This window comes from Glycine max, chromosome 12, assembly GCF_000004515.6.
Source record: "Glycine max cultivar Williams 82 chromosome 12, Glycine_max_v4.0, whole genome shotgun sequence".
Taxonomy (NCBI): domain Eukaryota; kingdom Viridiplantae; phylum Streptophyta; class Magnoliopsida; order Fabales; family Fabaceae; genus Glycine; species Glycine max.
In genome coordinates, this window is record NC_038248.2 from 25,745,119 (window position 1) to 25,799,991 (window position 54,873).

The window sequence follows — 54,873 nt, forward strand, 5'->3', positions numbered from 1 at the left end:
AACTGTTTGGGTAATGAAAACTCTCTTTAAAACATTTGAATGGCCGTTCATAAAACATTTGAATAGATATGTCTGTTGGAAATTATTTTCTGAAAATCCCCTCTGGTAATCAATTACAAGACTTACGTAATCGATTACAGGTTTTAAAAAATTTGAATAAAAACATTTTTAACTACTGGTAATCGATTACCAGAGAGCAAATCTCAAATTGAAATGATAGAATTCTTTGGTCAAACCTTTGTTTGTTTCAATTTGGAAACTTCTTCCTAAAGATTCTAAAGAGATCAAACTTGATCATATATCTTGATTTTCTTGGATTCTAGTCTTGAATAAAACTTAGAAGCACTTGATCCTTTAGCATCATCAAGACATCAAAACATCTTGCTTCTACATAGGAGTCATTTGACTTAATCCATCAACTGAAAGATCCTTCAACTATTTCTCGTCCTTGGAAAATTCTTTTTGCAAGAATCAACTGCTTCTTTCATTCTTCCTCACTACGAGGTCGTGAAAACAAGACAACACTTGGTACCTCTAAGCCCTACACTGGGGCAACGAAAGGCACCATGCAAAAACCTCAAGCGAACCTAGGGGCAGATTAGAAGTTCTCACCCAATAGGTTCCCTCCTACAAGGTCATGACGAAAGGCAACGATTGGTACCTCAAAGCCTTACACTGGGGCAATGAGGGGCACCGTGCATGAGCCTCAAGTTAACATAGGGGCCGATCAAAAGTTCTCACCCATCGATGTTTTCAACAAAAAAGGGGGGGACAAACCCTAGGATTTCGATGGATTGATTAAACATCAAATGGCTCCATTGCCGTCACTCCAAAATGGTCAAGTGACTAAATCAAAAAGAACATACACTTTGAGGGAGTTCCCGGAGAGATTTGCAAAAGATAGGATAAGGTCGCATGAATTATCACCTCTTTCAAAAGGACAGTCAATCTATGTTTTCCAAAAAAAATCAAATCAAAATCAAAATCACAAAATAGGGAAAGAATGTCATGAACATTGTACAACTTTCCATTACATTGCATTGTTTCATATAAAGTCCACATTTACCAAATTTCACGACAAAGGTTGCATGCATCTGCATCCCTAAAAATCATGTTAACTGCATAGATTTCCTACATCTAATGTCCAAATCTTGTGGATTTGGGATGACCGGCCCTCTCGATGAGTCGATCTCTTGCTTTCTCATAAGGGTGGACCCTTGGGTACTTGTACCTATCACTTTTAGAGGACTACACGTCCTCGCCAACAGAGGGCTGCACGCCCTCACCTTCAGAGGACTACATGTCCTCGCCTTGACAGGGCTACACGCCCTCATCTTGGGTACTAGTTACCCTCACCGTTGAGAGGACTACATGTCCTCGCCTTGAGAGGACTACACGTCCTCACCATCAGAGGGCTGCACGCCCTCACCTCTAGAGGACTACATGTCCTCGCCTTGAGAGGGCTACACGCCCTCACCTTGGGTACTAGTTACCCTCACCGTTGAGAGGACTACACGTCCTCGCCTTGAGAGGACTACACGTCCTCACCATCAGAGGGTTGCACGCCCTCACCTCCAGAGGACTACATGTCCTCGCCTTGAGAGGGCTACACGTCCTCACCTTGGGTACTAGTTACCCTCACCGTCAGAGGGCTACACGCCCTCACCTTGAAAGGACTACACGTCCTCGCCAGCAGAGGGCTGCACGCCCTCACCTCCAGAGGACTACACCTCCTCGCCTTGAGAGGGCTGCACGCCCTCACCTTTAGAGGGCTACGTGTCCTCATTTTCAGTGTGCTCGACATCCACACCTTAAAAGAATTTAAGGTCCTCTGTCCTTAAATGTTTAACCGAGACTTGCACTCCCGGTTAAGGGATGGTAGTTTCCTTTTAACGGTTCCTGGGCCACCCCCTGATATTGGAGGACGGCCAACTGTGCGAGCACAACCAGAGAGGGAGGCTATCACACAGCTACTATGCATACCGGGGCAAGATTTCACCCGTGCCGCTGCAAAGAGACGAGTGCGGATCATGCGCACCAACATGACCACTCTTACACAGATATAGATGACATTGCTACTTAGCAACATTCTGCCCAGCGACCGCAATGCCAATCTCCCCCTGCAAAAGTATCAGTTGGTCTGTGTCGTCCCGACATGGGTAAGTATGCATATGGTTCAACTGATTTCTGATAACATCTATTGTTTGCAGGGATCGCACCCACAAAGACACCCAGTGGACCTGAAGAAGTCCAACAGGGCCTTGGGGTTTCCAGCTCTGGTTACGGGCCTCTGTCGGCCCTACAGGGCGCCCGTTCCCCCCAGCAAGTTCATTTCGTCGTGGCATAGTTCTAGGGAGTGCCTGTCGCCCCCAGCAAGGTCATCAGGTCCCCCCTACCAATCGAGCTTTCATCAAGAAGTTCTGCGTCTCCAGGCAGGCGCAGGGCGAAACACCACAGCAGCCTGGCGATGGCCGGCAGCGGGCAACAGACGCACCGCCATCACCTCTAGAGTTCACCTCTGCTCATCCACAAAAAGGTTTGAGTATTGCCTACACCACATGGCCGACCAATAGGCGACCAAGTCCAAAGCCAAAGGTAAGCAAAGTACTAGGTCAGTGACCGACAAGTCATAAGGCGTCCAGCTCAAGACGTTAAAGAAGCGCTACTAGGAGGCAACCTAGTACCTTTTAAATTTCTGCCTGCTATTTGATCATTTTTTATAGTAGGACGCACCTAGTTGCTCATGATCCTGGGAATTTAAATAAAACAAGCGCAAGCTCGGAAGGTAGTCATACCTTACAAAACATATATATGTATGTTTAGGTAGTGAAAATACCTTAGATATGCATGTATGTAAACAAAAAAACACTTCACAAAATATATATATGTATGTTTAGGTAGAAAAATACCTTAGATATGCATGTATGTAAATAAAAAACACTTCACAAAATATATATATGTATGTTTAGGTAGAAAGATACCTTAGATATGCATGTATGTAAACAAAAAATACTTCACAAAATATATATGTATGTTTAGGTAGAAAGATACCTTGGATATGCATGTATATAGCAAAAATACCTTACAAAACATATATATGTATGTTTAGGTAGCAAGATACCTTGGATATGCATGTATATAGCAAAATACCTCATGAAAAAAAAAAAGAGAAAAAAAAAAACAAACAAGAAAAAGAAATAAACAAATGAAAATGATAAAAAAAAGGAGAAAAAAGAAAAAATAAGTTGTCAAGCTGAAAAACCAACATGCTTTTGAAAAGAGATGACTTCCAACTTTTCTTTGGAAAAATTCACTGATCATAACTAGTTTTTGAAAAAATGTGTGTACACCTGAAGGGTGAATGCTGTGAAATTTTCCCGGACGCCCGAAATGGACTTGGATGAATGCACAAATGGATAAAAGAACATATTTTGGAAACATTGGGTTGACTAAAATAGAGGAAATGAATCCTGAGCCCTAGCACATGACCATAAAAATTTGACACTTGAGTGTCCGCATAGGTGCATGCATGACCAGTTTTGCATAAAGTTTCCAAATCATCATTTTTGCATTTGTGTCATGGGAATAATGTGGGGCACCCCTTTTATCCTTGAGCCAAACCAAACCCCGACATGTATCATGTCTAGCCATTCTACAAACCTTGAGCCAAAATCATGACTCACTATAATCCTTACCCTCGGAAGCAAAAAAGGAAAGAAGGAAAATTTCCAATCAAAGAGAAAGCAAAAAGAAAAGAAAGGAAATTCCCAATCAAAGAGTGGGAAAGGAAATTCCCAATCAAAGAGTGGGAGAAAGCAAAAAGAAAAGAAAGAAAATTCCCAACCAAAGAATGGGAGAAAGTAAAAAAAGGAAGGAAAGAAAGTTCTTGATCAAAGAAACTAGAAGAAATGTGCAGAAAGGTCTTTTGACCAGACAATATCTGAACAATACAGAATTGTCACCAAATGAACAAAAGAAAGAAAAGGAAACCATGACCTAAAGTGGTCTTCTCCCTTTGATTCCCAACCAAAATCCTGTGCGTCGGTGACTTGTTCGCCTCGCGCAAAACCAAAACAGAAAAGGAAAAGGGGCAAAAACACACAAAAGCCAAAAACACACAAAAGCCGAAAAAAAAAACTCCCCAAAAGAACCCATTCCCAAGGGAAGTCCTATTTGATCCATGATCACGCATGTAATTTTTGATTTGATAGGAAATAATTTGCAAAGTCAAGTCATGACATATCTATGGTTCGGAATTAGGATGAAACACTTACCTGTGCGAGATTGATACACTTTGAGTGATTTTCTTCTATTTTTGTCGAACCCAGTGTTTCCTCTAAATGGTCATTTAGAAACGAAATGCTAACATCCAAAATCTCATTTATGTTTATGAGAAAATTTCATCAGCATACTCTCCTTCCCCGGTAGACGCATTGTTTTTCACTCAAAAAGGCATATGCTGCTCTAATCAGTTGGAATATTTGTCTCTTTGCTAAAGCATGTTTGCGTTTTAGTGGAGAAAACAACGAGACTTTTTCAAGTCTCACAAGTTATCCAGAACTACGTAGGTCTGAGTTCCTCATTGGAGGATACGTAGGAGCAAGAGCCTCGCTTTTGTCGACCACACCGCCTTTTGTTGTTATGATTCAAGAGCTGGTAGCCCGCGGAGACACCTTACGGTTATCCGCACCTCGTCATTCAGTGACCCCAAGTGTGATTGACGAGCAGAGGCCAATGTGGTCATCTGCGCCTTTTCGGGAGATGTCAGCATTTTCCGATGGAGACTTTTGTTTGGCGAAATGCACCTAGTACTACGTAGGTCTGAGTTCCTCATTGGAGGATACGTAGGAGCAAGAGCCTTGCTTTTGTCGGCCGCCCCATAATCTTTGTCATACTGACCCTGAGGTTATGTGACGTGCACCCTTGTTTGGTCATTCTGCACCCTTGTATCATCCAGAGGCGGCGGGCCCGATGATACGCGGAGATACCTTACGGTTATCCGCACCCTTTTGTCATCCAGAGGCGGCGGGCCCGATGACAAGCAGAGACCAAGTTTGGTCATTCTGCACCCTTGTATCATCCAGAGGCGGCGGGCCCGATGATACGCGGAGATACCTTACGGTTATCCGCACCCTTTTGTCATCCAGAGGCGGCGGGCCCGATGACAAGCAGAGACCAAGTTTGGTCATTCTGCACCCTTGTATCATCCAGAGGCGGCGGGCCCGATGATACGCGGAGATACCTTACGGTTATCCGCACCCTTTTGTCATCCAGAGGCGGCGGGCCCGATGACAAGCAGAGACCAAGTTTGGTCATTCTGCACCCTTGTATCATCCAGAGGCGGCGGGCCCGATGATACGCGGAGATACCTTACGGTTATCCGCACCCTTTTGTCATCCAGAGGCGGCGGGCCCGATGACAAGCAGAGACCAAATTTGGTCATTCTGCACCCTGTATCATCCAGAGGCGGCGGGCCCGATGATACGCGGAGATACCTTACGGTTATCCGCACCCTTTTGTCATCCAGAGGCGGCGGGCCCGATGACAAGCAGAGACCAAGTTTGGTCATTCTGCACCCTTGTATCATCCAGAGGCGGCGGGCCCGATGATACGCGGAGATACCTTACGGTTATCCGCACCCTTTTGTCATCCAGAGGCGGCAGGCCCGATGACAAGCAGAGACCAAGTTTGGTCATTCTGCACCCTTGTATCATCCAGAGGCGGCGGGCCCGATGATACGCGGAGATACCTTACGGTTATCCGCACCCTTTTGTCATCCAGAGGCGGCGGGCCCGATGATACGCGGAGATACCTTACGGTTATCCGCACCCTTTTGTCATCCAGAGGCGGCGGGCCCGATGACAAGCAGAGACCAAGTTTGGTCATTCTGCACCCTTGTATCATCCAGAGGCGACGGGCCCGATGATATGCGGAGATACCTTACGGTTATCCGCACCCTTTTGTCATACCCTAATTTCGTCCGGGGACCTTTGCTTGATGACATGCGACCTTTCTTTGGTCCTTGTGAGGTGCTTGGCACCCATCATTAGGCTATTTGTGAAATTCCAGGACATGCCGGAAAACCAAAAAATATTGATGCACAATCCGTAAGTTTCCGTGACACACCGGAAATCAAATGGAAGCATCGTTGCATAATTAAGTGAGATTCCGTAACATTCCGTAAGTCAAAAAGGGGATGATTATGTAATCCGCAAGGTTCCGTAACATTACGGAAAGAAAACAAGTATCGTTACGAGATTCGTAAGTTTCCGTAACTTTACGAAAAAAGAATCACCAAAAAAGGTAAGGGGGTGAACTTATCAAGATAGGGGTGTAAATAGCAATTCAAATCTAGGCCCTTCTAGAACATTTTGGAAGTTGGGTTGCTTAAGGAGGAAGCAACTGGGCGGCAAGCTCCTCCACGTTTTTGAAAAATAGTTTTCGGGGCTTCCGCGGCTTCCGTAATACTTCCGTAAAATTTCCGAAAACCTTGGGTAAGCATATTCCACTTAACATTGGTGAAAGGGAAGAGAAAAAAGATGAAAATCAAATTCGAAAACAGTTCCGTAAGGCTTCCGTAACTTTTCCGTAAAATACGAAAAGGGGGGTGAACTTAGTAATTCGGGTGCGCTTAGAAATCTTCTTCATTAAGTCTTTGGGCGGCAAGCACCTCCTTTTTTTTCTATAAATAGGGGAGGGGGGAGCTGTTTCAAAAGGTTCAGCCCCTTTGGCACTTCTCTCTCTTTCGATTTTGGGCAAAAACACGTTTTTGTGAAGAAAAGTCAAGTCGAAGTACTTCCGTAACGCTTCCGTAAGCGATTCTGTGGAAATTCTTCATCGTTCTTCGTCGTTCTTCACCGTTCTTCATCCGTTCTTCGTTCGTTCTTCGTTCTTCAACGGGTAAGTTTTCGAATTCGAGACTTTCAATTCATTTCTTGTTTTGTGTACTTTCACTTTAATTTCGTTTACTTTCAGTTTTCTTTTCTTCCGTTTTTAACGTGCTTTAACCGTTTATTTAAGCCGTTTTCTCGTCTAATAAATGATAAAATGAATTTCAACCGATCATTTGTGTTGTAATCTCGTTTAATCACTATTAAAACGAAATCTAACCGATCGTTCACGCTATAACCTCGGTTAAACCAAAAAAAGTTAAATAATAATAAAATAATCAAAATATCTTGAAAAATAATAATAAAATAATAAAAATATCTTTGAATAAAATAATAAAAAAAATCAATCGGACGTTTTTCTTTGGAAGTTTCCTTGAATGAATTGATTAATAACCAAAGTGAAACTAAGACTAAAATCAACTCACAAATCGAGTTTTTTTCCGAAAAATCACTAAAAACCGTTTTAAGGTCCAATGCCTTAAACGGTCCTCTTTGCTTTTATCGGTTAACATGGACCGTTCAAAAGCATAAAATCAACATGTAACTTTACCGATTTTGCAAGAACTACGTAGGTCTGATTTCCTCATCGCAATTGAGGATACGTAGGAGCAAAAGCCCCGCTTTTGTCGACCACCCCAAGAGATCGTTAATGGTCCAATGCCTTAACATTTCTCTCCTTTCAAAAACAAGAGATCGTTAATGGTCCAATGCCTTAACGTTTCTCTCCTTTCAAAATCAAAAGACCGTTTAATGGTCCAACACCTTAAATGACCTTTTGTTCAAATAAAAAACATATTTTGCAAAAAAGACAAAAAACAAACTTAAACCAAACACTTTGTTCCGAAAGAACTACGTAGGTCTGATTTTCTCATCCCAAATTGAGGAATACGTAGGAGCAAAGGGAAACACCCTTGTCGACCACAAAAAAGAAAAAATATAAAAAGCGTATAAAGGATATAAGGACATAAAAGGGAACGTAAAAATCAAAGTCATGTTTGCACATTCGATTAAAGGCTGTCGTCCCTTGGGGTGGACGTGTGGGGTGCCAATACCTTCCCCGTGCGTAAATACAACTCCCGAACCTTTCACTTAAAAGTTCGTAGATCGCGTCTTTTCTGGTTTTTCCGACGTTTTCCTCAAATAAACGTTGGTGGCGACTCCGCGCGTATTCCTTTCGTGGGACACGCATCCCGCGAGTCACGCGTCGCCCTCCCGCCGAAGGGTAGGTTGCGACAGAGCCTATATTACATTTACGAGAAGCCCGTTGAGTTGATGTGGGATGGCAGTAAATTTGGGATTCCAAATGATGATGCATCCTTCTTCTTGACATTCTCTTATGTAAATGAAATAATAGCAGGTGACAAATGTTTGAACATAGCTATACTACAGTTATGGATGATGTAAGTAAATTTAATATGATTCATTAATAATTAATATTTGGTATCATATGCATCACTATCAATTTTGATGTATTTTTTATCAAAATAGGTTTATGTATGAGTGGAGCTCAACTTTGGGTCATGCTTCGGTGTATGGATTCCTTGAGCCTCAGTATACACCATGCAAAGGACCGACGTGCTGAATGTGAACATTACATACAAGCATGGCTCAAGGAATCTCAATGAGAGGTGTACCTAGGAGCTTACTTAAATCAGTAAGTTCTATTAATGCAAATGCTTATAAATAATGTTTTATTTATATGTACCTAATTTTTGTTTAATGTAGGGCCCATTGGCAATTGGTTGTAGTGTGTCCTGCGACCAATGTTGTTGCCTGGTTTTGTTCATTACGTAAGAAGCTTGATATTCATATCAAAATTGCAATTAACAAGTTAAGTTTTGTATTGAACCTTATTTAATGCAATGTAAACTTTTAATCAACAATTTTTTATCATCGTATACACGTTCATCGTGCTATTTTTGTAAGCAATGCAATGAAGACAGTAAAGATAACTGTGGATGGTACAAATGATCAAGGAACTCCTAAGTGGATTGAAGTAAAGGTTAGTCATCCAATTAATGCTTATTTATCACTAGTGATCTTCACATGGTAACTTCAATACATTTATTTGATTGAATTATTATTTATATCGAATGTAGAGCCATGTTCAAAGCGGAGGCTATGAGTGTGGCTATTATGTGACGCATTGGATGTGGAACATCGTAAGCAGGGTTTAAAGAATGATTAGAGCATGGTATGTTTGGTTCAACAACTTTAAATTAGTACTTCAGTATAATTTTCATTCATTTTACATGTACGTGACTTATTATTTGTATTTTTCATATTTTGTAGTGGTTTACTGATGGAATGTCGTTAGACATGGAAACAATAACAATGATTCGCTAGAAATGGGCAACATATTTTCTAAAAGTTCAAAGCATTCAATGTAGAAAGCCGTAGATGATATAGGACATTGAATTTTTATGAATTTGTTGGTTATTGTGAACATTACAAACACAAATGTATAAATATTGGCTTTTGTTTGACAATAAGAAAAGAAAAACATACCTCCTATAGTAGTCATAACTCTTGCAAGAGCCTAAATGAAGAACTTCATGACTATTATGAAGGAAGGCATAGGTCACATCTTAGACCTCACTCCCATAGGAGAGAAAAGGAAAGAAAGCCTCAAGAGGCTAACATTAACCTCCCATACTTCCATTGGAAGGACAATGTAGAGGCTAACTTAGATTGGAAAATAAGGGTAGAGCAACAACTTAAAAGGAAGTCTACTTCAAAATCTTATGGCTCTCACTCTTATCCAAAGAAAGACCAAGGTCAAGGCATCTTAAGGGTGACACCTTCTAAGCCCAAAGATGATAAGGGGAAGACAATAGAAAAGCAACCCCTTAAGGCTAGTATGCAAGAGAAGACTAGCTCCATGAAGTGCTTTAAATATCTTGGAAAAGGACACATTACTTCTCAATGCCCCACCAAGAAAACCATGATTATGAGGGGCCAAGACATTTATAGTAGCCAAGATGAGGCTACTATTTCACCTTCCTCTAGTGAAAGTGAAGAAGCAAAATAGGAAGAATCTAGTGAAGTGATCTACCCCCAAGAAGAAGGACAACCTTTAATATTTAAGGAGGAGTGTAAGGAGGTGTTAGTCGCCTTATACGACTAAATTTTGTATAGAAATCATTTTCCAAAACTTGTATAGTTCCCCAATTTATGGTTATCTTTAGTTATTTTTGTAAATAAATTTTGTTTTATGGATAAAGTTGTCTCTAGAATATGTCCATTGGAATTAATGATGAAATATGTGCAATTTCAGGTAAATAAATTTTGTTTTATGGATAAAGTTGTCTCTAGAATATGTCCATTGGAATTAATGATGAAATATGTGCAATTTCAGGTAAATAAATTTTGTTTTATGGATAAAGTTGTCTCTAGAATATGTCCATTGGAATTAATGATGAAATATGTGCAATTTCAGGTAAATAAATTTTGTTTTATGGATAAAGCTGTCTCTAGTCATGAAGTGCCAAAAGTGACAGTTGAGCTTAGCTCATTAGTGGGCTAAGCGCGCATCCACCGCTAAGCGCAGCTTCAGCATCAAGGCCGTGCGCTAAGCGTGATATCATTGCGCTAAGCGCAGCATGTGTCTTCAGCCAGGCTCAGCGCATGACTGGCGCTACGCCCGAATCCCCTTACCCGCGCTAAGCGCGAGGGTGGTGCTAAGCGCAACGTCATGAATTCAAAGACTATTTAAAGCTTGTTTTGTGCAGAATTAGGGTAACAAGGCCCAGGGCACAGAATTCCATAGACACCATAGTGCCTATTTCAGGAAAAGAGCTCTGGAGGCAGCAAGAGGATGACCTTTTGCAGAGATACCTAGGTTTTGTATGCTTATTATTGTTAGGGTTTCTTCTGTAATGGCTAGCTAAACACCCTAGTTGGGGAATTCTAATGAACAGCTGATGTAAATACCTAATATCTAATTGATTATGTTTTTTGTGTTCAATGCTTCCTTGAATGCTTAATGTTTGTATGCTTTTGGTCTGATCATCAATTTGTGTGCATAGTTAGGTGACTTTAGCATTGGGAAATGTACTGTTGCCTTAGAACTTGATGGAAGCAAGATCAAAACTTAGTCTTACAAGAAGGATCTGCGGATTAAGTTTTGGTTTTAATTATGTTGTTACAATAATGTTGTTTATTCTAGGCCTAGTCTTACAAGAGGGATCTGTGGAAGAAGCTTAGGCTAAACTTTCGTAAGCTGCTTGAGCTGAGTCTAGTCTTACAAGAGGGATCTGTGGACGAAACTCAGTTTAAGTTAGTCTAAACCTAAGAGGGTTGTCTCAATTGGGCCTAGTCAAACAAGAGGGATCTGAGGATGAAGCTTGGATTGATTCGGTCTGACGAAAGATTAATGTTTAGTAATTTAGACTACAACATAGAACATAAGAGCATGATTGATTAGAGAAATATATTTATATGCTTCAGCTTGTTTGTTAGAAAGACCTAACATTTCTACCTACTTCTATCATTTTTACTTACTTTTCATTTTATAGTTTTTAGCATAAAAGTTAGTTTAAATTTTGTTTGAAATTATCAATCATATATGTTCTCTCAACAATGCTTCATTTTTGAACTTAATTCAGGCTAACATTAGTTTCTTGTGTTCGATACTCAGATTCATCTGTTTTAATTTTTAAATACTTGACGATCCGGTGCGCTTTTCGGCAAACTGGATTTCCCTTGAATATATTTGAACGAAGAAAAAATGGATCAAAAAGTAACCGCAGGGGAAATCCAACAAAGTATTTATGGCGCCGTTGCCGGGGAACTAAGTTGTTAGTAGAATTTAGTTTAGTTGTGCAGCATTGCTTTATTTTTGCTTTATTGATTTATTGATTCTTTTGACTAACATAGTAGTTATAACACATTCATTGTTCTTTTGAATTGGATAGTTGTTGTTTTGTTTTCTTGTATGCAAAGAAGATCTACTGCAAGTGATTTGATCCCCATTGATTTGGAGATTAACGCCACTTGTAGAAGGCGTAATCAAGAGAGAATTAGAAAATTTTTGCAGGATTTAGAAGCAGCAGCAATTCCAGAGGAAGAACCTCAATCTTTCGAGGCATCTTCTAGTTTTCCTATTGCAGGACATTCTCATTTAGATTATATTGAAGACCACATCATGGTTGAAGAGCCAAGAAGAGTCACCCTGGAAGATTATTCGAGTTCTAATGTGCCATAGTTTTTCACTAGCATTGCTCAACCAGAAGTTCAAGCACAAACCATTACATATCCACCATCATTGATTCAGCTAATTCAGAATAATTTGTTTCATGGTTTACCAAATGAAGACCCATATACACACTTAGCCACCTACATAGAAATATGCAACACTATTAGTTTGGTTGGAGTGCCTGAAGATGCAATCCGATTGAGCTTGTTTTCATTTTCTATATCAGGAGAAGCTAAGAGGTGGCTTCATTCATTTAAAGGCAATAGTCTTAAGACATGGGATGAGGTTGTCGAGAAATTTCTCAAGAAATATTTTCTTGAGTCTAAGACTGCAGAAGGCAAAGCCGCCATCTCTTTTTTTCACCAATTTCTCGATCAATCTTTGAGTGAGGCCTTGGAAAGATTCTGTGGTTTATTGAGAAAGACTCCCACTCATGGATTCCCAAAATTGATACATCTCAACATTTTTATAGATGGGTTAAGACCGCAGTCCAAGTAGCTATTGGACGCTTCTGCAGGTGGGAAAATCAAATTGAAGACCCCTGAAGAAGCCATGGATCTCATTGAAAATATGGCTGCAAGTGACATTGCTATTTTGAGAGATAGAGCTCACATTCCTACTAAAAATAGTTTATTGGAGCTAACCTCCCATGATGCATTGTTGGCACAAAATAAGTTGTTGTCTAAGCAACTTGAGGCATTGATTGAAACATTAAGTAAGTTGCCAACCCAAATTCATTCTGCACATACTTCACATGCTTCTGTTTTGCAGGTTGCAGGATGTACCATTTGTGGGGGAGCTCATGAATCTAAATGTTGTATCCCTATTGAAGAACAACCCACTCATGAAGTCAATTACATGGAAAATCAACCCAGAAACAATTTTAATGAAGGAGGATTTTCTGGATTCCAACATGGCTAGCAATACAATCAACAACAAGGACAATGGAGGAACCACCCTGGAAATCAATTCAATAGAGATCAAGGTGGACCATCCGCAAGGCCACAACAACAAGGACCTAGTCTTTATGATTGCATAACGAAGCTGGAAGAGACTCTAGCTCAGTTTATGTAGGTTTCTATGTCCAACCAGAAGAACACAAAGTCTGGCATAAAGAATCTGGAGGTCCAAGTGGGATAGCTTGCAAAGCAATTGACGGATAGATCATCAAGCAGTTTTACAACTACTACAGAGAAAAATCCCAATGAGGAGTGTAAAGCTATGATGACTAGAAGCAGAAGGGCAATCCATGTGGATGAGAGTGAAATTGAGAAGAAGATGGAGGAACATAAACAACAGCTGGCACCTAAGCCAACACTTGAACCCGTTTCTGATTTTTTAGAACTTGAAGAGATTAATGAGGAGGCTGAAGATGATAAGGAAGAAGAGACACCAATAAAAGAGAGAGAAAAAGAAAGAATAACAGAAGAAGAAAAAGAAAAAGAAAAAAAAGTTGAAAAATGAAAAACAAAAAAAGAAAGTTGTTGATGATGAGATGAGGAGAGGCAAGAGTGAGGTAAACACTTAAAAGAAGAAGGATACTAGTCCAAATGAAGGCAAGGAAGTACCTTATCCTTTGGTACCTTCCCAGAAAGAGAAAGAAAGACATTTGGCCAGATTTCTTGATATCTTCAAGAAACTGGAAATTACTTTACCCTTTGGAGAAGCACTTCAACATATGCCCCTCTATGCCAAATTTTTAAAAGATATGCTGACAAAGAAGAACCGTGTCGCAACGTGCCCTTCGCGAGCGAGCGAGGGCGAGGCTCACGGGTGCGCTTTCCAAAGGAGGAAAGATGCGCGGAGTCGCCACCAACGTTTATTTGTGGAAAACGTCGGGAAAACCGAAGGAAACTGGTCAAAATGAAAATTCTAAGTTCGGGAGTTGTATTTACGCTTGAGGAAGGTATTAGCACCTCTCACGTTTGTCTCAAAGGACAATAGCCTATTTTATAGAATTGTGGAAATTGTGTTACCTTAACTTTATTTCTTTTTATTTTTTGAGGTCGACAAAAGCGGGGCTCTTGCTCCTACGTACCCTCTATCAAAGAGGAAATCAGACCTACGTAGTTCTTTCTTAAGCGTGAATCAAGTTATTCTTTTTACTAGAAAGGTGATCATTTTAAGGCATTGGACCTTAAAAATGATCCATTTTACTTGGTAAGAAACTGAAATGATAAACTTTCAAAACCCTATTTTTGTGGACGAGCTTGACTAGGCGAGTTGATTTTAGCCTTAATTTCACTTTAGTTATTAGTCAATTCAATTAAGAATGAGAAATCCCAAAGAGAAAACGTCCGATTGATTTTTCGCCTTACTTTTACTAAAAGGTATTTTTTTATTATTATATTATTATTTTACCTCTTTTTTTATTTCCAACGTGGTTACGGCACGACCGAATGGTCGGAATTCATTTTAACCAAAATTAACTTTATTTTATTTTTAGATTAAGCGAGAAATGACTTAAATAAATGGCTTAAGCACGTCAAAAGGGGGTATAAAAAGCAGACGAAAACAAGAATAAAGATACATGAAACAAAATGTGGACCACCACGGGTACATAGAGTGAATTGAAAAGCTTGGTTTGAGGTACTTACCCGTTGAAGACTGAAGAAAACGAAGAACGAACGATGAATCTTTGAAGAACGGTCGAGAATCTTCGCGTAATTACTCACGGAAACGTTACGGAAACATTACGGAAGCGCCTCGGCTTGGATTTTCTTCACGGAAATAATTTTCCACAGCAAATTCGAAAGAGAGAGAAGTGCCTAAGGGGCTGAACCTTTTCTTCTTCACTTCTTCCCCTATTTATAGCAAAATAGAGGAGAAGCTTGCCGCCCAGCTCGCCCAGGCGAGCAAGGTTGCTTCCTCTAGAAGCAATAGCCTTCTGGAGGAATCTTCTGGAGGGCCCAAGTGGGCCTGGTTGCTATTTACACCCCCCTTTTTACTAAATGCACCCCCCTTATATATTTTTTTGTAATTCTTTTTCCGTAACGTTACGAAACTTTACGAATTTCGTAATGATACTTATTTTCCTTGTGCAAGGTTACGAATCCTTACGGATTTATGCATTTACTCTTTTTTGGCTTTCAAAGAAGTTACGGAAACTCACGGATTGCGCAAAAACACCTCTTTTCGATTTCCGCCACATTACGGAATTTCACGGATTACGCAAGCCTGCTTCCTTTTGGATTTCTGAGACGTCTCGGGACTTAATTTATTGCATGTCATCAAGTAATAATCCCTGGACGAAATTAGGGTATGACAAACCGGTACATCCATAGTGACGAATTATGGTGGAAGGAAATTGTAGTGCTGTGATTCAACACATTCTTCCACCTAAGCACAAAGATCCAAGAGTTGTCACAATACCGTGTTCCATTGGTGAGGTTGCTATAGGTAAAGTTCTCATAGACTTGGGAGCTAGTATCAACTTAATGCCTCTCTCCATGTGCTAGCGACTTGGAAAGGTAGAGATAATACCTACATGTATGACCCTCCAGTTAGCTGATCGCTCCATCACAAGACCGTATGGAGTGATTGAAGATGTTTTGGTGAAGGTGAAGCACCTTATATATCCAGCGGATTTTGTGGTTATGGATATAGAGGAAGCTCCTGACATCCCCATAATATTGGGCCGCCCTTTTATGTCCACGACCAATTGCATAGTAGATATGGGGAAAGGCACACTAGAATTGAGCATGGAGGATCAAAAAGCATCGTTCGACTTATTTGAAGCAATAAATCATCCAAGTGATATGAAAGTTCGCTTTGATCTGGGCAAGGTAGAACAAGAAATAGAAACACTAGCTATAACCATGGCACTGCATTCTCCTTTTGAAAAAGCATTGGTTAATCATGTAGAATATCTCCCTAAAGAGGAGGAACATGAAGTGCAGACTTGCATCAAAGAATTGGAAGGTGCAGGAGAAATCTCTGAGGGACATTATGCATTTGAAGAGTTGAAGAATAGTGGGCAAATAGAAAAACCAAAAACAGAATTGAAACCTTACCTACCCATTTGAAATATGTGTTTTTGGAGAACAATGACTCAAAACCAGTTATTATTAGTAGCTTATTGAAGAAAACAGAAGAAGATCAGCTGGTGCAGATTTTGAAGAGACACAAAGCTGCCATTGGATGGAACACATTTGACTTGAAGGGAATTAGCCCATCTTATTGCATGCATCAAATTAATATGGAAGCTGAGTACAAACCAATGAGACAGCCTCAAAGAAGACTTAATCCAATCATGAAAGAAGAGGTGCGTAAGGAGGTGCTTAAGTTGATGGAAGAAGGCCTTATTTATCCCATTTCAGATAGTGCATGAGTTAGCTGTGCAGGTTGTCCCCAAGAAAGGAGGTATGATAGTCATTAAGAATGATAAAGATGAGTTGGTATCCATAAGGACTGTCACTGGGTGGAGAATGTGCATTGACTATTAGAAGCTGAATGATGCCACCCGAAAGGACCATTATCCACTCCTTTTCATGGACCAGATGCTTGAAAGACTTGCCAGGCAATCCTATTATTGTTTTCTGGATGGATACTCTGGCTATAATCAGATTGCGGTAGATCCCAAAGATTAGGAGAAAACTGCTTTCACATGCCCTTTTGGTGTATTCGCATATAGGCGAATGCCCTTTGGCTTGTGTAATGCTCCAGCAACATTTTAGAGGTGTATGATGGCTATTTTTTCTGATATGGTGCAAAAATGCATTGAAGTTTTCATGGACGATTTCTCTATTTTTGGGCCATCTTTTGAAGGCTGCTTATCAAACCTTGAAAGAGTATTACAGAGATGTGAAGAATCTAATCTAGTTCTCAATTGGGAGAAATGTCATTTCATGGTTCAAGAAGGAATAGTGTTGGGGCATAAAATTTCAGTAAGAGGGAAAGAGGTGGACAATGTAATTGAGAAACTACCTCCTCCCCTGAATGTCAAGGGAATAAGAAGTTTCCTAGGACATGCAGGGTTCTACAGGCGATTCATAAAAGATTTCTCCAAAGTAGCCAAACTGTTGAGCAATTTGTTGAATAAAGATGTTGCTTTTGTGTTCAATGAAGAATGTATGAGAGCATTTAATGATTTGAAAACAAAATTAGTGTTTGCACCAGTAATTACAACACCAGATAGGGGCAAGAATTTGAGTTAATGTGCGATGCAAGTGATTATGCTATAGGTTTCAAGCTTGGACAAAGGAAAGGAAAATTTTTTCATACCATCTACTATGCCAACAAAGTTATAAATGATGCACAGATGAATTATGCTACCACAGAAAAAGAAATGTTGGCAATTGTCTATGCACTTGAAAAGTTTAAATCTTATTTGGTAGGCTCAAGAGTTATCATCTACACTGATCATGCAGCTATTAAATACTTGCTCAACAAGGCTAATTCCAAACCAAGATTGATAAGATGGATTTTTTTGTTGCAAGAATTTGATTTGGTGATTCGCGATAAAAAGGGATCAGAGAATGTTGTAGCTGATCATCTGTCAAGATTAGTGAATGAGGAAGTTACAGCAAAAGAAGTTGAAGTGAGAGATCAATTCCCTGATGAATCACTATTTTTAATAAGTGAAAGACCCTGGTTTGCTGATATAGCCAACTTTAAAGTTGCAGGAATCATCCCAAAGGATTTTAATTGGTAGCAGAGGAAGAAATTTCTGCATGATGCTTGATTTTATATATGGGATGATCCATATCTGTTTAAAATAGGAGCTGATAATCTCCTAAGAAGATATGTGACACAAGAAGAGGCCAAGAGTATTTTATGGCATTGCCACAACTCTCCATGTGGTGGCCATTTGGTGGAAATAAGACAGCGACCAAGGTTTTGCAATCTGGATTCTTTTGCCCACACTTTTTAAAGATGCTCATCACCATGTGCTGCACTGTGATCAATGTCAAAGGATAGGTGGTACATCTAGAAGAAATGAAATGCCCTTACAGAACATTTTAGAGGTTGAGGTGTTTGATTGTTGAGGGATTGATTTTGTAGGTCCCTTCACTTCATCCTGTGGTAATGAATATATTCTAGTGGTTGTTGACTATGTCTCCAAATGGGTTGAAGCAGTGGCTACTGATGCAATCCTACCCCCCAAGGGCATTGGATAGAAGACTCCAAGAAGATTGGACCAAAAATGCAAGAGAAGACCCTAGGGTTCTCATGAGCCTTAGGGTGGATTTCGGGCCCATGGGCTAAGTATGAGCCCACTTATCTTTGTACATATTAGATTAAGGTTTCATTAATTTTGGGTCTTTTATTTAGGGCTCCATAATGTAGGTAGGGTACCCTAGAAATGTAGGATTTTCCAGCCCTTGTATTTTAGGGCACCTAGACTAGTTTTTGTATTAGGGGTAGTTTTGTAATTTTACATGCATTAAGTGAATATTTGATGTGTGTGTTGAGAAATAAATTTAATTGAATTGGGAGAAGCCCAATCCAATTAAATTTTAGAGGGGGAGGTGAGCATTTTCTTGCTACACCCCATTGCCATATTATATAGTCTCACTTTGTGCATGTCCTTCATGCTTTACATGCCTCATGACACCTAAGCACACTTAGTAGAAAATCTTGGACTTGATCTTGGATTAGTGGGCTGAACCATATCTGAAATTCACTCATCATAATTAGTGAAATTTTGGCTCCAAAATTTGGCTCCGCAAATTCAATTTCAAATTCAAGTGAAATTTGAATAGAAATTCAAATTCCCCTCCAATTTTGTGACACTTAGGCTATAAATAGAGGTTATGTGTGTGCATTTTTCCAACTTTGATCATTTGAAAATTAAACTTCAGATTTCAGAGATCTCTTAGAACACAAAATTTCATGCTCTTCTCTCCCTCTCCCTTCATTCATCTCTTTCTTCCTCCAAGCTCTTATCCATGGCCTCCTATGGTGGTGAGCTTCTTCTAGACTCATCTTCTCCTTGAAGTGGCATCTCCTCTCTCTCTTCCTTCTCCATTCTGCTGCCATTCATCTTCCAAGAAGCAAAGGAATCCACTAATGAAGAAGATCCTAGGCCTACAAGCTCCAATGGAGCTTACATCATGATGCCAAGACTGTGGTGAAGTTTCTGAAGAAGAACATTTTCTCAAGATTTGGGGTGCCTAGAATTCTGATTAGCAATGAAGGTACACACTTTTGCAATAATCAGTTACAGAAGGTTTTAAAACAATATAATGTGACACACAAAGTAACATCACCTTATGATCCCCAAACAAATGGGCAAGCAGAAGTGTCAAACAGGGAATTGAAAAAGATTTTGGAGAAGACTGTCGCTTCCACTAGAAAAGATTGATCTGTCAAATTAGATGATGCTTTATGGGCATACAGAACAACATTCAAGTCTCCGATAGGCTTATCTCCATTTCAAATGGTGTATGGCAAGTCTTGTCATCTACCAGTGGAAATGGAATATAAAGCATATTGGGCATTGAAATTTTTGAACTTTGATGAAACCGCATCCAGAGAACAAAGGAGGCTGCAACTCTTGGAATTGGAAGAAATGAGATTAAATGCTTATGAATCTTCAAAGTTGTATAAAGAAAAGGTTAAAAAGTATCATGACAAAAAGTTACTCAAGAAGGATTTCCAACCAGGGCAACAAGTGTTACTATTCAACTCAAGACTTAAATTGTTCCCAGGGAAGCTTAAATCTAAATGGTCTGGACTATTTACCATCAAGAAAGTCCGACCATATGGAGCAGTGGAGCTTTGTGATTCTCAATCTAAAGACCTTAATAGGATGTGGGTAGTGAACGGACAGAGGTTAAAGCAATATCATGGTGGAGCAATAGAAAGATTGAACACTATTTTATGCTTGGATCTTGGATAACAGGATGATGCGTCAAGCTAGTGACGCTATAGAAGTGCTTACTGGGAGGCAACCCAGCTTTTCTTTCCCTTCTCTATCTTCACTTTTATTTCTTGCATGTAGTTAGGACATCTTGCTTGTGATTGTGATTTATTTCAGCTTATTTAGTAATGAACAAAAAGGGTTTTTAAATTATGTGTGAAGAGATAAGCAGAAAATAACTTAGAAAATTTTTCAGATTGCTTATCCGCTAAGCACAAACCTTGCGCTAAGCGCCATCTCTTCATGCACTAAGCCAAGCTTACTCGCACTAAGTGCAAAGACCCCTGATTGATTGGTTGAATGATTCATCTAAGCACACATCTCTGCGCTAAGCCCAACATCTTCACTGTAAGTTGCACCTTAAGCAGTGGACTTAGCATGGATGATGCGCTAAGCGCCACTTCCTCTCTGTGAAAATTTATTATAGCTGCACTAAGCGCGCCATTCTGCGCTAAGCCCCAGATTCATTCTATAAGTTGAGCTTTCAAGTTGGGCTTAGCGGGAAAGGATGCGCTAAGCGCCAACATCATTTTGTTTTACAATCATTGGAAGTGCGCTTAGCACAGGTAGTGGCGCTAAGCCTGAATCACTCACTGTAAGTTGAAGCAGCATGTTACGCTAAGCCTCGCATCTCAAGCTAAGCGCATATTGCAGAAAGATTTTTGGTGTTGCAAAAAGCGTTGAGCGTCGCCTGTCGCGCTAAGCCCCAAATGCTTACAGGATTTTACAATTTCAAGTTGGGCTTAGCGCGATGCTAGGCTAAGCGTAGTGTTTTAAACTCAAACGTCACGTTGGCACGCTAAGAACGCCATACAAAATTCAGTTTTTAAAAAGCAAAGGCAGAGGCACTTAGGTTGCTACCTTTGCACCCAAACCTCTCCATCTTTTCATCTCTAAGCATTCTTTTGCTTTCTGCTGCATGTGTACTACTCCCCTGCATCATTTTTGCTCTAGTTCAAAGACAATCCAAGTAAGTTAGCATACTTCTACTTTTACTTTTCATGCTTCAAACCTTAGGATAGTTGATTTATGGTTTTTGTAGTTAGTTTTTGTTAGTTAAGTTACTTAGTTTCAGGGTTAGGTAGTTTAGAAGCCCATTAGAGGAAATGTGGCTGAAAGGGGTGAAAACCCTTGTGTGCATTTCTGGGAATTGCGATGAACACGCTAAGCGCGCCTACTGCGCTTAGCCTGTTCATCGCAACTGTTAATTTTTTTAGGATTTTTGATGATCGCGCTAAGCGGACCATGTCACGCTAAGCGCGTTCATCGTGGCTATTGAACCAAAACGATGCAGACGCTAAGTGTGCCTATGCACTAAGCATCACTAGTATACTGAGATACTCAGAGTAGTTCAGGCGCTAAGCCCAGCTTGCTGAGCTAAGTGCCACTTAGGTTTTATTCCTTTACCTTTGTAATAAGGCTAAGCGCGCATGTGCGCTAAGCCTAAGTGTCTTTCGGTTGAGTCTGAGCTAAGTGCCAGCATGCTGCGCTAAGCTCCAATCTTCTTCTATTTCTAAAATTGTAGACTTAGGCTAAGCACATTTGTGAGCTAAGCCTATTCTACAGAAAAAAATGTTTTCTGTGTCTTCGAGCTAAGCGCCAGCTTGCTGCGCTTAGCGCTTGAGTTAAGTTCATACGGCGTGCTAAGCTCAGCATGCTGCTCTAAGCGCCCAGCTCTGTTTTCAGTTTAAATTTTTTTGTTTTCTTGAGAATAAACTTGTACTAATCTCTTGTGTTTGTTCTTATATTTTACAGATGGCAACTCAGAAAAGAAATTCCCTTGCTTCTTCATCTTCTCAAATCATATATGATAGACATAAGTTTTCTTCCCCTAAAGCATGGGATCGTTACACAAACAATATCTTTGGCAGAAAGATCATTCCTGAAAGGAATGTGCAACTGTTGTTCAATGACTTTGAGGAATTTCAAGGGGAGTTAAACAGGAGAAACTGGCATAAGAAAATCGCGAATTTGGAAGAGGGAAGCATAGATGTGGCACTTGTAAAGGAGTTTTATGCAAATGTTTATGATCCTGAAGACAAGTCACCAAAACAGGTTAAAGTTAGGGGGCAATGGATTCCATTTGACTCAGCTGCCCTCAACTCTTTTTTGGAAACACCATTGGTTATAGAGGAAGGAGAAAGTCTTTCGGCATATGTAAGATTTGTTTCGCTAAGGCCAAATCAGCAAGAGTTAGCAGCCTGTTTGTGTATCCCAGGCAAGGGATTTGAATTGAATTCAGACGGACTACCTTTGAAGATTTTAAGGAAAAACTTGACTACTCTTGCTCAAACTTGGAGTGTCTTTTCTTATTCTAACTTGGCCCCCACCTCTCATACTTCTGACATCAATTTAGATAGGGCCAAGTTAGTATATGCACTCATACAGAAGATGGATATGAATCTTGGATCTTTCATTTCTAGTCAGATTACACTCATGGCCCAGCACGACTCCTCGAAGCTCGGCTTTCCTGCCCTAATCACTGCTTTATGTAAAGCCCAGGGAGTTCACTCTAATTCCTTGACCCATGAGAGATTAAGTCGTGCCATTAATTTGGCTTATATTAAGAAGAACTATTGGAATCTTGATGATCCAACAGTAACTTGCAGAGGACCCAGGAAGGCTAGGGGTAAGAGATTTGAGGCCCCTTCCACTTCAGCATCAGAGGCACCAACACCTCCTTCTTCTACAGTACCTCCCTCTTCTTCCACTCAGATTCCAGTTATTCCTCCAGTACCTCTACAGATGCCACTTCTAGCTTCTCTCTCTACAGGTCCATCAGATTTTATTTTTACACCACAGATGCTGCACTTCATGCTCCAGAGCATCCACAGGGGGCAGTCCATTATCATGCAGAGCCTTCAGGGCTTGGGCTTGCCCTCCATTATGAGCATGGAGGAGTTTGAGACTCAGGTGACCTGGCTAGGAGACCAACCCTCTTCTTTTGGAGGGGGTGGGGCCTCAGCAGCCCAGGAGCCTGTGACTGAGGAGCCTCCAACACCAACACCAGCAGCAGCAGAGGAGCAAACTACTCCAGACCAAACCCCACAGCCTTCTCCATCCTCTGCACTTGCTCCTGAGGAGACTCAGCCATCAACATTGGATCATAATGAAGACCATCCACAGGAGGAGCAGGACGTTTAAATTTTTGCATTATGAACACTTTAGTTTATTTTTAGTTATTTTATGATTTATGTCATTTAAATTTCAGCTTTTATGTTTCGGTTCTTTAAATTTCAGCATTTAAATTCCAGTAGTGTAGTTGTTTGTTTGCTTGTACAAAAAGCTTGATTGAATAGTGAATTGGTTAAACTTTGTATGCAGTGGCTTGTTTGGTATGAAATGAGTGTTTGAAAATGATTTGATTGAGCAAATGTATGAATTGAATGGATTGGGGTGATTAGATGAGTGTTTTGATCAAGTTTGCAGTCTTTAGAAGAGAATGAGCATGTGATTGGAAGTATGTCTGAAAATGTTAGTTGGTTGTTAGATTGATTGTGAAGGAATGCATTAACCATATCCTGGTGAGAGTGTGATCCTTAAATTTTGAGAGAAACGACTATCATTTAGTACTGATTTTTGCGTGAATCTTTGAAGTATGGACTGGATGCATGAATTTAAGGATGATGAAGGCCATGTTTGATTATGAATAGCCACTTAGCCAAAAAGCTGACCATAGGTTTGAATGAATTATCCCTTGCACCCTGTTTAAGCTGAATGAATTTATTGATTGATTGAACTTGGAGCCTATTCAGTTGTATCTTCTGCTACCTTATCTTAGGTTGTAGAAGAGCATCATCCTCAGAAGCTGGGTTCAAAGCAAATTTGTTCCAAATTTGGGGGAGTTATTATCAAGGTAAATTTGTCCCAAATTTGGGGGACGCACTGGGTACGAATTGAAATGGTCAAAGAAAATAGTATACACACGCTGTTTATGTATGTAATGTTTTCTGTGTTAAAAAAAACTGTAAGAACAAATAAAATGAATAAGTGTGTATGCTACAAAATAATGAAAGCTAAGTGCCTAAACAAAGGGCGAGTATATGGTAGGAATGAATGAAAAGGTGAAGGTTTATCTATGGATGAATGCTCTCCTAGAACCTAAGCTTTTGAATCCTAGAAAAACCATGATTTGTTGGCAGCCTAACCCCATTACAAGCCTAGAAAGTCCTTCGGATTCAATTTTGTGTGTTCATTACTGTATGATATGAGATGAAATGCAAAGGTTGGAACTTGTGTTGGTTGTTTTTGATGGAATAAGCCTAAACACTTGAGCTTGGGTGAAACAATGACTGTGAGGTTGTGGTTGATGATCCTTCCTTGATTTCTGTCATGCTTACTAGCTTATTTCAGCTGTGACTCTAATGCGTATGTTCCTATCTTTGAAAAGTTGCATGCTTTTGAGAAGTGATTGATTTAAGCATTCCATGATATTCAGTTCATATGGTTAAATTCCTTTATGAATCAGACACAATTTTCTTTTGATTGACCATTGTCTTTGTCACTTTAGGACAAGTGAGTTGTTCTTTCTTTGCTTGAGGACAAGCAAAACTATAAATATGGGGGAGTTTGTTAGTCGCCTTATACGACTAACTTTTGTATAGAAATCATTTTCCAAAACTTGTATAGTTCCCCAATTTATGGTTATTTTTTAGTGATTTTTGTAAATAAATTTTGTTTTATGGATAAAGTTGTCTCTAGAATATGTCCATTGGAATTAATGATGAAATATATGCAATTTCAAGTGAAAAAGAGGCTAAGTCATGAAGTGCCAAAAGTGACAGTTGAGCTTAGCTCATAAGTGGGCTAAGCGCGCATCCACCGCCAAGCGCAGCTTCAGTGTGCTTAGCACGATAGAAGAATATTGCAGGGCATCAGCATCAAGGTCGCACGCTAAGCGCGAGATCAGTGCGCTAAGCACAGCAGGTGTCTTCATCTAGGCTCAGCGCATGACTGGCGCTAAGCCCAAATCCACTTACCCATGCTAAGCGCGAGGGTGGCGCTAAGAGCAATGTTGCAAATTCAGAGCCAATTTAAAGCCTATTTTGTGAAGAATTACGGTAACAAGGCCCAGGGCATAGAATTCCACAGACACCACAGTGCCTATTTTGAGAAAAGAGCTCTGGAGTAAGCAAGAGGAGCAGCTTTTGCAGAGATACCTAGGTTTTGTAAGCTTATTATTGTTAGGGTTTCTTCTGTAATGGCTGGCTAAACACCCTAGTTGGGGATTTCTAAAGAACAGCTGATGTAAATACCTAATATCTAATTGATTATGTTTTCTGTGTTCAATGCTTCCTTCAATGCTTAATGTTTCTATGCTTTTGGTCTGATCATCCATTTGTGTGCATAGTTAGGTGACTTTAGCATTGGGAAATATACTGTTGCCTTAGAACTTGATGGAAGCAGGATCGAAACTTAGTCTTACAAGAGGGATATGCGAATTAAGTTTTGGTTTTAATTATGTTGTTACAATAATGTTGTTTAGTCTAGGCCTAGTCTTACAAGAGGGATCTGCGAACGAAACTCAGTTTAAGTTAGTCTAAACCTAAGAAGGTTGTCTCAATTAGGCCTAGTCCAACAAGAGGGATCTGAGGACGGAGCTTGGATTGATTCAGTCTAACAAGGGATCGAGGTTTAGTAATTTAGACTACAACATAGAACACAAGAGCATGATTGATTAGAGAAATATATTTATATGCTTCAGCTTGTTTAATAGAAAGACCCAACATTTCTACCTACTGCTGTCACTTTTACTTACTTTTCATTTTATAGTTTTTAGCATAAAAGTTAGTTTAAATTCTGTTGGAAATTATCAATCATACATGTTCTCTCAACAATGCTTCATTTCTGAACTTAATTCAGGCTAACATTAGTTCCCTGTGTTCGATACTCGGATTCATCCATTTTAATTGTTAAATACTTGATGATCCAGTGCGCTTTCCGGCAAACCGGATTTCCCTTGAATATATTTGAACGAAGAAAAAGTGGATCAAAAAGTAACCGCAGGGGAAATCCAACAGGAGGTAAGTGTCTCCTCCAAGAGGTTAGCTAAGAAGGAAAGACATTTTTGAAATAAAGACAAATATTAAAGAAATTTCCCCTCTTAGACAACCTCCACATTTTCTCCTTTGTAAAAAGACACTTGTTAGCATTGCCACACCTCTTCGGCTTGAGTTTATTCCTCAAGTAAAGGAGTTGTTAGATAAGGGTTTGGTTCACAAGAGCTTAAATCCTTGTGCTTTATTGGTGTCCAAAATAGGTATTATTAGGCACAAAATCCCTAAAATAGGTGGTATGATGAATGTTTTGAGTGGTGTAACCCTCTTTTGTAAAATCACTCGTGCATCCAACATCTTCATGATTTGTGCACATAGGGACTCATTAGGTAGGTTTATTCTTATTTTTAGTTTCAATACAAACTTAGGTACTCATATGGGACACCTTAGGTTTGCCATACTTTTTGGTAGGAATAATCAACATGAAAATACTGAAAAATGTATGTTTTATTGCATTACTTTTCTTAATATTTTAAATAGTGATCAAGGGATTCCCAAGAACCCTAAGTGAATAAAGGTCATTCCTGAGTGGCCCACTCCACGAAGTATAAGAAAAATTTGGGGCTTCCATGACTTAACAAGCTTTTACAAAAGGTTTGTCCCATATTTTTCTATACTTGTAGCACCACTCATTGAGTTGGTGAGGAACCATGATCCATCATGGCAAGATGCCCAGGAAATGGGTTTTCAGACCTTACCTTACTTCAACATACCAAACACCACTAATACATATGTTTTTGTTCTTTTTACAAGTGTTGAGTAAAAAGCCCAAAGTTTCAAGAACCTCAGGATTTGAGGTCAAATCCTTTTCAAGGGGGAGGGAATGATGTAATCCTATCCCACAAGGGCATTGGATAGAAGACTCCAAGAAGATTGGGCCAGAGATGCAAGAGAAGGCCATAGGGTTCTCATGAGCCTTAGGGTAGATATTGGGCCCATGGGCTAAGTATGAGTCAGCTTATCTTTGTACATATTAGATTAAGGTTTCATTATTTTTGGGTCTTGTATTTAGGGCTCCATAATATAGGTAAGGTACGCTAGAAATGTAGGATTTTTCACCCCTTGTATTTTAGGGCACCTAGACTAGTTTTTGTATTAGGGGTAGTTTTGTAATTTCACATGCATTAAGTGAATATTTGATGTGTGTGATTGGAAATAAATTTAATTGAATTGGGAAAAGTCCAATCCAATTAAATTTTAGAGGGGGAGGTGAGCATTTGCTTGCTACACCTCATTGCCACATCATATAGTTACACTTTGTGGATGTCCTTCATGCTTTACATGCCTCATGACACATAAGCACACTTAGTGGAGAATCTTGGACTTGATCTTGGATTAGTGGGCTGAACCATAGCTAAAATTCACTAATCATAATTAGTGAAATTTTGGCTCCACAAATTCAATTTCAAATTCAAGTGAAATTTGAATTTCCCTCCAATTTTGTGTGACACTTAGGCTATAAATAGAGGCCATGTGTGTGCATTTTTCAACTTTGATCATTTGAGAATTATACTTCAAAGTTCAGACCTCTTTTGAGGCATAAAATTTCATGCTCCTTCTCTCCCTCTTCCTCCACTCTTCTTCTTCTACCTTTATCCATGGTTTCCTATGGTGGTGAGCTTCTTCTTGACTCATCTTCTCCTTGAAGTGGCATCTCCAATCATCTTTCTTTCTTCTCCCTTCCTCTGCCATTAAACTTTAAGAAGCAAAGGACTCCATTGATGAAGAAGATCCAAGCCTACAAGCTCCACATGAAGCTACATCAATTTCATCACAACATTTTATTCATGGGTTTTCATTACTTCATGAATGTGTTCATTAGTGGCTAAAAGATTGGCACTTTCATCTTGAAAAACCAAACTATTTGTTTTGTTTTATATCATTCTTTTTCCTCTTAAATTAGCATTCTTGCCACCATTTCTGTTACAAATTTGTGGGGGTGGAGTCAAAAGGCTTTTCGATTTCTTTGAATGCAAAGAAAAATGAAATGGTTCTTCTTGTGTTGTGCTTTACAATATGTGAAACTAAAGCAACTTGTGCTCAAACTAAAAGATTGGCACTTTCATCTTGAAAAACCAAACTATTTGTTTTGTTTTATATCATTCTTTTTCCTCTTAAATTAGCATTCTTGCCACCATTTCTATTACAAATTTGTGGGGGTGGAGTCAAAAGGCTTTTCGATTTCTTTGAACGCAAAGAAAAATGAAATGGCTTTTCTTGTGTTGTGCTTTACAATATGTGAAACTAAAGCAACTTGTGCTCAAATTAATTTGCCGTCATTTTTTTGTAAATTCATATATTATTGACTGAAGTTACTCAGAAGATAGAAATTCCTAATTGTCATGCACACCTATTAGGTACGTAAATACTAGTCAACTTCACAATTGAGAAGATTTTGCATTTTTCAAGCACTATTGAGATAAGTGAGCAATCAGTACTCACTGGAGGGGCACAACACTCTTAATTTTTCATGAAAAATTATCTTCTTAAGTTGATTGCTATCTGTATGGTGAAGGTGGTAGTAGCTCTTGAATACCTGGGTAACTTTTATTAGAGTGAGTATTTGTATGGACAAGATATGTTACAGCTGGATTGGATCTTAATCTCCTTCGTCGATCTTGATATGGGAATTTGTATTTCGTATTGCATGCATGGTTGACATAGGATAGTGAAAGTTTTAGTATTTAATGGGTTGCATTCAAGATTTTTTTGGGTTAATTCATGGTGAAAATTGGTGCATTGAAGCTTCATTGGGTAATCAGAGGATTAGGGTAATTTGGAAGCCATTGGATGGGTTTAAGGGTCAAGTTCGTGGCTGTTAGAAAGTTGTGAATAATACCTGTGATGCTATGACATTAGAATTTGGGTTTGGAGAAAATTAAGCAAGAAACAACTAAGGTTTTGATCCTTCATTTTTTTAATTTTTCAAATTTTCTCTGCATTGCTTTTGAATTTTGGTTGACAAAGTATTAAGTTGGTTGAGGTTGTAATTGTTGAAATGCTCTCCGGATGTCTATTTTGTGTCATGTTGAATTTCTAACAATTTTTATAGGAATTATATTGATTTTGTTAGTATGTAATTTTCCCATTCAATTTATTGTTCTTAGCACCTGGTTATGGTTGTTGTGCTATATCTATTTGTTACTTTATTGATACACCATAAGAGGATGGAAGGAAAAGAACAGTATTTGGGTGAGAAAAAAAAATCTGAAATTCAACGGAAACATTAATAGGCTAACGTGGACAATCTTAACCTACTAGATCTAGTTTGACTTTCTTAACAGTCTAGCTTTTTATTAGTGGAATCCTACTCTAACAAAATTCTTATTAATTCATTCATGAGTTATTTACTTAATTACTCTTTATTATTACAACGAACTTCTCATCAAATTGCTATGGTATCATTTATCTTGGATATTGCATTATGCTTTACTTTCCTGCCTTGTCTTATTTATTATGGAGTTTCTTATCAGTAATATGTACTTCATATGCTGAATGCTTTTCATTTATACTTTCCGCTAATTTTATATTTTTTTGAAAAAGAAGCTGGACTACGTCTAATTATAATTTTTCTGATGCTGTAGTCCTGTGTCTCCAATAACTAATGTGCTTCCTCTATCTATGGTGCTTCTTGTCTCTCTTATTAAGGAAGCTTTTAAGGACTCTGGTAAGAATATTTTTTTCTCTCCTTGCACATTGATTTCTTTTTAACACATTTTACTTAAGTTTTTAAGGGCAAGGGGATTAAAGTTTCTTCTTTCAGATAGAATTTTATAGAAATTCTGGTAGAGGATGTTATAGAAGAATGTTGGAGATATTTTTTATAGAAGAATGTAGAAATAAGCATTTTATTGTACAATGTGCTTACAAGTTTGTGAAACATTATACATATTTTGTTTAGAGAATGTGGTTATGATCTCATTTTTTTAATGGCATCCTTAATTGGATCGGACGTTTTTCTTTGGAAGTTTCTTTGAATGAATTGACTAATATCCAAAGTGAAACTAAGGCTAAAATCAACTCACAAATGCATAACAAAAGCGTTTTCAAAATGACATGTCCATAAACAATAATACGATAGATGTTTTGCAAGATCAAAAGTGGGAGTCTGTACCCTGGAAAAAGTTGCAGGTTGGAGACATTGTCAAGGTGAGTGTGCTATATGATTATGTGCTAGTTTAATTTTGATGTGTCTATGTTTTGAACTAGTACTTACAAGGAAAGGAAGGATATATACAATTGATATTATGGTTTTAAACTTTCACAGGATGTTGGTTATTTATTTGTTGTGATTGTGGGCAACAATCTTTCGTTGCATATGTTCTAAATATGTTATTGCCCCTTCTATTCCATAAATATGTCATTACTGACATGGTGATGTTAATAGGTTGAACTCATTTTTATTGTCACTATCCATTTCTATATAATAATAGGTTTCCTACTTTGCATTATACAATATTAAATAATAATGATTTCTTTTATGTTATTATTCATCAACATGACAATATCATGTTTTATTTTTGGAATTTTCTTTTTCCTTGGAAAGATGTGCATACCGTTCTATTTTCCTTTGTCAATATATGATTTTAATTTTTAACTGTTAAGTTTGGTTTTCAGATTGTGTATAATATAAGACCCATGGGTTTGTACTCCATAGCTGTTTGTTATGATGTCATTGTGGGTGTTCCTATTTACTTGCAATAATTACCATAAGGTATACTATGTTGCAGGTTAAGCAGGATGCATTTCTTGGCTAGCACTAATGCAGATGGTGTCTGTTACATTGAGGTTTATTATTTATAATTTTCAATCTGGTATGAGTGTTTTCTTGATATTGTTTAATAGTATGTGCAGTTTATTAACATTGAGTTTGGGTGACAAACTGCTAATTTGGATGGGGAAACCAATTTGAAGATTAGGACAGCATTGGAAAAGACTTGGGATTACGCGACTCCAGAGAAGGCATCTGAGTTTAAAGGTCTGTATTTTTTTATTGATTTACTTGTAATAACAGTTACTGTAACCTTTAGAGTGTGTTTGGATGAGGAAATTTTGAGAATTTCAAATTTTTCAATTTAAATTTCTTCATTTCTAAAATTTTGTGTTTGGATAAGAAATTAGATTTCTTCATTTTCAAAATTTTGTGTTTGGATAAGGAAATTGACTTTCTTCATTTTTAAAATTTCTTATTTTGATAAAATAATCAAATGCATTCTCTTTTAAAATTTTATATTTTAATAAAACAATTTTTTAATAAAATAATTATTTTTTTCATTAATAAATTCTATGTACTATTTGTCGAGTGTGATATTCCAATAAATATGTACTATTTTAATCTATTTCAATTAAAAATATATAATTTAACTATTTAAATTATTATTTCATTTACGACACATTACACCACTCACAACATAAACAATATTTAGTATCATTTCACCTTAGAATGTTATTTAGAAATCTATAGATGAAACTTGTTTTTTTGCCAAAGTCATTGGTCAGTAATGCAATTACACCAAAAAAAACTTAGACGAAAATAAAATCTAGTCACAAAATAAGTTCAACTTCCATAATAATTCTGAATTTTTTAATTGCATTAGCTTCAACATAGGAATTCCTTCACATATTTTCTGCAAAAGAAGACATAATGTTAAGTGTCACTAAACAAATCATATTTGTTAAAACATAATTTGTTATATAAAATGAAAGATACAAATGTAAAACATAATTATACAACATCAACATACTTGGCATGATATCAAACGTACCTGTAATTTGACATCAAGGCATAAAAGATAAGATGTAATCCTCTTTCTCATCCAATGAAAGAGCTTTTATAATCGCAAACTTAATGGGATTTTCTGTCAACCAATCAATTGCTCTATGTCTAAGTGCACCATTAAAATTAGGTATATTATCTAGCTCACTCACCACTTCATGTACCACTTCTTGAGCTTCTTTTATCTCCATCTTTTTTTTGTTCTCCATCTTCTTCTTAGTCACTTCAACAAATTCTTTCAATGACTCGGCTACTTCTTTCATTGAGAAAATCATCCCTTCTTTCTCTCCACTCTTACTTGGACGAATGTTTTTTCTCGTGGCAGAACTTGATCCCTCTAAGTCAAAACTCACACTATGAATTGCTTCCTCTTCATTTGTTTCTTTGCTCATGATATCATCTGCATCTAATGCATTTTCTGCTCCGAGTCCAATAGCTCTATCCTTTGCACATAGGTCAACAATATCATCCCAATTAGGAATGACTTTGAATCGAAATTGTTTGGCCTCTTCATGTGACTTGAAAAAAAATAGAAGCATGTTAATAACAACACAAATAATAACTACTATTGAATAAAATTAAAAGATAATTGGCTACCTTAACATATTCACTCCATGCAATTTCATTTTCAACGGTAATCATGTACTTTATGCTATCCCAGTCAAATCCACTTTGACTAAGAATGACACTCACAATTCCATACCATGTTCTCCAAAGCTTAAAACGATTCTTAACATTATCTGCCATGAGGTGAACTCCAAAACGCTTGGACAAAATTTGAGCTGCAGTACTATATGCTACTGCTTTCCAATTTCCACCACCTTTATTGCCCAAATTTCTTTGATCTCTAAGCACATCAGCTAGCACACGCTCCATTTCCAAGTTCCATGCGAAGTAACTTCTTGTGTCCTCACTAGACATCTTTCTTTTTCCACTTGACTTGTTCTTCACATTGCTTGATTCCATTTCTCTAGACAAAAAATAATAATCTCACATATATAATTACATATATATAAAGGTGAGACTGTGGACAAAGGATCAAGCTGAATGTTTTGATGATGCCAAAGTTTCACATGCGTCTCAAAGCTTTATTCAAGACAAAGAAATTAAAGATATTCAAGATGGATGATCAAGACAGTCTCTAGAGTCTTAGAAAGGGTATATTAAATAGGAAGGGAATTTCAATTGAAGTAGCAAAAGGTTTGGCCAAGAATTTTAAGTTAAAAAGTCTTTTTCGACAAATTTACTCTCTGGTAATCGATTACCAGAAGATGTAATCGATTACCTGTGGCCAAAACTGATTTACAACAGCTATTAAAATTTGAATTCAAAGTTTGCACTGTGTAATCGATTACACATATATGCTAATCGATTACCAGCAGTTTCTGAACGTTTTAATTCAAATTTTAAAGCTTATAATCGATTACACACATACTGTAATCGATTACCAGAGGAGTTTTTCAGAAAGCATTCTCAACAGTCACATCTTTTTGTGTGGTTCTTGAATGGCTATCATAGGCCTATATATATGTGACTTGAGACACGAATTTGACAAGAGTTTTGAAGAAAAAAAAGTCTTATCCTCTTAAAAAGTAAAATCGTTTTATCCTCTTACAAATTCCTTGGCCAAAACTCTTGTGATTCAATAAGGAATTATTTGGATGCTCAAATTGTTCAATCTATCTCTTTCAAAAGAGATTTCTTCTTTTCTTCTTCTTCATTCTGAAAAGGGATTAAGAGACCGAAGGTCTCTTGTTGTGAAAGAATTCTAAACGCAAAGGAAGGGTTGTCCTTGTGTGTTTAGCACTTGTAAAAGGAATTTACAAGATAGTGGAACTCTGAAGCGGGTAGCTTGGGGACTGGACGTAGGCACAAGGGTGTGGCCGAACCAGTATAAATCTGAGTTTGCATTTTCTCTTCCCTTAAACTCCTTTATTTATTATTATTTTATATTCATATTCAAATTGTTCTATTTGAATCAATATTTAAGAAATTCATTATTAAGGGAATTTATAACTTGAATAGAAAGTTAAATAGAATTTTTAATTGGGGAAATAAGTTGTAATATCTTAATTCAACCCCCCCCCCTTCTTAAGATATCTGAGGCCACTTGTCCAACAAGTGGTATCAGAGCTTCATTCTTGTATAAAGTTTAGAAGCTTCAAGAATTATGGCCTCATCAAACTACTTGTTTCCCGAGGGAAATTCTATAAATAGACCTCCTATCTTTAATGGAGTGGGTTACCATTATTGGAAAACCCGCATGCAAATCTTTATAGAGGCAATAGATTTAAATATTTGGGAAGCCATAGAACAAGGACCTTATGTTCCCTCTATAGTGGCCGGAAATAGAAAAACCTAGAGCAGATTGGACTGAGGAAGAAAGAAGATTAGTACAATATAATTTAAAGGCAAAAAATATTATTACATCTGCCCTAGGAATAGATGAATACTTTAGGGTTTCAAATTGTAAAAGTGCTAAGGATATGTGGGATACACTACAAGTAACACATGAAGGCACAACAGATGTTAAAAGATCTAGGATAAACACTTTAACTCGTGAATATGAACTTTTTAGGATGAATGTAAATGAAAGTATACAAGACATGCAAAAGAGGTTCACACACATAGTTAATCATCTTGCATCTCTAGGAAAAACTTTTCAAAATGAAGATCTAGTAAATAAAGTCTTAAAATGTCTTAATAGAGAATGGCAACCAAAGGTAACAGCCATCACAGAATCTCAAGATTTGTCTAGTATGTCTCTTGCTACGTTATTTGGAAAATTGCAGGAGCATGAAATGGAATTACCAAGATTAAATCAGCATGAAGAAACTGATAAGAAGAAAAAGGGAATCACTCTTAAAGCCTCATCTACAATCCAAGAAGACAGTGATAAAGAAGATTCAATTGACTTGGATAATGATGAAGATATTAGTCTGTTTGTAAAAAGATTCAACAAGTTCCTGAAAGTCAGAGGAAATCAAAAGCGACCCAATTTTAAACCTAAAAGAAGGACAGAAACTTCATCCTCTACTCTAAAATGCTTTGAGTGCAATCAACCTGGACATCTGAGGGTCGATTGTCCCATCTTCAAGAAAAAGATGGAGAAGTCTGAAAAGAAAAATATTAATGAAAAGAAATTGAAGAAAGCATACATTACATGGGATGAAAACGATATGGAATCTTCTGAAGATTCAGAAAATGAAGAAATAAACCTCTGTCTTATGGCAAAAAGTTATGAAAGTGATGAAGAGGTAACATCTTCAAATAATTTATCTATTTCTTTTGATGAATAGCAAGATGCATTTGCTGATCTGCATAAAGAGTCAATTAAACTTGCAAAGTTAGTTTCATCTTCAAAGAAAACAATTTCAAATTTAGAAAATGAAATTTCAAAATTAAACAAAGAATTAGATCATCTTAGAAATGAAGTCTCAATTTCTAAACCAAATGAAAAGGTTCATATCTCTACTATTTCTGACAAGAAAATGTCAGATTCTTGCAGTTGTTGTGAAAAGTATGAAAAAGAAATCAAAGAGTTGAAAAACTCACTTGCAAAATTCTCTTATAGTAAAAATAATTTAGATGTCATATTAGGAAAACAAAGACATGCCTCCAATAAGGCTGGACTAGGATATAAATCTGAAAAACAACAAAAATTTCATAAAAACTTCTATACTTCCACACAAAAATATAATTCTAGTTTTATCACATGTTTTTACTGTGGAAGAAAAGGGCATGGCACATGCTGTTTTAGAAGAAATTGTAACATTATTAAAATGATTTGGGTCCCAAAAGGATCTGTTACTCATACTAACACACAAGGACCCAATAAAGTTTGGGTACCTAAGTTACAACCTTGATTTTGTAGGAACCCTTGAGGAAAAAGTGGTACATAGATAGCGGATGCTCAAAACATATGACGGGAGACGAATCAAAATTCACACATATCTCTCCCAAGAAAAGCGGACATGTAACTTATGGTGACAACAACAAAGGTAGAATTCTTGGAGTTGGAAAAATAGGTACAAATTCTTCAACCTCCATTGAAAATGTTCTACTTGTTGAAATTCTTAAACATAGTCTGCTTAGTGTGAGTCAATTATGTGACAAAGGCTATCTGGTATCATTTGATTCTCAAAAGTGTTTCATTGAACATAAACATGATACGAATATAAAGCATATAGGGTTTAGAGTCAACAATGTTTACATGATAGATTTAAGTCAAAAACTAGATAATAATCAATGTTTTCTTAGTAAAGATGATGATCCATGGTTATGGCATAAACGGATTGCACATATAAACATGGAACATTTAAATAGATTAATATCAAAAGATTTAGTTGTTGGTTTGCCAAAACTACGATTTGAAAAAGATAGGCTATGTGATGCTTGTCAAAAGGGAAAACAAACTAGAGTTTCTTTCAAATCTAAAAACATTGTTTCAACTACTCAACCCTTACAATTACTACATATGGATTTGTTTGGTCCTTCCAGAATCATGAGTTTTGGAGGAAGTTACTATGCTCTTGTTATAGTTGATGATTATTCTAGATACACATGGACTCTTTTTATCACTCATAAGAATGATGCATTCCAAGCATTTAGAAAACTTGCAAAAATCATTCAAAATAAGAAAAATCTCAAGATTATATCTATTAGGAGTGATCATGGGGGTGAGTTTGAAAATAAAGAATTTGAATTATTTTGTGATAAGCATGGGATTGAGCATAATTTTTCTGCACCAAGAACCCCTCAACAAAATGGTGTTGTTGAAAGGAAAAATAGATCTTTGGAAGAGATTGCTAGAACTTTATTAAATGATACACCTCTTCCAAAATATTTTTGGGCTGAAGCCGTTAACACTGCATGCTACATTTTAAATAGGGCTTTAATAAGACCCATCTTAAAGAAAACTCCATATGAATTGTTCAATGGCAGAAAACCAAACATCTCACATCTTCATATATTTGGTTGTAAATGTTTTGTATTGAATAATGGAAAAGATAACTTAGGAAAATTTGATGCTAAGTCAGATAAAGGTATTTTCCTTGGATATTCTCTGCATAGTAAAGCTTATAGAATATATAATAAAAGAACAATGACAATTGAAGAGTCTATACATGTTTCCTTTGATGAGTCTAATGTCATTCTTCCAAGGAAGGATTTTTTAGATGATATTTCAGATTCCTTAGAAGATACACATATTCATGGAAATGACTCTAAAGAAAAAGATGAAGGAAGCAATGAATATTCTCAAGATAATGGAGTTAGAGCAAATAATGAACTTCCAAGAGAATGGAAAGCCTCAAGAGATCATCCCCTCGACAACATTATTGGTGATATATCAAAAGGGGTAACAACTAGACATTCTCTTAAAGATTTATGCAATAATATGGCTTTTGTATCTACGATTGAACCTAAAAATATAAAAGAAGTCATAGTAGATGATAACTGGATAATTGCCATGCAAGAAGAACTGAATCAATTAGAAAGAAATAATGTGTGGAAACTAGTAGAAAAACCTGAAAATTATCCTGTCATAGGAACAAAATGGGTTTTTAGAAATAAATTAGATGAACATGGCATAATTATTAGAAATAAGGCTAGGTTAGTAGCAAAAGGGTATAATCAAGAAGAGGGAATAGACTATGAAGAAACATATGCTCCAGTTGCAAGATTAGAAGCCATTAGAATGCTCTTAGCATATGCATCCATAATGAATTTTAAGTTCTATCAAAAGGATGTTAAAAGTGTGTTTCTAAATGGTTTAATTCAAGAAGAAGTATATGTTGAACAACCTCCAGGTTTTGAAATCCCGGATAAACCAAATCATGTTTATAAATTACAAAAGGCTCTTTATGGTTTGAAACAAGCCCCTAGGGCGTGGTATGAACGTTTAAGTAATTTTCTCCTAGAAAAAGAATTTTCAGGAGGAAAAGTGGAAACCACATTATTCATAAAGAGAAAGCATAATGATATTTTATTGGTTCAAATATATGTTGATGATATAATTTTTGGATCCACTAATGATTCATTGTGCAAGGAGTTTTCCCTTGATATGCAAAGTGAATTTGAAATGTCAATGATGGGAGAACTAAAGTACTTCCTAGGATTACAAATCAAGCAAACTCAAGAAGGTATATTCATCAATCAATCCAAGTACTGCAAGGAATTGATCAAAAGATTTGGGATGGAAAGTGCAAAACACATGGCTACACCGATGAGCACTAGCTGTTACTTAGATAAAGATGAATCTGGTCAATCTATAGACATGAAACAGTATTGAGGTATGATCGGATCTCTTTTCTATTTATCTGCTAGTAGGCCTGATATTATGTTTAGTGTATGCATGTGTGCTAGGTTTCAATCCAACCCCAAACAATCACATTTGAGTGCAGTTAAGAGAATCATGAGATATCTATTAGGTACAATAAATTTAGGATTATGGAATCCTAAGAACTCAACATGTAACTTAATAGGATATTCTGATTCTGACTTTGCCGGATCTAAAACTGATAGAAAAAGCACAAGTGGAACTTGTCAATTCATTGGATCCGCTCTTGTCTCATGGCATAGTAAGAAACAAAACAGTGTTGCTTTATCCACTGTTGAAGCGGAATATATTTCTGCCGGCAGTTGTTGTGCACAAATTTTATGGATGAAGCAACAATTATCTGACTATGGTATCCTTCTTGATCGTATACCTATTAGGTGTGATAATACTAGTGCCATAAATCTATCCAAAAACCCTGTTCAACACTCTAGAACCAAACATATAGAAATTAGGCACCATTTTCTTAGAGATCATGTCCTAAAGGGAGACTGTATATTAGAGTTTGTTGATACAAAGAATCAGCTTGCTGATATCTTTACAAAACCTCTCCCAAAAGAAATATTCTTTTCAATAAGAAGAGAATTAGGCCTTTTAGACCTTAGTGATTTGGATAGGTAATTTTTATGAATGATTGATTGTGTTTTGATTAAGTATGACACTTGTTTAATTTAGTTTACTTTTCTTGTTAGTATAATTAACTCTTAAGATAGTATAAGTTTTTAAACTTAGAAATAAGTTTTTCTTTTAGGAAAAGGCTATTTTTTGTTCTGGTAATCGATTACATGAATACTGTAATCGATTACACTAGAACAGATGGCCTGTAATCGATTACAGTATTCATGTAATCGATTACCAGTAGGCTGCCTCCTCCTGTAATCGATTACCATTACTTGTAATCGATTACCACGCGTCCTGCTCTATAAATATCACATTTTCCAGAAATCCATGCGCAGCCCCTTCCTCCTTGCGACGTTCCTCCATTCCCAAACCTCCAAATATTCCTATCTCACTCATTTCTTCATCAAATCAACTCCCGTAAATTGCAATCTTCTTCTTTTTCAATTTTCTTTTGATTTCACCGATTGAAATCTGCAAAAACTCCTTCAAATGGCAGAATCGTCAAAGAAACGTAAGGGTTTATCCGCCTCCGCTTCGGCTTCAAGAGCTCATCGTTCCGAAGCCACAAGCAAATCCACAGCACCAATTCCACCCTCATTATCCTTTTCCACATTGTTTTCTTCCGAAGAACAACAGAAACGGTATTCGAATCTCTTTTCATCTCATTCCATTATCGACCCTAAGTTTATTGATATGGAATTCTTTTCTGCTGAAACTTTTGATTGCATTCAAGCCTTTCAGAACCTAGGTCTTATACCTTTCATGTCATTACAATTGCCTGTTTATCCTGAACTGATTAAAGTCTTTTATTGTAATCTTGAAATTCAGGACATCACTTTAATTTCTAAGGTTTTTGGGATAAAAATGGTCATTGACCAATCCCTTTTCCATGACTTAACCCAATTGTCCAGTGACGGTGTACCATTTGAAGGTACACTGAATGACGATTGGAAGTTTGATTTTTCTGCACATGATGCCCGCCAGTTAGTTTGCACCAACAATGCGGATATGACCAGACGCCTTCTTGCCGGTTCATTGGCTTTTGAAAGTCGCATCCTACATTATCTGATTGTGCGGATTTTGCTTCCACGATCTTCCAATCTTGCCCAAGTTTCTGAGGAAGATCTTGTTATCATGTGGGCCTTTCATACCGGCCATCAACTTGACTGGGCACATCTTGTAAGATATCGCATGCATAAGGCATTGCGATTAAATGCACTTTTGCCATATCCACATCTTGTCACACTCTTTTTCCGCCATTTTCAAATTCCTCTTGATTCTGAACCTTATGTTCCAATCAAGAGATCTTTTTTAATTGGTGCTGTTGTGATTGCTTCTTTTGGTTACCGCAAAGACCATGATGGCTCTTGGGTCAAAAAAGGCGCTCAACCCGCTGATGAAGAAGGCAACCTACCAGTTGAAGATAATTCCACTCTTCTTCGAAGGCTTATGGACAAGTTTGATGGACTTCAGACTTTTGTTGGTGACAAGTTTGATGCCATGGAATTGCAAGTCGACATGCGGTTCGATGCCATGGAATCAAGGATCACCAAAGTTGAAGAAGATGTCTCCTTCATCCGTACTTGCTTTGATCCACCACCACAGCCTCCATCATCGTCTTAGCTTAAGTATTATGACTAAGTATTATTAGTAATTAAGTATTATTAGTACTTTGGTTTATCGCCGTGTATTTGGCTTCTTATTGCTTAGTTATCGTAATCTTGCACTTATATTATAATTCTTGGCTTTGATTTGGTTGGTTATGACAATGTATGGATTTATTTTGGTTTATTGTTTGGCTCTGTTTGGATATTGATTATGTTGCTTAGTTCTTTTTGATGTTGCCAAAGGGGGAGAGAACTTGAGAGGAGAACTTGGGTTAGAAATCAATTATCTATTAGAAATTTATCATTAAGTAAAGTTATGCATACATGCCAAAAGATAGGGGGAGTAAGGGTTGTGTGAACGTGCTATCATCTTGTATATAGCTTGTCTTGATTTCAGGGATTGTCATCATCAAAAAGGGGGAGATTGTGGACAAAGGATAAAGCTGAATGTTTTGATGATGCCAAAGTTTCACATGCGTCTCAAAGCTTTATTCAAGACAAAGAAATTAAAGATATTCAAGATGGATGATCAAGACAGTCTCTAGAGTCTTAGAAAGGGTATATTAAATAGGAAGGGAATTCCAATTGAAGTAGCAAAAGGTTTGGCCAAGAATTTTAAGTTAAAAAGTCTTTTTCAACAAATTTACTCTCTGGTAATCGATTACCAGAAGATGTAATCGATTACCTGTGGCCAAAACTGATTTACAACAGCTATTAAAATTTGAATTCAAAGTTTGCACTGTGTAATCGATTACACATATATGCTAATCGATTACCAGCAGTTTCTGAACGTTTTAATTCAAATTTTAAAGCTTGTAATCGATTACACACATACTGTAATCGATTACCAGAGGAGTTTTTCAGAAAGCATTCTCAACAGTCACATCTTTTTGTGTGGTTCTTGAATGGCTATCATAGGCCTATATATATGTGACTTGAGACACGAATTTGACAAGAGTTTTGAAGAAAAAAAAAGTCTTATCCTCTTAAAAACAAAATTGTTTTATCCTCTTACAAATTCCTTGGCCAAAACTCTTGTGATTCAATAAGGAATTATTTGGATGCTCAAATTGTTCAATCTATCTCTTTCAAGAGAGATTTCTTCTTTTCTTCTTCTTCATTCTGAAAAGGGATTAAGAGACCGAGGGTCTCTTGTTGTGAAAGAATTCTAAACACAAAGGAAGGGTTGTCCTTGTGTGTTTAGAACTTGTAAAAGGAATTTACAAGATAGTGGAACTCTGAAGCGGGTTGCTTGAGGACTGGATGTAGGCACAAGGGTGTGGCCGAACCAGTATAAATCTGAGTTTGCATTTTCTCTTCCCTTAAACTCCTTTATTTATTATTGTTTTATATTCATATTCAAATTGTTCTATTTGAATCAATATTTAAGAAATTCATTATTAAGGGAATTTATAACTTGAATAGAAAGTTAAATAGAATTTTTAATTGGGGAAATAAGTTGTAATATCTTAATTCAACCCCCCCCCCCTTCTTAAGATATCTGAGGCCACTTGTCCAACAGAGACATGTCAAATTAGCATTATATGAAAGTATAAAATTAACTACACATAAAAAGAAAACAAAATCCAAAGTATTATGAAATACAAAAATTCAAAGTATCACACATACATGAGTATAGAGTCAATTACACATAAGAAACAAAATCCAAATCCACTAAAAACATCTCCCTAATCAAAGTTTCTTCTTATTTGATAGGTGGCAAACATATTCATTGCTAAAGTATCAGAAAATCTTGTCCATTCCTCAGTTGCTTGGATAGTTGTGACTTCATCTCCAATATTATTTGTGACTCTTTCCATTTGTTGATTGATTAACTCATTGTCAACAACAAATAAAAGTTCCAAGTCTTGGGCTTCCAAAATTGGATCACTATGTTGTTCATCTCTTATGAAATTATGTAGCATGAAACAAGCATTAATAATTCTTATTTGTGTTTTTATATCAAAAAAAGAAGGAGTTCTTAATATACTCCATCTTTTCTTCAATACCCCAAATGACCTTTCAATAACATTCCTTGCACTTGCATGACGAAGATTAAATAACTCCTTATAGTTTTGAGGAGTGTTTTCGATCCACTCATTAAGATGATATCTAGTCCCTCGATAAGGTGCTAAAAATCCAGGGCCATTTGTATACCCCACATCCACAAGAAAATATTTACCTACAATGGTTTAAAAAATATTATATATAAAAATGTGCATATTTCTTTTATATGTTAAATAAAGTTTCATCATTTCATGATATTACCATTTAGTATATGGAGACAATTTTGACGACGCAAAGCATCTCGCAATACTCGAGAATCTCCTGCTGACCCTTCCCACCCGGGCAACACATATATAAACCTTAAATCTGGACCACAAACTCCTAAAACATTTGTAGAGATATCACCTTTTCTATTACGATATCTAGGTCTATCTTCTGCAGAAACTGTTACTGGAATATGTATCCCATCAAGTGCTCCAATCGAATTCTACAAACATTTGAAAATATAAAATAAGTCACAATCACTTAAAGTACCTTATAATTACTAACAAATGACAAACTTACCTTAAACCATCTCCATTTGTTTTCCACCGAGCCCTCTATATTATACTCATGGAACTTCAAATATTCTTTGCTTACTTTCATTATAGCTCGCAGGACATTCTTGAATTGCCTACTAATTGTTTCCATGGATCTACAATAACTAAAGTGCACAACTCTATACTTTAGGTTGTGAGCAAGGATATGCAAAAACATTGCCACAGCTTCATCTATAGGAACATTTTTTGTTTTTACCAATTGCCCTTTCTCTTGTAAAATTCTACAAAGCTTAAAAAATTCCTTTTTACTAACCCTTAATTGTTCAATGCAATCAGTTTTTGTTCCCCTGTATAGACGATTGAGGAAACTATGTCTTTCTAATTCCAAATTTCGGGCAAGTTCCTTAACAAAGTACTTGTCATGATACCAAGTCAGTGCACCCAAAAGCATAGTGACAACACTAACAATAATGAAAAATACTTGTTCAAGTTTTTCTTCCTCCTCTTCATCTCTTCTACGTTTTCTTGAAGCAGCCGAAGCATCAACTATACTACTTTCCATTTTTTGACTATCCACACTATATAACTAAAAGAAAAGTAATATAATAACAAAGGATGTTATTAACTTTAATAAACTATTCACAAAAGCTCTATGACAAAGAAAGAAAAAAAGAAAAAAACAAATAGTATATATAATGCATAAAATTATGGGTAAAATTTTCTTTCCCTTACCTATGAGGCACAACAGAATTTGTATTGAAATCCTAGTGGAACAACAAATTTATTATACATTAAAAAATCCTAGTGCTGAAAAGTTTATTATACATTAACTTTTTTATAAAGACAAGCAGCATGGTTATTAAGAAAGTGGAGCATGGTTATTAAGTTTCAGCGGTAATTTATTAAGTTTATTATACACATGACAGTCTGATTTTGTTAACTTTTCCTTGTAAGTTGAAAAATTTGATTAAATGAAAGGTTTTAAAGCATCTTCGTAATTATAATTTCAGCTATAACGTCAAGGTTTTTGGATTTTTTTATTTATTTATATTAAGAAAACAAAATGTATCTACAATTTCTCACTTACAATGTCAAAACTCGCGACAAAATGATGGTCACAATTGAAAACCTTAGTTATATGCCATGTGGAGATTTAAGCAAATTATAATCACACTCATGACCCACCAATAATTTATCATTAGCTTGGTTCTGATCTCAGGGTAGAAGTCAAAGTCAAATCTATTTTTTTCAATTTAAAAATAAACCAGTTGGGTTTCGTGAGTTGTCTTACAACTTGTTTATTGGTTGACTAAGATTGCATACCACCGGCTGGTTCAATGTCTCTAATAAACAACCACATTTTGAATATGTATCACGAAGAAATTGACTAAGACCATAGACACATAATGGTCTAAAACTTCCGAATAATTTTTCCTAGCTATGTAGATCAAAATTTAGGGTGAACAAATGCTGGTGTATGAGCACATTCCAAATGGCACTTTGATGGATAGTCTCTCGGGTACTTTCAATTCCTTCACTACTCCGTTACCATGCATGCTAACAAAAACTAAAAAATTAACTATTGACATTTACCCGATAAAAAAAGCATACATATTGTATCAGACTCAAATATATAAATAAATAGGGATGGAGTGAAGAGAATTTTTTTTCTGTAAATTTATACAATCTCATTTCTCTTGACTATTAACAAGAAAACCTCTTATATGCCCATTTCATTGTAAATCACCAAAATTGTTCTTAATACTAAGATGGTTTAACATTCAGTTGTCAATTATAAGCCCCATATCTATTTACCATATCAGTATACTAAAATGGACCTGTTAAGATCCTGATTTTAATACAAACTTGTAGATGAATAACAATGGACATACTGTTGAGATTTTAATACAATCTCATTTCTCTTGTCAATTATTCTTTCCTAAACTAAAGATATCAAACATATTCTCAATAGTTAGAAATACAAAGTAATGGCTTCTTCTTCGTTACCAATTCTAAGACTAGAAATCAGTGTGTCATGGAGAAACTTTGATAAGAGTTAACCGGAACATAACACAAAATAGTAATATAGCTCTGATGCCAATAGTCACAAATTATTAACTCTATCACATTACTTAAATTATTTTTCTTCATTTGATTTTTCCAATGCAGGAAAGTCTGGAATCTGGATGGATTGGATAAGGAGGCTTAAAGTAGCATTAGGTGCAGCCAGGGGTCTGGCCTATTTTCATGAACTTGCTGACCCACCTATCATAACTTATTAAATACTATTATATTACCAGCAAGAGCTTTTACAAAGAGTATGGGCAATCTTCTAACACTTTTTCCCAACTAGACTTTGAACCCTCTCTTCCAACACAATAAGCCCTTTACCCTTCTTCCATCAACATTAATTTAACATTAACATGGAATAAAACGAACCCCACTTATTACAAATAAAAAATATATTCTTAATCATTGATTTAAATATAAAAAACTTCCCCTAAACTGCTTACTATCTTTCACTGTTTCTTCAACTAACAGATCCCAAAAGCTACATCTCTCTCAAAAAACTGGATGATTTATTGCCCCTAAAACAAAGTTTCAAAATGTATAATTTTCGGTTTTGGTTGGTTTCTGATTTGTGATGGAGATCATCTCTGAATTATGATTTTTTTGAAACAGATAAATTCTTCTTCCTCCATGCTTTCTTTCAAAGGGAGTCCATACTGGATGGCACCCGAGGTAAAGTACTTTTTCCTTTCTTTTTCACATCTTGTAATTACTTTTGAACAAGAACATCCTTATCTCTTCCACTGTAAGTTTTAATGTATCCTGATGTTTGCTTTCTTAGGTTGTAATGAATACAAATGGCTATAGTCTTCCTGTTGATATATGGAGTTTGGGATGCACAATTCTTGAAATGGCAACATCAAAGCCTCCTTCGAATCAGTATGAAGGGGTATGATTTTGGATATTTAGAACTAGCATGTATTTGCATATTTGCTAGGAGCCTATTTGAAGAGTATGAAGGACCAACATTGTTTTTTCAATGCCTGTATTCACCAGGTAGCTGCAATATTTAAAATTGGTAACAGCAGAGATATGCCTGAAATTCCTGAGATATGCCTGTAAGTAATGTATTCTATTCACTTCATTTTCATCTTATCATCATCATCTTTCAAATCAATTCATATATATTTTTTTTTATTTGCAGCGGATCTTGGGTTCTTGAGCTCTCGTCTGAACGGCCTCAGAATCTGCTTCCCCAAATTGCCACCCACACCCCTCACTGCTTCTCCCTTCCCCACACCCCTCCCTATCGTTGCCAGTGACTACTTTTTCTCTCTCCCTGCTTTCTACAAGTATAATTAACAGTGACAAAACAACATTTTCTGACTTTCATTTGTTCCTGTTTCCACTATTTTCTATACAAACTTTTGAAAATAGAAAATGAAGTAAAGATAACATGATTTTTTTAAAAAATAAAATTGAAAAAAAAATATATTTTCTCTAGGGTTTTAAATATCACTATAGAAGCAGACCTTGGCTGCTACAGGGGATGCTGTAGTAAATAGCAACTGTAGTTGACAGGATAACAGCTCTATGTAGTTGATTCTAGAAAAGCCCTCTAAACAGAGAGGTTAGGCTTTTTCTGGGGGGCTATATTTGGGGTTTCAATTTCTAAAGTGAAACCAAATCTACTTGTAGTAGTGAAAATGATAAATAACAAGACTTCAATTTAGAAAATGATGATTGTTGATTGATAATTCTAATCTTGAAAACTTGCATTTGACTTTTTTGGTATCTTCTTCTGTGTTTTGCTTAAGGCACCTACAACTTTTCGTTGTTGTTTATGAATGTCTTGAATTTTGAGTAGTTTGATAATTTATATGGATATATAGTATATGTAGTAAAAACTATATAAAAAAAATTCAAAGTAGTAGCTATCCTGTGATAGCAGTTTTGGGGTCGGCTGCTACACACTGCTGCTATCTCTGGGTTTTAAAACACTGATTTTCTCAAACCATATCACCTCCTATTTTCTTAATAAGAGAACATGAATAACTAACAATATGTTAATATTATTGCTTGTTGATGTGAATCTTCAGGCATTTCAGGCATATCTCTGTTGTTACCAATTTTAAATAAAAAACTTCCCCTAAACTGCTTACTATCTTTCACTGTTTCTTCAAATAACAGATCCCAAAAGCTACATCTCTCTCAAAAAACCGGATGATTTATTGCCCCTAAAACACATTCTTGAATCTCATATTTATACCATAAAAAAACTAAAAAAACCAACTTCCCTATCACAAACCTACTAATTTCACTAGCTTTCTTTCTTCAGCAAGGATTAACTTATAGGAATTAAATCTTGTTTGAATGAACTATTATCAAAGGAGTCAAATTGCAGGCATCAATAAGAATTAGAAATTCCAGCACAAACTACATAGCATATGAAAATAGACAAGAAATAAATGAACACCGTGATTTCTAGATCTACGCCTTATTACGCTTAGATTGAACAATAAAGATAGAAATAGAAATAATAATCGTAGGAATAATGAAAAATGAACCATCTATTTGAAAAGTGCATCGGTGGAGGCGAGAACTAACCTTGCTTGTGATCGGTACCTTTTTTGGAATAATGCAGAGGGAAAAACTGCTGCAAGAGAGAGAGACAAGGGTGAGAAACTTTGCAAGAATGAAGGAGGTTTTCGATGCCGTCAAACTTTCCGTTGCAGTCAAGAATGAAGGAGGTTTTTGATGCAGTCAAGAGTGAGAGAAGAGGCAAGAACTGACCTTGCTTGTGACCAGCACAAACTTTCCGATGCAGTCACCGGAAACCACCGTCGGCAGCTGAGTGCGAAGGTTTTTGGGAGAAGCCAAGAGAGAGAATAGTGAAAGGATGAAGGATGTTTCGAGAAGCTGTGGTATTCTGGCATAAAAGAATTTCAAATTCTTTCATAAAAGGAAGGAATTTGAAATGTTAATATTTAAGTTAACTAAAATCCCTTATCAAAATACTCAAATTTCAATTTCTTTTCAAATTTCTATCCAAACATCTTATTTAATGGAAGAGTAATTAAAATCCTTTAAAAGATTGAATTACCCTATTAAATTTCTCCATCCAAACATACTCTTATTTAATTTGTTTGGAGTGATTTTACATATGTGAACATGGATTCACAATGACTACATTTTAGCTAATAATTTATTAAATAATACTTTAATCAATTACTATCTAATAATTCATAAATAAAAAATTATTATTTTTTAAATATTTTTTATTACTTTTATATATTCATAAATGAATATGGAAATTATTTTTTCAAATTTATAGACTTCACATCACTAATTCTAGTAAACTTAAATTAATGATCAAAATCTAAGTATAATTTTGTTTTTTTTATTTCTGATAAATGAATATTTAATTTTTTTTACAAATTTTTATTTCAATACCTTTAAATATTTTTCAACAAATGAAGAAATTTTAATTTTATTAAATACTATTAGTGTAATAAATATATATATATATATATATATATATATATATATATATATATATATATATATATATATATAGACACACACACACACGACTATATCAATAACAAAAATTTGTAATTTACAAATTTAGATTTTCTTGTTAAACTAAATTGTCAAATACATACTAATAAAATTTTGGAATTTATGATATTTAACAAATTTATAAAAAAAAATATAATTAAATTACTTATATTTTAAAAATAAATAAATAACAATAATATTTATACATTCATTTTTAAATAAAAAAAATTCTTAAATTATTTATTAAAAAAAACTTCAAAAAACAAATATAATTAATTAAATAAAAACACATAAAAATATGCAACAATATTTATTATTAAAAACATATTCTTACAACAAAAATATTAATTTATTTTTAATTAAAAAAATTATTCAATTATTATTTAATTAAATACTAAATTAAAAAATAAAAAAAATTATGCAGATTGAAAATTTGTATAATTCATACGGAATCCATATGAAGATTAGCAATCCTTATGGGCAATCCGTATTGAATATACGGATTGTTAATTTGTATACAATATATGCATTCCAATCCTTCAAACGAACCACTCAAACACATGATCAAAACAAAAACAAAGAAGAGGAAGACACTCACGACGAAGGCAATGGCGGGAAGCGACAGCAACAATCGGAGGCATGGTGTTGACGGCACGAGAAGAGGGAGTGAAAACAAAGAAGGGGGCACACCAGTAGCGTGTAGGGAGAGGGAGAGGAGAAGAAGATTTTTAAATTTTTAAGTGAATAGCATTTTTGTCACTTCACTTAAATTGATTGTTGGATGCATAAGTATTTATGCTAGGTGCACAAAGCAATTGCCATGAAATGTAAGCCCCAAAACTAACAGATATATTTGGCACGCTATTTTTTTATATAAAATACATATAAATTAATATAAAAATGGAGTCAATTTGACCCAGGCAATGGGTCAACCAAACCAACAAATTTGTGGCCTATATAAATATCGAATCAACCCACTTTCTATGTATTGGACCGAATTGGTCCATTTTGACTACTCTATCCATGATTTTTTTTTTTTTTGTATTAAACATTTTTTGGTGAATTAGGTCTAGAGAACTCATTAGGACCGAAGTAGACCTCAAAGCTTAAAAACCACTTATAATATAAGTACTCAGATTGCCCAACAACAACAATAGGGTCTTCATATTGACTTAATTATTCTCTACATTTGTTTTATATATATTTCTAAAAGACACATCCCTAGATTTCTTATGCACATGCTTACGAATTAGAATATTGGCATTACACAATATTCTATAGTCCATGTTGGTCTGGCACTTGTTGGTGATGAAATGCTTCTTTGTTTCATCCTCTGCTCCTTCTCATAGTATCTACTATTTTTTAGGAGAAAAACAGTTCTTGAAAGAGAACTCCAATAATTATTGCTTCTGTTGTGTATGCATCATTTGTTTATCATTCAGCTCAAGTCTGAAAGCTTAACCCCCCCGGAAACCAACCCTTGAACTACACTTCTCATGAAGTAGCATTATTTTGCACTCATACCTTGTTTTAGTTTCTTTTACATCTGATATAACATATTTTTTGAGTAGCTTCAAAAATTTTGCACATTACCAACTATAATAAGCAAATAAACTTTAACTTATTTTCATTTGGTTCTGTAATAGCAACATGAAATTAATAATATATTGATAAATGGTAGGTCACTAGTCAGTTCAAACTTAAACATGCTTTTTGATCACAAAACAAACAAATTTCCATTTTCCCTATACTTGTCACCATTCTTACAGGAACTCCTAAAATAGTATTTAACAAAAGAATAAGTGAAGCATATGACTCGTTATTCTTGTAAAATAATATGAAACCCATCAATGCTATCAGGTTAGCCTTAAATCCTTCCCAGGTATCTCTCAGATATCATGCCAAGAAAGCTAGTTACCGGAGCAAAGGCCCGCCACACTTTTGTTTCAAGTCAAGAATACTAAATATGTATGTTGATGCAGATGTATTCAAGCAGAAACTTTCTAGGACATGCAAACAAGCACTGAAAACTAATCATGTTTGATTAGACTGTGGAAGAAAATCACAATTTTATCATTGCATAATGCATATTTATTGAAAAAAGAGAGAGAGTAAAACAGACAAATCTTAGTTGCAAAAAAGTAACAAACTGACACAGTCAGAACAGAACAAATCCCTGAGAGTGGAGCTAGAAAGGCAAGCCTTTATGGAAAGGAAGGACTTGTAGGACGAAGCAAGAGAGAATAAAGTTCTCTGTTCTTATAAGGGAACCTAGAGAATGAACAACTTTTTGATAGAATGAGGACCAAGATGAGAGTGACTTCTTTTGTTACACGAATGTCTGACTTTATCGTAGAGAATTGTGTAATTTGAGCTGCCAACTTTCCTAGAATAGCAATATCCATCACTTGTGTAACTGTAATCTTGCTGTGTTTCAGCCAATCCCCTAACAACCAAATTCCCTTTGATAACCATAGTACCCTGAGCATCCTGCATATTTTTGAGAGAGCTCTTTGAAAAACCAAAAGCCGAGCTCTTAAACATGTCCACATCAAATCCCAATGTAACATTCGAAACTGATAAAGAAGTATCGTCATCCTGATCCACTTCATCAGTGTCCAAGTATAGGGAAAATTTTCTGTATGTGTCCTCAACAAAGGGTGATGGAAGGTTAGCATGAACACTGTCATTGAAAAGAATCACTTGATTCACAATTTGCTGATTCCCATTCTTTCCCATCACCATTGAATTGTTGAAAACAAAATCTTGGACAAAACTGGTAGTAACATTCCCATATGAGGATCTGACCCAACCAGCAGACAAAATGGACCTCCTTGCACTAGTCCAGAACTTTCCGTTCAAACCTTCAAAGTCAGTCACCAGAGACTCAACCAAAGGCTTGGCAACAAGATCCACAACTCCTCCTTCTGTCCTACTGCTCTTCCCATCCAACCAAATATGCAAATTTGCATCCACAAACCAAACATTCATCGCGTTCGACACACTGAACCCCACCGAATGGCTCTTCCCATCCAACAAGGTCCCCAAAAGCGGTGTGACCTCCATATCATATGAGGGAAGATCAAATGAGCCAATCCCGGTAATAGGCCTCCACAAGAGGGGATTAACCCCTCCAGTGTAGATCACAGTAAAAGGCCAGACGGCACCAACAACATTCCCATCAAGAGAAACCACAACCTCCCTAAAAGAACCACCCCCAGGCACATCACTGAGGTTGTTGGCAATAAGATACTCATCAGGAGGGTTAGAGTACCAAAACTCATCCCTCTCATGAAATGAAACATAAACCTCCAAAACAGCCCTATAGGCATTCTGGGGCACCCTAAACTCCTTCAAACCCTCATCACTGGAATTCTGAATAGCAAACCACAACCCATCATTCAATGGAAGATTTCTAGAAATGGGCAGGACCAAATCAGCATGGACACCACCCCCAAATGCTGAAGCTCCAACCTTTGAGCTTGACCCATCAACATATCCCAAAGGGAAAAAGTGCATAGTGACATCAACGAGGTAAACCCCAGTGTAGGTTTTATCCACAATGTTCCCCAGAAAAACAGCAAAGGTTTGATTTTGGGGACTTAGCAACAAGGAGTGGTACCTTGTGATGTCTTTTTCAACACTCCAAACAATGCCAGTGGCTCTTGGCTCTGCGGTGCAACTTCTAAGAAGCTCAACCCCACCAAGCCACACACCGAAAATGCGGTCAAATTGTCTTCCTTTGCAAGTGGCCTTCCATTCCAGCACGATTTGGGAGAATGTGTTGAAGGGGCAATGAGAAGGAGGGGTGTAGGTGGCGAGAACTGGGGGCTGGCCATAGGTGTAGCCGAAGTCGTGGTGGAGAATGTGGTGAGAGCAAGGTTTTGTTTTGGGGTGTTCAATGGGTCTTGCTACCTCAAAGTATTCAGTGGGTGGTGGAGGGTCATTGGAGGATAAAGGTTCAGGGGGGAAATTTGGAGTGAGTTGCTTGAGTTTGTGGAGATTTGATGCGGAAATGGGGTGGTGGAAGAGGGAGAGGAAGATGATGAAGAGGAGGAAATAATTGTCCATGTTGTTGGGTTTAGAGGGCTGGGTGATGATTGCTAAGATGATTTATGGTTTGAGAGACTTACGCTATACACAGACTAGATAGTAGGTGTTGTTTTTTGTACTCTTGTCTACTTTTTCCGATTTTGTTTCACATATTAGTAAATTATTTTTGTTGTCATTTTTTTTAGTAGATTTTTATTGTCATTTATTGATGGGATATTAAATATATTTATATTATAGTTTTAAATGTTTACTATAGAATGAAAAAGTTAAAAAAAAAAAGAGTAAAACTAAGGGAGTAGTTAATTAATATGAAAGATAAGAAGTATATTAGGAAAGGGAATATTAATGAAGTAATGAAATGACATAAGAAGTATTATTGATGTTTTTCCATGTTATGTGAAAGAAAATAGGATTTCGATCCTCTCCATCAGCTTTTTCTCTCCAGCGCTAGTACTGGCCTTTGGAACCTAAATTTGGCACCACGTTCCGCACCTTTCCAACAGCAACTTTGGATTTTGATGTCAATCTCATATTAAATTAATTTAATTTTCGTTGCACGTTTCAATAATTATGTTACATTAAAAATTAAAAATTATTAGAATAAAATATAAATAAATTTTAACGTAAATAACATTAATTAAATATACATGTTAGAATATAAGTGAGATTAAGCCTTACATTATATATAAATGAAAAAGTTAAACTATGTAAGTAAAGAAAAAGACTAAAACTTGAGTCTTAATATTTAAAAAAGATCAATTTGCATGTGTGATATATTCAAGACTTACTAATATAAATCTCTTCATGTTTATTCTCCTTGAATTTTCCTACAATGTGTTTACCTCCTAAGATTTTCTAATCCAATATGTTAAGATAAAAATGCAAAACCATTATCAAATATAAAATGTATGAAAAGATGATGACGTACAATACATAAGAGAAAAATTATGCAAATGAGTGAGACCAAATAAGTAAAAGAAAATGAAAATGTGGAGAAGAAAACAGCAAAACAATTCATTCAAACTTATAAATGGTTTATACCTTATAGTTAGCTTTTCAATCCATGGGCTCACGTGAATTCAAGGTTAGATCTGACAAAGTTATGTTTTAAAAGTTAAAAAATTATCTTATTAAATTATAAATATTTAATAAAATTATTTATTGAAATAACTGAAAAATATAAAATTACATAAAGAATAAAAATAATAAAATTTTATCTTAAATAGAAAATATTAGAAAAGAAATTTAATAAATATTTAAAGATAAAAAGAGAATAAATATAAAAAGTTATAAGTAAGAAGTTAGTATTTTAAAAAATATTACTTTAACTAACATATAAAATAACGTTTTTAATTATTATAAAAAAAAACTCATTTAATAATCCGTTAAACAAATTTTTCATCTAATAAAAAGATAAAAAAAAAAACTAAATAAAATACTTTGACAAACACACTCTAAACCTTGCAGAAACTATTTAAGGCATAAATGAAAATTAGGCATTGAAGGCTTAGGAGTGGTGTGGTGTCACAATGTGTTGAAGGCTTAAGCGAACATTAGACATTAAATACACGCGCGGAGATTTAGTTTCACGCCATCAAATCTGCAAATTTTATATTTTTTTAGCTTTTAATTCCTGAACCATCAGATCAATCCAAAGGCCAGTATTAGTGCTAGAGATGGCTGGAGAGAGAAAGTTGATGGAGAGGATCCAAATCCAAGAAAATAATGAAGTAAGGAAACAATATAAATACAGTCAGCTATAATTATTACATACCATAATATATCACATTAAATATCTAGTTCTTAATATTTTGCAAACGTTAATACTTAAAAGGATTTATACAATATAAACTCCAAAATATTTACATGCACATTATTATGTGATGATTTTCAACTCAGAGCTAACCTCTCTCTGTCTAATGAGGAAAGTAGTTTAGCATAGAAGGAACTGGCGGAAGTGAAGAAGATAAAAATAAAATATGAAATTTCTTTACAAGTCAATATCGGTATAACAAAATTTGTCATAACAAAAAGATAATGCCAAAGCCATGCTATAGGTCCAATCGAAAGGTTTTTATTAAGTTAAGAAAAAGACAAATTTAGTGTATTTCTATCAGTATCATTGTATTAACCATTATATTGGAAATGTCACAAGAAAAGTTTGTCTGATCTCGTAGCTTACTTTATCGTGACCAATCACTGTTTTCATTTATCAGGTCTTTGATATAAAGTAAAGATATTCTAAATTAAATTTTGTTAGTAATTAACTTCATTTTGTTTTCTTAGAGCAGTTTTAATGACCTAACTAATAAAGATACAATTTTCATTCAAACACCTTCAAAAAAAAAGTTTTCA

General features: G+C 36.2%; 3 protein-coding genes and 1 non-coding gene across 4 annotated transcripts; 1 reads left to right on the forward strand and 3 right to left on the reverse strand.

Moving 5' to 3' along the window:
* Nucleotides 1-31,785: 31,785 nt before the first annotated feature.
* Nucleotides 31,786-32,749, reverse strand: LOC102664179 (uncharacterized). Its single transcript, XM_014764742.1, has 2 exons — nt 32,381-32,749; nt 31,786-32,301 (listed from the first exon to the last, which is right to left on the reverse strand). Exons 1-2 carry the CDS (start codon nt 32,747-32,749, stop codon nt 31,786-31,788), a joined length of 885 nt encoding a protein of 294 aa, XP_014620228.1.
* Nucleotides 32,750-42,036: 9,287 nt separating this feature from the next.
* LOC100782976 (uncharacterized) lies at nt 42,037-43,299 on the reverse strand. Its single transcript, XM_041007232.1, has 4 exons — nt 42,920-43,299; nt 42,617-42,842; nt 42,486-42,530; nt 42,037-42,158 (listed from the first exon to the last, which is right to left on the reverse strand). Exons 1-4 carry the CDS (start codon nt 43,109-43,111, stop codon nt 42,037-42,039), a joined length of 585 nt encoding a protein of 194 aa, XP_040863166.1. The 5' UTR covers nt 43,112-43,299.
* A 2,264-nt stretch (nt 43,300-45,563) lies between these two features.
* LOC102660839 (uncharacterized) lies at nt 45,564-46,016 on the forward strand. Its single transcript, XR_005887518.1, has 3 exons — nt 45,564-45,636; nt 45,746-45,853; nt 45,961-46,016. It is a non-coding gene; the product is annotated as an uncharacterized protein (transcript).
* Nucleotides 46,017-50,533: 4,517 nt separating this feature from the next.
* LOC100783515 (peptide-N4-(N-acetyl-beta-glucosaminyl)asparagine amidase A) lies at nt 50,534-52,601 on the reverse strand. Its single transcript, XM_003541003.5, has one exon. It carries the CDS (start codon nt 52,534-52,536, stop codon nt 50,737-50,739), a length of 1,800 nt encoding a protein of 599 aa, XP_003541051.1. The 5' UTR covers nt 52,537-52,601; the 3' UTR covers nt 50,534-50,736.
* Nucleotides 52,602-54,873: the final 2,272 nt, after the last annotated feature.

Excerpts from the sequence above, each read along its gene's own strand:
- LOC102664179 (XM_014764742.1), bottom strand. The coding sequence starts at position 32,749 with ATGGAATCAAGCAATGTGAAGAACAAGTCAAGTGGAAAAAGAAAGATG. Across the intron at positions 32,302-32,380 it reads CATGGAGTGAATATGTTAAG|TCACATGAAGAGGCCAAACA; the intron begins GTAGCCAATTAT and ends TTTTTTTTCAAG.
- LOC100783515 (XM_003541003.5), bottom strand. The coding sequence starts at position 52,536 with ATGGACAATTATTTCCTCCTCTTCATCATCTTCCTCTCCCTCTTCCAC.
- LOC100782976 (XM_041007232.1), bottom strand. The coding sequence starts at position 43,111 with ATGTTTTTGCATATCCTTGCTCACAACCTAAAGTATAGAGTTGTGCAC. Across the intron at positions 42,531-42,616 it reads TTGTCTCCATATACTAAATG|GTAAATATTTTCTTGTGGAT; the intron begins GTAATATCATGA and ends AAACCATTGTAG. Across the intron at positions 42,159-42,485 it reads GTATACAAATGGCCCTGGAT|TCACAAATAATATTGGAGAT; the intron begins TTTTAGCACCTT and ends AAATGGAAAGAG.